Source organism: Spinacia oleracea, chromosome 6, assembly GCF_020520425.1.
Source record: "Spinacia oleracea cultivar Varoflay chromosome 6, BTI_SOV_V1, whole genome shotgun sequence".
In the NCBI taxonomy this organism is placed as follows: Eukaryota; Viridiplantae; Streptophyta; class Magnoliopsida; order Caryophyllales; family Amaranthaceae; genus Spinacia; species Spinacia oleracea.
Window position 1 is genome coordinate 62,170,846 of NC_079492.1, and position 72,089 is coordinate 62,242,934.

At 38.0% G+C, this 72,089-nt stretch overlaps 5 protein-coding genes across 6 annotated transcripts; 3 read left to right on the top strand and 2 right to left on the bottom strand.

Moving 5' to 3' along the window:
• The first annotated feature begins 420 nt into the window (after positions 1–420).
• Positions 421–1,482, top strand: LOC130463931 (pEARLI1-like lipid transfer protein 1). Its single transcript, XM_056833226.1, has one exon. The coding sequence runs from the start codon at positions 485–487 to the stop codon at positions 902–904; it is 420 nt and encodes a 139-aa protein (XP_056689204.1). The 5' UTR covers positions 421–484; the 3' UTR covers positions 905–1,482.
• A 9,610-nt stretch (positions 1,483–11,092) lies between these two features.
• Positions 11,093–11,801, top strand: LOC130463910 (pEARLI1-like lipid transfer protein 1). Its single transcript, XM_056833192.1, has one exon. The coding sequence runs from the start codon at positions 11,167–11,169 to the stop codon at positions 11,584–11,586; it is 420 nt and encodes a 139-aa protein (XP_056689170.1). The 5' UTR covers positions 11,093–11,166; the 3' UTR covers positions 11,587–11,801.
• An 858-nt stretch (positions 11,802–12,659) lies between these two features.
• Positions 12,660–13,091, bottom strand: LOC110798884 (uncharacterized mitochondrial protein AtMg00810-like). The gene has a single exon (XM_022004083.2). It carries the CDS (start codon positions 13,089–13,091, stop codon positions 12,660–12,662), a length of 432 nt encoding a protein of 143 aa, XP_021859775.2.
• A 6,566-nt stretch (positions 13,092–19,657) lies between these two features.
• LOC130463957 (uncharacterized) lies at positions 19,658–22,237 on the bottom strand. 2 transcript variants are annotated; one of them, XM_056833260.1, is made up of 3 exons: positions 21,913–22,237; positions 20,603–21,278; positions 19,658–20,463 (listed from the first exon to the last, which is right to left on the bottom strand). In XM_056833260.1, the coding sequence occupies exons 2-3, from the start codon at positions 20,967–20,969 to the stop codon at positions 20,321–20,323; spliced, it is 510 nt and encodes a 169-aa protein (XP_056689238.1). In that variant the 5' UTR covers positions 20,970–21,278; positions 21,913–22,237; the 3' UTR covers positions 19,658–20,320. The 2 variants fall into 2 exon arrangements, with proteins under 2 accessions (XP_056689238.1, XP_056689239.1); XM_056833261.1 differs by lacking the exon at positions 21,913–22,237 and having other exon boundaries at positions 20,603–21,730.
• Positions 22,238–32,325: 10,088 nt separating this feature from the next.
• Positions 32,326–33,090, top strand: LOC110798879 (pEARLI1-like lipid transfer protein 1). Its single transcript, XM_022004076.2, has one exon. It carries the CDS (start codon positions 32,416–32,418, stop codon positions 32,836–32,838), a length of 423 nt encoding a protein of 140 aa, XP_021859768.1. The 5' UTR covers positions 32,326–32,415; the 3' UTR covers positions 32,839–33,090.
• Positions 33,091–72,089: the final 38,999 nt, after the last annotated feature.

A 72,089-nucleotide genomic window follows, 5' to 3' on the forward strand; every position in this document is an offset into this window, starting at 1 on the left:
ACTCCCAAGCATTTCGCAGTTGATGGAGCTCGAACTTGTGACCTCCAAATCACAAGGTGAGTTCCCCACCAACTCCACCAACTTATGTTGGTTTGTATACCAGTACATGTTAGCGTTAGAATACACGTAGTTGTTTAGACGCTATTACGGAGTACTTACATTTGTAGTATTTAAGAAATTAACTTTAATTTCTAAAAAACGTGTTGCCCAACACGCATACTATAGAGGGTAAAAAAAGTCCACAATCCCTCTTATATTCTTGTATGTGATGCTTTGATCACCTCATGCGCCTTTAATATATTTAGAAAAAGAATAATACTACTACGTAGTATCTATTTTTCGAAAGTAATTTCATCAATATTCGACTATAAAAAGAGCGAACCCTATTCACTTTCTGGCACCACAATCACAATTCACTATCCATTTTTACTTAATTAATATTAATAATATAAAAACCTTTCATTTATTTCAATTAGTTACTAAGATGTCTTCAAAAGTATTTTCATCAGTTGTCCTCCTCCTATGTCTCAACATAGTGTTTTTCACTATGGTGAGTTCCCAACATGTCCGCTCCCCACCACTTCGTCCTAGGTCACCAACGCCTTCCAGGTCACCACCTCCAATGGCGTCCCCACCCATGTCACCTCCTAGCAACAGTTGCCCCATAGATACGCTAAAATTAAAGGTGTGTGCCAATGTATTGAATGATTTGCTTAATGTCACGAATGGCACCGCGCAATGTTGTTCTCTCATTGAAGGGTTGGTTGACCTTGAAGCAGCAATTTGTCTTTGTACTGTCATTAAAGCTAATGTTTTAGGGATCAAAGCTAATGCTACGCTCAACATAACTGTGTTGCTCAACAATTGTGGTAAGAAGATACCTGAAGGCTTCGAATGTTCTTAAGCTTATTAATCGGATTTTGTTGGTATCATCAAAATCTTAAATAAGTATAACTTTCGTATTCCAGCAGCTTTGGAGCAGCTCATCAATAATGTTGTATATGTTATGTGTTTGTTTTTGTTGGTGACTAAGCTAGGTTGTCAATAAACTCCAGCCTAACATTGTACCGTAGTACGTATACGTAGCAAAAAAATATACGTAGCAAACTCCAGCCTAACACTCTAGCCTCGGTGCCCGCGCATGAAAAAAATATACGTAGCAAAAAAAAAAAACTTTTCGTAAAAATTGCTGCAAGGGCGTATGAAAGGCACTCGACTCTAAAAGCCACTAAAAAATAAATAAATAAATAACTCTTTGTGTCGTTGTTAGGCCTCCTACGACGAAAATGCTCGGCACCAAAACCGAGCATGCTAATTTAACGACCTTGAATGTCACATGGGCAAAATATTCAAAAAATAATGTTCGAATAAAGTCTTCAAGAAAAAATAAATGTTCAAATAAATCCGAGTCTAGACTAGTTATGCCGAAGTACAATCTAAATCCTAAGTCTTAGTTGTCTTATCCATAGAATCGGTCCTAATACTTGGTGTCGTTCTGCAAGTTAAAAGGTTAAACCATATTGAATCTCCCTTCCTAACATTTAAATCAATAAGCACCCATATGTAATTGTCATCCCTTGCTAAGAATCCACAGCCTCAATACTCTCTCTCACCGATAAAAAGAATATATTATAGTATTTGCAAAATGGAAACGATCACATTCTGGAAATCATTCCCCCATAGTCGCACAACCCCCAAAGTGAACCTAAGGTATTAATACCATGGGCAAAGAAAAAATTAATGGCCCCAAGGCTTATAATCACATTGGGTCACGACTATCATAGTCCTCTCGAGTCACTCGTTCCTTGAAATACTACTAAGTACGGACTAAAAGATTTTCCATGAATGCAACATGACCAACCATGAAAATACCCGAATCGGCATACCATAAGGCTATCATTGGGGTAAAGCAATACACACTAAGAGAGAAGCCGCGCTAATGATTCTAGTCTTGCAAAAATAAAAATTCGATCTCCCCAATTAACTACCTTGCCAACATTAAGCAAAATGGCGCATGACAAATGGACACCCAAGGGTTAAAATCTAAAGTGTCAACCAACGAAAGTTATGGTCCAATTAGCCTAAGTCTGAGAGTCGCTTGGTCAAGTATTATAGGCTTACGCCATGTCATTATTTTGAGTCTAGGCCACCTCCTTGTATTCATACACGGGTTATAATCAGAAAAATTAATGAAAGTTCGAGTCTAAATCACAACTTCCAATTAAATCCCGAAAACTGTAAAAAAATTATTTTCGATGTAATTCTTTCGTTAAATTTCAATAAGGTAAAAATAACATTTTGAATCTACGCTATTTGCACATTTTAAGAAACGACTAAATACGCTTGCAAGGTAAGACAATTTAAAAGGTCCACCCTAGGACTGCTAAAATTAAAGGTCCACCCTAGGCCTACTAAAATTAAAGGTCCACTATAGGCCTACCAAACGAGGCTCACTCAGTCTCGCCTCGTGACTCAAAGACCACAACCATCTACCTTTTAGCCCAAATAAAAAATTTGATTGAAGGATTTATGTTGGGGGGAAATCCCGAGCAAAAAAAAAATAGAAAGAGAAAAGGCAGAGCGAAAAGAGCGAGCCATGAAATACTTAGCCCGTACCTCCCAAAGTGCGAAATTTACCCAAGTAAACGAAGGAAGAGAATCGAGTCAACCAATCCAAATCATAAGATTCTACGATATCTACCCTTTCCAATCCTTATGCTCTTAGACGCCTTCGCTCTGGGGTCCCTGTTCAGCTCATTTAACCCATCCATGTTCTCATTGCCATAACCCAAGAAACCATTACCTCAACTCTTGTTCTTGAACTTGTTGTCAACCGCAAACCACGCACGGCCATTGACACGTGCGTCATACCCGTTATTTCCAAAGCCCAAACCCATTGTTACACCACCGTTAGCATAATGACCATATAACTTGTTCAATGCATCCTGTTGACATACCCTTGAGCCGTCCCCATGCTACTCATTGGCCTTGGTTGATGTAAACTCATGACCCTAGCTTGAGGCTGCAAATTGTGAGTCCTAGAGGATGTAATCCTCATGCTTGACCAATACCTATACAAATTTTCCTATCTCATTCAACCCGTCTTTCAAACCGTCTTGAGTCACGAATTAAAAAGAAGACAAATGAAAATTACAAAAAAGTAATAAATAATAAAAAAAAGGAACTTTGCAAAGCGCCTCTAAAGTTAGTCTAAAAAGAAAAAGAAGCATTTAGCGCACCAAAAAAAAGAGATCCGCCCAAAAAACATTTTCAGCGCCCATCGCTGGGCGCCGAAATCTTTAGCGCCCCAGCCTGGGCGCTGAATCTCTCTGCTTGCCAAATTTTGTCCAGAAGTGCTCGTCATTTTATCCGCACATGCACGGAAAAATAACGAACACTTGGAGGGGTACAACACGTATTCAGGTATACGTACCAAAAAACACATGAAAAGAAATGACATGTACTTAAAAAATATATAAAACAAAATTTTGGCTTACGGCAAGGAATCAGATTAAAATAATAATAAACTTAACTTATTCTACCGTTTCAAATAATACGTTTCCACCTCAGAACGTACTTGTTTAAAATCGGCATTCTAAGAAACCATTTTCTGGCTAAGAACTACGCAAGACCTGATTCCAAATTTAATCTATTTAAGGGGGATACGTAGGCAATCCATGATTCGGTCCAACCAATTTGCAAAAATATTAAAGCCTATAAAATAACAAGAATAAAAAATAGAAGTCCCTTATTGAAACTTAGTTACTTGCAATCCAAGTCGAAAGAAAAATTGAAAGCACGAAGAAGAATCCAAGTCATCAAGATGCCAAAATGAGCACACATCGAAAAATAATAAGGGCACGTACCCTTGCCAGAAGGAGCACTCACACTCCTAGGCACTTAGCCAAGACTCAAAAGATCACTTTGCCTCAATTGAATGGGGGCTAGCGCAAGCGCCCATGACCTCTAAAAGTACTCGACTTGACCCTCCCTAAAGCGAACTAACTCACTTAAAGACTTTCTTTCACCACTAGACATAGTCGTTCGCTTAAAGACCTTCTTTCACTAGACACAGTCATAATCGCCAACAAGTAGTAAAGGCAGTAAGCTTGCAATAAAGAGGATTATTCTACGGCATCGCCCCATCGTTCCTTCGAACTCAGGGTATCCGTTCGTGGTAATTCAAATGCTTGCGAATCTCCTTTTAAAAAAAAAATCAGACATTGTCAATAGGACTCGGCACTTAACCAAGGCTCACCCTACTCAGACATATGACAAGGGCATCTAAGATCGAAATCTAAAAACATCGTTAATGGGAAGACATAATAACAACTGGGGGCTAAAAAATTGAAATGAAAGAGCTAGGGAAAGAACTAAGTATACCTTGACCTTTTGTACAGACATACACCAAGTAAATCTAAGTCAATTTGAAAACGGTTTATATTCCAGCAATTCTGGAAAAGATGGCCCTAAAAAGCCCAAAGCACATGCCGCACGGGCACAAGTAATATCTTGACGCCTGCACCTTGGCTTCCAGCAAATCCTTAGACAGCATTCCAAAAATCGTAACAGTATTTTGATTCACTCATGTAATCCTGTACGAACCCTTCTATAAGTCAAACTTACTTAGGACACTTCGGATTGTACACAGTAGGACTCGGATTTTAAATAATTTTCAAATAATTTTCAAATACTTCTTCGAACATAATAAAGTGTCGTTGGTTTAGGCTTAGTATGGGTCTCTCTCAACGTTGCAAGTGAGTCAAAAAGATTTTTAAATATGATTATGGGTAAAGAAAGGCACCTAGCTTTTGGTCAAGGCACACTTCGACATGTGACTACCTTGACCATGGCAATGTCGCACAATACGACATTTACAAGAGAAGTAGCAAAATAACTACTCGAACATACCTCGCACTAAACGAGTTTGGTTCAAACTATTCATGATCCATGTCACCATGAATGCATAAAATCGTATGCAAAGCATTATAGCACCAAGCCAATCCCGTAGCTACAATTGGGGGATTGAGAAAAACATTCTAAAAATGCTCGAAATGACGATTTCATCGCAAATTCTCGACGCTAATGCTATACATATGTCATAGGGGCACAATCCTAAGCTTTAATCGTGTAAAACGAAGCTTAGAATGGCTACAACCCCTCCCAAATTCTAAAGCACTACTTAGAATATATAAAGTCACCCCACTATCAAGGGTAACTGAAAATCGCGAGTCACCAAAACTCCGATCAAACTACTGCACATAACGCTCGCCCTACAAGCGTCCGTTACACAGTTTACGTCGTTCCAAAGAAAAAGCAAAAGAAAAATCAAGGATAAAAATAAAAAATATATAAAAAACTGTCTGCCCAGAAATCATTTTCAACGCCCAGAGCTGGGCGCCGATATCTTTAACGCCCCAGCCTGGGCGCTGAATCTTTCTGCTAGCCAAGTTTTGCCCAGATATAAAAATAAGAAAGAAACACCTATGAATCCTCGCATCGAACGTAGTAATAAGCCGTGCAAACCCACGCAGAAGGTGCCACACTTATTCAAGCACCTGAACAAGGCATGATGAAATACTCGAATGCAAAAAATAATAATGATATCCCAACACCTGGAGAAATGTTCTAAAACATGTTGGTAGGCCACACAAGCCTACGTCGCACCATAAGTTCAACCATCCCACGGTACAAGTCTAAAAAAGGAGAGTAAGGCATATTGCACTAATGTAGGCACGACCAAAGAGTATGTGTAAAAGAGGCAAAGACTACTTATCGCCCAAATTCAAAATACAAGCCTCACGACTTCTACATTATGGATTGAAAGTAGCAAAATATTACCTACCACGAAAGGGATAGCTCACACCTGCACGAGCGGAATCCCAGGGCATCTGTCTCGAAAGAACCTACAAAAATCGTACGCCAAAAGGAAGCATCCCAACATGCATACTTGGGGGCTCCAAGCTACAAAACAACCATAGCAAAATAAAAAATCTCGAAGCAAATGTTTGAACAATCGAAAGGGTACGATGTTTGAGCCCACTTCATGAATGGGCCTGAACCCTATCAAGCTTCTAAGCAAACTATTCAAAATCAGTCATTGCTCAAAAAAATGATTCAAGCAAACTGATTAATGGACCGCAAACAACGGCCATTCTATGAACGCTCGTTCGCACGTACATATCATCATTCTAAATATCGAACATTCACGAACGCGTTTAAAAGGAAAAATATACAACAACAAGAGCGGTCAAAGTCTTACGCCTCAAGGTATGTTCCTCGGGCCATATAGACTCGCCCAACTATCGTAATAACTGTACGCCTTAAGAGCAACAATTCCTTAAAATAATCGCCCCAAAGCGACAAGCACCGTAGTCCACCAATCGGCTACGGCTTCTCAAGAAAATCATCACGTTCTAAAAACAATTAAAAAAAAAAACAAAAGAAAAGAGAATACATAGAACTTCCAAGTGAAATAAACGAATGAACAAGAGGCCAACTGTGTCATCAAAAGACCAGCCCAAACAACACTTTCAACGCCCCACCTGGGCGTGAATTATTTCAATGCCCAGGCCTGGGCGCCGAAAATGTACCCAGGCTCAAAAAAGGCCCTAACTTCTAGTGGGCCCTGCCATACTCATTCGACTTGAAAATTGTCGAAAGTCGCACCTCACGACTTTGTCAAAGTAGCATACCACTACAAAGATCGCTCGCACTTACGAGCACGATCCCAAACACGATCAAAGACATTACGAAATGCGTAGGAACCTCTTTGACAAAAAATGACCGTCAAGCACGAGTCCTTGGGGGCTCGAAAGAAAATATATATTTCAAACGAAAGTGTGCAAAGTTAAAACGGTATTCCCAGACTACACTGTACGAAGTCCCGTGTTTGGATAACCTCAAAAAATAAAACCGGATTACGACCTCAAAGACAAAGGTCGCCGTTGATACTTACACATAGTCCCCTAATCAAGGACCCCGGTAGTGGCAAAATTGAGCCATAAAGACTAGCTCAAAATCGTGAAAGATGATGACCACAAGACAATGGTCCGTCTAAACACGTTGTCAACCCACGTTCAGGTTACAACTAAATTCGAGCATCCCTCGAAAGAATTCGCTCTTGCAAGAATGAATAAAAAGAAATTCTCAAAAGAAATCACAAAGAAATAGGAACTTGCCCATCTTCAGTCGGCAAGATCGCGTCACCAACCGCGCGAGTTCCCAAATCGAAAAAACGAATTCAGGGACGTCCACCCTTGGTGGATAGGGCTCGCCCACCCTCAGGGGGCGGGGTCTGCGTCACTGGCCGCGCAGGTCCTCAGTTTTCGAAAAAATAAAGTCTTCATAATTAAAACAGGCTCGCCATCTTCAGCCGGCGGGGTCTACGTCACAAACCGCGTAGGTCCTTATTTTCAAAAAAGGAAAACAAATTTCAAAATAGATTCGCCATTTCTATCGGACGGGGTGTCCACCCTTAGCGGACAAGGTTCGCCATCTTTAGCCGGCGGGGTCTACGTCACAAACCGCGTAGGTCCTTATTTTCAAATTTCAAAAACATATTCGTCCACTTCTATTGGACGGGGTGTCCACCCTTAGCGGACAGGCTCGCCATCTTTAGCCGGCGGGGTCTGCGCCATTAAACCGCGCAGGTCCTTAGTCGCTGCAGCGATAACTTTTGCTGGATTTTCCTTCGTTTTACTTCCTATAAAAACAAGGGTGCTGGATTTTCCTTCGTTTTACGTCCTATAAAAACAAGGGTGCTGGATTTTCCTTCGTTTTACGTCCTATAAAAACAAGGGGGTTTTCTCGTTTAACTAGCCTTGAAAATGAGAATCTTTAAAAACATTTTTTACCTCGTGATTGGGCTTGGCCAGGCCCAATTACACTTTATAGCTTTGATTTCGAAAACATCTGTAGCTACTCCCAATGACAAAGTGAGGGAGTTTCTACGCACCTTTAGATCCTTCCAATGACAAAGTGAGGAAGTTTCTATACTATCAGTTGACAAATCCCAATGACACGTGAGGGATATATCGACACTTCAAGTGATGACCCTTAAGTCAAATGTTATCACTCGGGGACTCGTGAGACCCTCGCAAAACAGGTCACGTATACCATGGCTTGTGTGACGCACTCCGTCTAATACTTTGGCCATCGTCTTACTCCAAGACTCAGTCAAAGTGGGGGCTAACTGTAGACACCTACTTTTGTCCCCGTTCCCGAAAGGGAAAGGTTCGATGATGAAAACATAAATCTCCACTTGACAACGCATCTCCTATAAAATAAACGAATCTCGATTCCCCATTTCATTTCACCCGCAACCTGCTATTTATGGAAACCTGCTAAAAATAGTAACTGCCGTAAAAGGTAGCTTCTAAAAGTGGCAAATCATAAAGGATAGAAACCTGTCAGAATTAGGTGTTGCATTCCAACATAAATCCTAAATGAGATAGAAAACCGCGAGAATCCTATTCCTAATAGGATTCGGAAATAAGAGTTACGTATGAATTAAAATCCTAACGAGCCTAGAGTTCGTAACGGGCCCAGGCGCATTCCGTCATAAAATTGATACGCGCTAAAAGACTCGATTAAATCTAAAACTCTACGGATTTCAGGAATCCGAATCTGACTAAGGAAAACAGCCCAGACCCTATTTTCAACGCCTGGCTCTGGGCGCCGAAATCTTCGGCGCCCAGGCCTGGGCGCTGAAAATACCTGGGTACGTGTTTTTTCCTAATTCTTTGTGGATTAGAACTCTGCAATTCTATCTTTCCACGAACTCTTCCCTATAAATAGACCCCTAGATTCGACGTGAAAGGAACACACACAACACACAATCATATTCTGAGTATTGACTCCAACCCTTAGCCTAAGCCTCTCGCTGCGAAATTGTTCACGCGTTCTGTCGCAATCGATCCAGAAATCGAACAGAACGTATCCTGTCCCATAATTGAGATTCGTTAAATAAAAAGGAGAAATAGCAAAGTCAAAGTGGTTAGTTTTCTGAGAACCGTGACGCACCTCTCAAGGGTGCGTCGTAATGTGCCCCTTCTCGATGATTTAATTGCTTTCCTTGCCCTTTTTATGAACTGTTAAACTAACTAAATCTAATTGTTCTACCACGCCTAACAAATATAATATTTTTGGGAAATTGGATTATCATGCTAGGTCCCTTAATGCAATCTAAATCAGATAATCACGATCGATCTAGTATTATATGTTGCATATTGCTCAAATCAACTCAGATTAGTTTAATAGTTAACGTATGTCCCTTTAATTATTTATGCTGAGCTAGTAAGGATATCCTGCCTCTGGAGTTATCGACGAGGGAAGTACTCCTCTGGGTAGTTACAGTCCCCCGAACCCTCAATCTCTACCTTGCGGGTGTATGTTGAGAGATCCCCACACCAGGGATCACAAGGGAACCTACGGCCGTCGTGGTCAAACATAATTGCACTCCCTTTATGTCACGATAACCGGGTTTTGTCAGTTTTTCTCATTGTCGTTAAAAACTCAATGGCGACTCCTATATTACTAGTCAATTGGGTGTAAACTCACAGGAAATCCAATTACACTTGATTGAATAAAAAGAATCGTCACACCCACGAGGGACGAGGTCACGCATTAGCCTCGTGCTTTTTCGACCCCCTCACAACTGTGGACCATGTTCCACCTTCTAATGGCAAGTTCAAGCTCTTACCCTCCAAATGTTTTAAACAAAGTATAAACCCCATGTACATAAACCCGTTTTACGATGTTTACCGACTGTTTTGAGCGGTAGGTAAAACCTCGGATTCTTGTAGTGTGTTATGTCCTCGCAAGTTGTAATAGGTTAAAGTCATCAACGACCCTATGGTCAGCTTGGTAAGGGCGTCTATACGACAATGTCCCCAATAGCTTATGGTCCTGTTTGACAATTGGAGTTTAGAGTTAATGATTAGAGTTTTACCTTTTTGTTTAGCAAATTTGACTAGTTGTTTAAACATGTTTGATAATACATAGAGGTTTATTAAACACTCTCAGCTATTTTTTTTGGTACAATAAAATTTATGGACATTTTTTTTACAATATTTATTTAATTTACTAGGTAAGAGGAGCAGTTAAGGACAAACTATTTTTCAAATTTACATTAAAAATCCTCTAAGCGAAAAATTGGTGGACTGTTTATTTTCAAAACGAGAGGTTTGAGTTCAATACTCCTTTTAACCAAAAAAACCCTTTTAGAGTTTTGACTAGTCAAACCTCTAAACGTTGTCTAAATCTTTCTTTACCAAGCATGACCTATGTTTCAGGTTTTTCTTGTATAACAGGAGCTTAGCGCTCCGCTTAATTAATGTTTATTTCGTTTATGTCATTGATATTCTGAAACTTGCTAGCCTCTTTATCATAAACATTATTTCAACTTTAAACTTCCATAATAATGCAGTTGTAGATCAATAAACTTTCAAAGTAAGTAAGAGGATTCCTATATTTTGTACCAAACATGACAAATTGGCCTAAAACAAGTAAATTGCAATTATTCCTACATGTTCGTTAAGTGTAGAAGAGACATAGGAAGTCGATTGGTATACCAGTACATTTTTATTTTTTTTTAATAGGTAAGAGAAGAAGAGACCCTAACTGAACCAGCACCTAGCACAGGTTAACCAGCCCAGCTCCGCAGGTCATCGCTTAAGCCACTCCCAAGCATTTCGCAGTTGATGGAGCTCGAACTTGTGACCTCCAAATCACAAGGTGAGTTCCCCCACCAACTCCACCAACTTATGTTGGTTTGTATACCAGTACATGTTAGCGTTAGAATACACGTAGTTGTTTAGACGCTATTACGGAGTACTTACATTTGTAGTATTTAAGAAATTAACTTTAATTTCTAAAAAACGTGTTGCCCAACACGCATACTATAGAGGGTAAAAAATTTCCACAATCCCTCTTATATTCTTGTATGTGATGCTTTGATCACCTCATGCGCCTTAAATATATTTAGAAAAAGAATAATACTACTACGTAGTATCTATTTTTCGAAAGTAATTTCATCAATATTCGACTATAAAAAGAGCGAACCCTATTCATTTATCTGGCACCACAATCACAATTCACTATCCATTTTTACTTAATTAATATTAATATATAAAAACCTTTCATTTATTTCAATTAGTTACTAAGATGTCTTCAAAAGTATTTTCATCAGTTGTCCTCCTCCTATGTCTCAACATAGTGTTTTTCACTATGGTGAGTTCCCAACATGTCCGCTCCCCACCACTTCGTCCTAGGTCACCACCGCCTTCCAGGTCACCACCTCCAATGGCGCCCCCACCCATGTCACCTCCTAGCAACAGTTGCCCCATAGATACGCTAAAATTAAAGGTGTGTGCCAATGTATTGAATGATTTGCTTAATGTCACGAATGGCACCCCGCAATGTTGTTCTCTCATTGAATGGTTGGTTGACCTTGAAGCAGCAATTTGTCTTTGTACTGTCATTAAAGCTAATGTTTTAGGGATCAAAGCTAATGCTACGCTCAACATAACTGTGTTGCTCAACAATTGTGGTAAGAAGATACCTGAAGGCTTCGAATGTTCTTAAGCTTATTAATCGGATTTTGTTGGTATCATCAAAATCTTAAATAAGTATAACTTTCGTATTCCAGCAGCTTTGGAGCAGCTCATCAATAATGTTGTATATGTTATGTGTTTGTTTTTGTTGGTGACTAAGCTAGGTTGTCAATAAACTCCAGCCTAACATTGGATCGTAGTACGTAGTACGTAATCTTTTACAATTAATAAAGTGAGAAAAACCTACATGAGTTTTGTTGAATAATAAGACAGTATATTTGATGAAGTTGATGCAATAATAATATATATGCATGAATTGATATTGTCTATCAATCACTATGTCATCTACTCATCTAGCTAGCTCTATTTCAATTTATAAATGGATATTAAACATGCAATATATATTGCCGATAAACTTGTGCTAAATTAGCGCCAATTGAGTGTTCTTTTTCCTAGTGATGACGAACTAACAACAATTATTAGCAACTCTCCCAAAAAAAATTACTCGAATCACAAGTTGAGCAAATAAAGGAAGATTATTTTTTTTTTCTTTTTTTTTAACATCAGCTTAAAGAATACTTCATTCACTACAAATGTTAAACTCACACACACAAATATGAGGAGAAAAGTATATCTCTTGTATTACAATATGCACAACTATATATACAAAGAGTAGGAAACTTAACTTACCAAAACTCCTAAAAATCATAATGGAAAATATTAAGTCTTACATCAATTCTTACATCAATTCTTAGGTTACATTATGTTACAAGAATTCTAGTAACTCTAGAATTCCTAACACTCCCCCTCAAGATGGAGCATGTAAGTCACGAATGCCGTAACAGAAAAGTAAATTGTTGTTTCCCAAGCGCCTTAGTTAAAATGTCAGCCAATTGATGACCAGTAGGAACTTATGAAGTATTAACATTTCCATTAACCAACTCATCGCGGATAAAGTGATAATCCACCTCAATATGTTTCTTACGATCATGAAAAACAGGATTCTTAGCAATGTGAATGGCAGACTAACTATCACAACATAATTGCATCGGCTTAGGTTGCAAAACACCAAGAGAGAATAACACGGATTTCAACCACTTAAGCTCACGCGCGTATAGATACGACCATAGAACGGTACTCAGCTGTAGCAGACGAACGAGACACAGTAGGTTGTTTCTTTGTCTTCCAAGATATCGGAGAACGCAACAAAAAAACCAAATAACCAGATAAAGAACGACGAGTTAACGGACAAGCCGCCCAATCACTATCACAAAATGTCGTAAGAGACATATTAGGCATAGGGCGTAGTAAAATTCCTTGGCCAGGGCTACATTTCAAGTAGCGCAAAACACGAGTTGCAGCATCCCAACGTAACACTTGTGGTGCACTTAAAAACTGAGCGAGAGTGTGCACTGAATAACTCAATTCAGGGCGAGTCACAGACAAATAAACCAGATGTCCTACCAAACGACGATATTGCTTAGGATAAGCAAACACCTCCCCCTCGGCATAAGCAAGCCTATAATTTTGCTCCATAGGCGTATAAATAGGTTTACAACCTAACATTCCTGATCCAGTTAAATAAAGTTACATTAGTGAGAAGGTTGGTTCGTCTTCTATACAAGGAAGGTAAAAATATGGCAGAACATATGAATGAATTTCAAGGCATTGTTAATCAGTTAACAAATGTCAGCATGGAAATTGAAGACGAAGTCCAATCCTTATTAAACCTTAGCTCATTACCGGATAGTTGGAAAAATCTTGTTATCTCGTTGAGAAATTCGGATCCGAGTGGTAAACTCACCCTTGATATGGTGAAAGACAACTTATTCAACGAAGAATCTAGAAGGAAAGAATTTGCCTCGACAAATCAGACTGAAGCACATATTGTTGAAAATCGTGGGAGGCCAATGTTTAGAGGTTCCTAAAGTCAAGAAAAATCTAGAGGCAGATTAAAATCCTAAAAGAGGTCCACTTGCTTTTATTGTCATAAGCCATGACATAAGCAAAGTGAATGTAGAATATAGAAGCGGGACATGCGATCTAAGAATGACAGGAGTAGTGATAATGAAGATAAGAAAAATGTCATGGCTACAGCAGTAGGTGATGATATTTATTTTGTAGGTGATGACGCGTGTTATAACCTAACAAGTGATGGTTGTATTTGGGTAATTGATACAGGTGCTTTGTATCATCTAACTGCAAATATAAATGATTTCACATCTTACACTACCGGGGATTTTTCATTTGTAAGGATGGGAAATGATGGATCCTCCAAAATTATTGGTATTGGAGATGTTTGTTTGGAAACCAATACAGGTTGTATGCTTACACGTACTACACGATGTCAGACATGTTCTAGATATTCGGCTAAATTTGATTTCAGCTGGTAAACTTGATGATGAAGGGTATGCAAATCACTTTTCAAATGGAAAGTGGAAATTGTCAAAAGGATCGATGATTGTTGCTCACGGAAATAAGCAACAAACCCTTTATGGTACAAATGGAAAGCTCAGCTCACAACTAAATGTAGCTGAAAAATGTTCATCCGAGTTATGGCATAAGCGACTCGGGCATATCACTACAAAAAAACAGTACACATAATGACGCTTTTTCAGTCGAAAAGTGGCGCCAAAAAGCGTCACAATTTTCTAAAATGACGCTTCAATAAAGCGTCATTATATTTTGGGCCACTATATAATGACGCTTTTAGTAGCCATAATTTTGGCCTTTTGTGACGCTTTTTTAAGCCACTTCTGTAATATAAAGACGCTTTTTGTGGTGGGTATTTGTCTAGCTAAATCTGGCACGAAATCACACGAAATCGATTTTGATGCATCAAAGCATCACAACTTACCTCCCCATATTTCCCACCAAAACGCTTTTGATGAATAAAAGCGTCACAATATACCTGCCCATTATATTCCCCCCAAAACACTTTTGATGCAAAAAGCGTCACAATTTACCTCTCAATCATATTTTTTTAATGCTTGAATTAATAATTATGTTTAAACCAAGAATCAAATATATGAATTGAAATTAAATAATACAATATCTGATTATAATCACACCTGTAATCAATTAAAATTTCAAGTCGATTTATATAATTGATATTATATATATAACGTCAACGTCCACGTACGCGTGCATATTTGCAATATCCAACAATCAAACTAGTTAAAAATATACCAAAATAACAATAGGATCCTATGTTATATATCCATACATCAAATTTTTGCCTTATCAAATTACACTAGAAATAAAAATAACTCCCTAGGACTATCCAACTAATTACATAGATTTTGTTCCGATCCGTTAATAAAAAACAATGTTTGTTCCTAAATCCCCGTGATTGAGATCGGAGCTTCAATATCTTGATCTAATTGTTACCTTTGCCACCTGAATCATCATTAATCTACACAAAATAAAATTATGTCATATTATATGAAATGTAAAAAGCATTATAACAATATTTTCTTGGAGGAAATACTTCCATAAAAAAAACACACATATAAGAAAAGTATAGATCATCTGGGAAAATGTAAATATTTAAAATCGGAATATGCCTGAAGCTGAAGGAAAGTGTTGCAGCAACAACATATTACTGAGTTAGGAATTACAGATGAATGTTTCTTTTTCACCACTTTTCTTGTATGATTCTTTGCTGTAACTGATCAAATATATGTAGGAGAAAAGGAAAGTTACAAGTGACAGAATGTAGAGATTCTTCATGAAAATTCGGCTAATCACATAAACTCCAAAGTTGTTGACTAGTTTTTTGAATAACATCTTACTCTTCCAAGTGTTCATCTGTAATTACTAGCTCAGTAATTCATCAAGAACAGGAAGAATTTTTTTTGTTACTGACCACTGTAGGAAGTGGTTATCGCGATCACAGTTAAAAGACGAGTAAATATAATGTTAACCATGTTGTTATGTTGTCTAGGTAAAACTTTATCAAATTTTCTGGGTTTGGTAAAAGAAACTGTAAAATCAATAGAAATACTAAAAATCATGTTGTTTCTGAAGTTGGATTTGTCTGTACAGAATGAGTCAGCTAATGAATACACCAACTTTACTCTTCCAAGTATTCATCTTGTGTGCATAGAAATAAAATAACGTTCAAGAAGGTGGATCTCAACCCAATAGGTATCATGCATTCAGCAAGAGAGCATATTATACAAGCAATGGAAGCTACCAGAATGATGCAAATTCTCAAAGGAGACATAATGATTAACGGTGCTGATCAGAGGCAAAGGCATCATCACCAAGTTGTTCCTAAGAACAGCTATACTACCTCTTCTATTGATCTTATCATTGCAGGTTCATGAAAAAGTTTCAAGCAGAAAGGTTATGCTATTGCAATAGCAAGTTGGATAATTATGGAGAACAATAGAGAAGTTGCTAATGAAGTTCAAAGAGTGGAAGCCTTAGATGCCTGCCAAGCGGAGATGAAGACTGCTTTACTATCCTTACAACATGCTGATTCTCTTCGTATAAGATGTGTCAAAGTGTTAACAAGCTACATAGGGGTTGTGACTGCCATTAGGAGTTACCTTCTTGCAGGTTTGAGCTGATTACTTTGTGTGGGGAAATAAGACGCATATCAGATAACCTTGAAGGTTGTGTTGTGGAAAAATGCAGCAAGTTACTGTTAGTTTTTTAAGCTTGTTTGTTTATTTTTGTTGTTTGTTTTCTCTTTTGTGTGTAGTTTCTGCCAAAAAAAAAAGTATTCATCTGTAATTCTTAACTCAGTAATTCATCAAGAATAGGAAGAAACTATGCCTAGCTACATACAAGCCATGTCAAGATTGAAACTTTTGTAACTCTTATCTTCGTGATTTCCATTTCAAATTTGCAGGGGTTTCTTTTAGGTAAACCTTTATGTTAGCTGTTTTTTAGAAGACTTATATATAGGCTTCGGATGAACTCGCAGACTCTGATCAGACTCTGATCCAACTAGCAGTTAAAATTTCAGACTCTAACAATGCCTATTTTTCTCTGGTGACTTTCTTTCAGAAAATAGTTTGTCCTTCCTACCAGGCTGCCGCTGGCCCGCTACCCATTGAGGGAAAAATAGAAATAAAATAAAATATTGGGGAGTTCTTGTTTGTTGGTTTAATTGCATTTTTTAAGATTTGATCAGTTTGTTTTGTCTATATGGATGAGATTGGATATCTATCATGTAACCCATTGCATCTATACCTTTATTGAATCCACACAATCCCACATATTGTCAAATTTAGGTCTAGGCAAATCAGTATCTTGTAAAAGCTGACTAAATGCTCTTGTTCCAGCTATCTCTATCTACTCTGCATTTTTTTCCCTTAATTTTATGTAGAAGATATTGGAAGACCAAAAATTCAAAGACAGTATAAACACATTGTTGCGTTCAGATTCAACAGTTGACCAGATTTTGAGATTTTTGTAAGCTAACCTTTCTGCAAGAAACAAATATAATGTTGCTACAATTTCTTATTTCAAGTCAATTAAGCAACTGTTCTGTTAAATAATCTAGGAAACAGAAGCTATTTGGTCATGTCAACGTTCTACTTCTTTTCAGGTCATGCCAATTTCTCTGAGTATTTCCTTCTTAATTACTTTTGTTTGTATTCAATGTTTTGTAAATAAAAGGGAATAGGGAAGTAGGAAAAGGGCATCTGGAGAGTATTGAGCTAAGTGGGAGAGAAGAGACCTCTCGAAAGTCTCTAAGTTATTATGTTGTTTTGTAAACCCAAACATATAATTATTCATCTATCAAATCATTCCTTCTTCCTGTTGTGTGTTTTCCTTTAAATTTTTGTTTGCAAGTGTAGTGACTATCTGAGTTCGTAGCACTATTCCTCGAAAGAGTATTAGTGTTAAGGCCACAAATGATTTCACCGGGTTGCGGTTCTTACTTGACTATTCTATTTAGTTATAGTTGATTGGATTATTCTCTAAGTAATGTTCTTTAGTAAAAGTCAACATTCTAATTGTTAAGTTTTTTTTTTATCCTCGGGTCATTTGTATTTAAGTGAGATAATGGTTGGCTGGCAGGGATGAGGAACATAAGAGATTGATAAAAAAACAGATGAAGCTAAATAAAAAAGAAAAGGTATAAGGAATAGAACTGACCATCAGTATTGTTGATTCTGCACCATCTAAAAGGTCCGATGACACATTTCCTTTACGTACTTCCTTCAAAACTTGTCCAAAGTACGAAGCAATCATCTTAAATGTCTTTGTTGTTTCATCAAACTTGTTGTCCAGCACTTGATTGTGTTGTGCAAGGTCTTCATTTTGCTTCTTTACAACTGATAATTCAACTTTTAAGTTCTCCATTTCAATATCACTATTGTCAAGATAGCTAGACCCTTCTTTCCTCAACAAACCTTCCACTCCAAAGATGTCACTTTGCTTCACTCCAAAGCCATAATTTAGAGGATGTTTAGGCACTTCACCTCTGTACATTAGCTCATTAAAGACCTCATTCTCAATTTTGACCTTAGACTTGGAAGTAGAGGAACTCGCAAGGTTTTCTTGGACTTTATTGTTTGCATCCTCCTGGTACATAATAAGAAATGTGTAAGGTTTAGATGACAAAAATATGAATTATTGAATGAAATCAACGCAATGGATACCATAAATTGACGAGATATTGTGTCCTCTTTAAAGCTTCCATCTTCTTTTGCATAAACTGATTTGTAAAACGTCAATTCGCTATACTCTCCCTTCTTCTCTTTCTGCAATATTAGGAGAAAAAAAATTCAACAAACTTATGGAGTAGATCGAGGCTGATTAGAGCATATATAATTAACACCTATAGCAACTGAAATGCAACAAATCAAATAATGTAAAAAATCATACAAGATCTTCTCTTCGATTAGCAAAGCTTGTAGGACCACTGTTGTGAATATGACCTCGTACTGCTCGAGCATCTTTTCCAAGTTGAGATAATTTCTAAGTTCATAAATGAATGTTATCATTAATCGAAGATAAAAAAGTAGCTTACTCAAATCAGGATTTGTTGGGGTTACATACTGTGCCCTTTAGTGAAAACCAATAATCGACCAAATCATTCCAACTGCTACTAGATACTCCATCAGGAATACTATCATAATTTTGATCTAGAGTTTTATTCACTGGATCAAAGTACCGCTTCTTCAATATATACCTATGATTCTTCCATGATTTACCAGCACGCCTCACAATTGCCTTATCAACTACCAGCCCATCAGGTATCACAAAATGTTCCTTCAAAAACAAAAAAAAATTCAAGTTACATCACATGTTACATCACATCAGTGGGATAGACACAATTCAAGTTTGAATGTTGGGGGAATTATAAATTTTAAAATTAATAAAATAGCTATGTCCAGTGTCCTAGTTATAACATAACTCTAATATTGATGGATAAGAGGGAAATAGAAATCAGGTACTGGGGGCACTTGTTAATGTTATGATCACAGGACTAGGACAGGAGAAGCTGGAAATTGTTTGTCAAACTTTGGCTTTCATGCTCACTGGAGAAATCCCTTTAGGGACGGATGTACTAGTTATGTTATGACTAGTTCTTTAACTCCCTACACTATGATGCCCCTGGTTCCTCCTCGTTTACTTCAAAAGAGCTACGGTCTTCTTGAGATTTGACCAGCTTTGTTTGCTAGATGTATAGCATTCTTATATAGAAATTGTTCTTTATTATTGTTTGTGAACTTGGTCTAGGAAGAAGCTACTGTTTTATATTTTAATTGAATAATATTGAGTTTCAGTATATTACCGTGGGGTGTTTGAGATTGAGAAATGGTGCTGAATTGCACATATTGTTAGCTGATTATAGGTTAACTTAGATGGAAGTGTTTTGATGTTTGTTAACTATTCGAGAATGGAAACTTTAAGTCAAATATTTCTGGAGGAAAATATTGTTAGACCGAGGAAGGTTGTATGTTGTGATTAGTAGTTACGTTGTCTCATTGCTCCTACTCTCCATGGTTATGTGCCTGAAATCCTGGATATTAATACTGTTAAGGACCTTTTCAGTCTGTTCAGGGGAAATGGAAAGGAACTAAGAAAGTGTAAAGAGGGTAAAGGAATCAAGAATGGGAGTTCGATCATTTTTCTTTGATAGTAGTAAGGAATAAATTCTCATTCCCATTCTAATGTTCTGTTACTCAAAGTAATACTAAAAGTAAAAGAAAATAAGCTTCCATGGTAAAACCAGTTTTTTCCTACAGAAGGAATATCTTTGCAACCAGTCAGAGCAACTAATCTATCTTAGATTTGTATTTGATGTAATGAAAACCTTGTTCTAATTGTTGTTGACTAGCGTAACCTAGTGAATATCTTGTTCTTATTGACAGAAGCCCGGCAGATACAACCTCTCATGTCTCAGTGTGTCTCATTGGTGAACAAGGAATCAGACCTGTCGGTGATCTCAGTGTGTGCAGACCTGTTTAGCTTAGGTGTCTCCCTGGTGAACAAAGATTCGGACCTGGTCAGTGATTTAAGTTTGTGCAGAGCTGTTAAGCTTAGGTGTCTCATTTAAGTTCCGAACCTTATTTGCCTCCTATTAAATTCTGAGCTACGAGAGCATCACATGCTTATACTTACCATGCATAGTATATGTAAAAATATAATCTCATCGGTTGACAAATGCGCAACTAGTTGATCATGAATGAAAGGGTTAAGAACAATATTAGATTTTAACTTCTTGTTGACAGCACGCCAGGTTTTGATTTCCACTGGACACAATGAATCTTTTTTTGCAATATCACCGAGGAAACTCACAAGGATGGAACCACCTTTTCGGAGAGGTTGACAGAATTCATTGAACTGGACATAGTATCTAAATCCTTTTTAATTTCATCAGTCCAAACGTCTTGAGGCTGGACTGAACCCTTCACGAGATGGCGTTTTCCATTAGCATCTGCCAGATTTAAAGATATAGAGTTACGTTTAATAATTAAAAAAACAACTCGATTACATAGAATCACCAATATATAAAAAAAAAAAAAAAAAAAAAAAAAAAAAAAAGGTGCATCATTTATGTAGAGATATGTTTTTACCTATAGCTAGAACCTCTTCCTTGTCATCAAACTTCACGCGTTTCGGCCAATTTGCAACTACGATCCGGCATCGAGGTTTTGATGCTTTCACACTAGTCTCTCCCCCATCTCCTTCGTTCAATTCTTCTTCACTTTCAGAAACTGATTCGACTGGTTCATCAGAACTGTAATTTGGTTCTGTCTCAACCTGAATGGATGGAGTAGATCGCTCAACATGAAAGGATGGAGTAGATCGCTCCATAGGAGATGTATTTGCACTAACATCCATGTATGTTCCAGGCCTCTGAATAGAAACCCGATCACCATATCCATTTTTATTCCGTGTCATGGAGTCTGATGGTGTAACACCCCGACTTCTAAACACCATTAATTAGGTTAATTATCTTTAATTAGCAGCGGAAACCCTAATTTAGTCGGAGTGCCACATGCCTAATTCCCTCGTGGGAAATACAAGGCGCCATAACCTTTTTAAGTTACTAAATAAACTTTAATAATAAATACTTTTAACATTTGATTAAACATTAATATTAAAATCTAACTCAAATCCTGAAATCAAACTTAGACTTTAAATAATACATCCCTTTACTACTAATGACATAGTTATCTTTACTAAACATCGATCGTGAATTTGGTGGTTGCATCCTCACTCTAAGGTATCCCATGATCTTCTTCGTACCTAAAACAAAAGCAATATCGTGAGCCGAGGCCCAGTAACATACTACCCTAACAGCGTAAACTCATTTCAATTCATTTTATTTACTTTGCAATCAGGGAGAATAGAATATAGTAAAACACTTTCATAAATGCATTATAATAAAACATCATTTATAACTTGAAACTTTAATAGTTCCCATTATCTTTCATAAAACATTCATTTTACTTGGTAACTGACAAGTTAGCCTTGCGGGACGTCTCCCACCTTGCGATAGTCCTCAAGGAGCACTCTCCCTTGTTGGACATACGCTCGTACCTAATTCGTTTCTTTTTTTAGCTTGCGGTAACCCTCAAGGAGCACTCTCCCTTGTTGGGTGTCCCGCGGTACGGCGGTACGTGCACGACCTAGAAATAGTAGCCCCACTAACTGCCAGAACCGATTACACTTTTATTTATCATGTTTCGTATCTTATACGTAACTCATCATTCTTATAAAATCATTCATAAACACATTTGAATATCATCATGCATAAAACACACTTTATAAACACAATTCATATCCCACAATCCATTAAAACATATCATTATAAACATATTTCATAAATTCATAAAACACAGTTCATAAGGGGATTGTGGGTGTTAGCAATAGATGTTACCTCAACCGCAGTCTGTACTTTCTGTTCGATGGACCGTTCTTTCTGAGCTCCAAGTCCGATTTCTTTCAGAATATTAAGTCATTCGATTAGTTATTTAAAACGATAAATAAAAAATAAATAAAAAAATTGATATTTTATAAATGATAAAATTTATAAGTAATGAACGAATTTTAATAAAAATATAATTTCATAAATTAATTGAAATATCACGAAATGAAATTTCAATCAAAACATAAATTTATATTTCATAAATCGATTTACATGAAAAATATTTAAATTCCATTTTTGTTAATACTAGCTAGTAACTTAATTTTAGTAAAACCGGTGATTTAAATATATTTTTCTACCTGAAAAATAATAAACAATTTTATTAGTAATTATTATAAATATATATATATATATATATATATATATGGAAATTTTGGTATTTACTACCTTTAAAATACACCACTTTTGTATTTACTACCTTATGAAATTTTTATTTTAAATTACTACCTTAAACTTCCAGATTTTTTTTATTTACTACCACTTTATAGTTTTCTCATTTTAAAATTAAGTTATCTCTTTTGTTTCTTAATCGTTTAAAGTGATTCGAAGTTCATTATTTTCCTTTTTCTATAGGGATTTTATTGAGAACGTCATTTCAAAAAAATTCGTTTGATAATTCATAAATATTTTAATCTTTTAAAAATAATATTTAATTTGTTTAAACTTTTACGAAATGTTAAAAGGTAAGATCCCTATGGAATCCTTACATATAAATGAGAAGAATGAGCTTTGAATCACTTAAAATGATTAAGAAACGAAAGAGATATCTCAATTTTAAAATTAGAAAACTGTAAAATGGTAGTGAATACAAAAAAAATGGAACTTTAAGGTAGTAATTTAAAATAAAATTTTAATAAGGTAGTAAATACAAAAGTGGTGTATTTTTAAGGTAGTAAATACCAAAAAATCCTATATATATATATATATATATTAAAATATTTTATCAAATTTATTTAGATAACAACATGAAAGATAAATTTATAAATCTGAAAATAGTAATAGAGAATGAGCTTAACAAAACCCATTAGAATTTGGGCCCATCCCCTTTTGATTTGGGTTAACTGGAAGAATTCAAAAGTAGGAAATTGATTTCCTGATTTTGTGAATGTCGAGCAGAGGGGAGAGGCGAGCAACAGGCATGAAGGAGGAGGGAAGGAGACCGGCGGCAGCGACTGAGTGGCTTGGTGCCGCCGAATTTCGCCGGTGAAGGCGACGGTGGTGGTGGTGGGATGGTGTCGCGAAAACCGAAAGGAGGGGAAGAAATTGTGCGAAAATAAGAGAGGGAGCAGGGGACTTTTGTGAGGGGGCTTGGGTGGTTCAGGGGGGCGGCGACTCGCCGGGGATTGGGGGCGGAGATTGGTTGTTGATGGGGGTGGGTTTTGCGGTGGCGAAACGTCAAGAGGAAGGGAGAGGGAGTGCGGACAGGGGAGGGAAAGCAGGGGATGTGGGGGTGCGTGGTGGTGATTGCGGATCGGGTTCTTGCTGGTGACGAAGATAGGTGGGATGAGAGGTGGTGGTAGGGCGGTAGGTGAGGCAGATAATGGTGGTGATGGTGGTTTCAGTGGCGGCAGCCACTGATGGTGGTGTTCGAACAACGCAGGAAACAAGGGAGTAAAAATTGTTTTTAATTTTTTTTTTATTTCTCTGATTTCTGATGTTCCATTTCAACTCTGAAAATTGATGAATTTGTAAGGGAAAAAGGAAGAAAGCAATTTGGAATTGTAAACAAGGAGAGTGAAGGAGAAGGAAAAGAACTTGGGGCTTAAGCAAATGAATATAGACAGATTCAAGGGAGGAGAGGAAGGAAGGAAGTTTCTTCCTTCTTACTTTGTACGTGGAGAGCAAGGAAGAGAAGAAAATTGGATATTTGCTCTTTAGGGGTATTTTAGTAGTTTCACTTAGTTAGACTAAAATTCAGAAATTTGGTTGCTATTTTTGGAAACTACTAAAAATAGAAATATTTAGCTAAAATAATTCTTTATAAAAAAAAATATCGTTAACGAAAAATAAATAAATTTTCGTTTATAAATTTATCGTTTAAAATAAATCGTAAAAACGTTTAAAATAACGAAATTTTTAAATTATTCCTAATAATTAAAACGAAATTACGTTAATAAAATATTATTAATTTTAATAATTTGAGTTTAAAAATTTCGGGGTATTACAAATGGTGATGGTGTAGGAGGAGGTCGTGACAGCACATGTTTTTTAATCCCATGGGTGGAACAAATGATTTTTTCTCTGAATATGGTTTGGCACCTGTGAAAGAAGACATAATTGGCTGTTGTACAGCTTTGTGAGGCGGACTTGTAGCTTTGACAGAACTTTGTGAAACTTTCTAAGGTTGATGGGTAGCTTTATGAGGCTGTTGGGTAGCGTTATGAGGCTTGGCATGCTGTGCTTCTTTTTCTGCTTCTATTTGAATGAGATTTGGAAATAAAGGGCCACACGACCATCTACTTTCAGCCGTTTTTCTTTGTGGTTGTGGTGCTCCTGTGAGAGTGGATGAAATTGAGTGTTGCGATGGTTTAGAGGATGGTTGTGATAGGCTAAAAGATGGGTTTGATGATGTTTGAAGTTGGGGCTTTGAAGGTATGGAAGTAGATTGAGGAGGTATGGATGATTTTGGAGCAACCATGGACGGAGATGATGTAGAAGACGTAGGCTTTTTTACAGTTGTGGATTGCTTGATGGGTTCTGATATATATCCAAATGTTTGTGACACTCCAAGTGTTGGAGGGCAGAATGGTCCCCATTTTTGGGTGGATTTATCAGAAGATTTGGCTGACTTTGGTGAAGCAAGGCTCGAGTCTTCACTAGCAGTAGCTATGAAGGTTCTTTTACTCCTGTAACTCATTTTTTCAGTTCCTGTTGAGCAAGTGAGAAACACAATTATTCTATCAGAAATTCAGAACTAGAATGTGAGCTGAGAAATTAAACTATCACTCAAAATAATAAGCGAAAAAGCACACAAATAGAATCATGTACGTAGATTTTAGATAAATTTCACAGGAGAAGTACACTAAGCGTAGAAAAGCTTCTGAAAAAATGATGTTGGCTACACAAAGAAAATCCCTTGTGAGTGAGAGTGACCAGGCAACAAAAGGAATATATCCACCATCTCCAAAATCACCTAACTCTGTATTCAAGACCTTACAATGTAGCAGGAGTCCTAGGTTTTCCCCTCAAGCCAGTCATAATATTAACACTGCACCTGAGGTACAAGACACTAACCCAGCAGTGTTTGCTATATAATGCATTTCACTTTATTCAAGGAAATCAAATGTTAAATTATTACTGATTTATTATATGCGTTTACATTATTGTTTCATATCTTATTAATTTTGGATTTTATTTGAAAATTATAGGAACTAAAACCTGAAACAGGCATAGATTTTGAAATTAGCTGGCTCACCGAGCTTTTTAGAAGCCTTTGCTTTTTAATGAGGTAATAGTTTCTTCTGCCTCCACGTTGATTTTGTTCCCTTTGCCACCCAGACTCTTCAGTATAACCCTCATAGGCCCTTGCATAGGAAGATTTTCTAGCTGTTTAGCAGCTAACTCACTGAAATTGGGATACCATGTTGCTTTTGGTCGATGAAAATTAGAAATTACCATCAATCAAGCCACCCAGAATGAAAAGGGGAGTTGGAAGACCTAGCAGAAACAGAAGGAGAGAAGAAGGAGAAGAGCAACCAGGGAAAAGATCAAAAACTGAAATGTCAGAAGTGTGGTTGTTTTGGGCACAATTCTAGGACTTGTAAGGGAGGTCTGACCGGAAAGGAAATGAGAGAAACAGATGAGCCAATTGTGACAAAAAATCCTAGAGTTAGAGATCAATCAAATTCAGCAAAGGCGGCAAAAGCTGCTGAAAAGGCGGCTAAAGCTGCTGAAAAGGCATAAAAAGCAGCAAAAATTGCTGAAGTTGCAACATCAATAGCCAGAGTAGCAGACATTGCAGCAAGAACATCATCTACTGGTTCTAGGAGGGGGGAGACACCAACAAGAGAATCACGACAACCCAACTCTCAGTCAAGCACTCAACCTTCACTACCCCAACCACAAAACTGATTTTGACAATTTTATGAGATAATTATTTTTACAAGTAGTTATACAGAGTAATGACTAATGTGAAGGAAATGATGCCCTTGGTCCAAATATGCATATAATATTAAGTCTAATAAATGCGGTTCAGTATTAATTAACAAGTTAATAATTCAGTGAGATCAAGTGAGCTGAATGCCTAGCTAGAGGCCGCTTCAGTTCAAGTGGAGTTAATGATATTAATCCACAGCTTACTCTTTACTGAACCCGTAGGGTCACACAAATAGTACGTACACGGATCAAGTATTTAATGACATTAAATACTCCATCTATGGATATTCGGAATCGACGGATCTTGGTTTCTATGAGGGGGTCGAAAAAGCACGAGGCTAATGCGTGACCTCGTCCCTCGTGGGTGTGACGATTCTTTTTATTCAATCAAGTGTAATTGGATTTCCTGTGAGTTTACACCCAATTGACTAGTAATATAGGAGTCGCCATTCAGTTTTTAACGACAATGAGAAAAACTGACAAAACCCGGTTATCGTGACATAAAGGGAGTGCAATTATGTTTGACCACGACGGCCGTAGGTTCCCTTGTGATCCCTGGTGTGGGGATCTCTCAACATACACCCGCAAGGTAGAGATTGAGGGTTCGGGGGACTGTAACTACCGAGAGGAGTAATTCGCTCGTCGATAACTCCAGAGGCAGAATATCCTTACTAGCTCAACATAAATAATTGAAGGGACATGCGTTAACTATTAAACTAATCTGAGTTGATTTTAGCAATATGCAACATATAATACTAATTCGATCGTGATTATCTGATTTAAATAACATTAAGGGACCTAGCATGATAATCCGATTTCCCAAAAATATTATATTTGTTAGGCGTGATAGAACAATCAGATTTAGTTAGTTTAACAGTTCATAAAAAAGGTCGAGGAAAGCAGTTAAATCATTGAAAAGGGACACATTACGACGCACCCTTGAGAGGTGCGTCACAGTTCTCAGAAAACTAACCACTTTGACTTTGCTATTTCTCCTTTTTATTTAACGAATCTCAATTATGGGACAGGATACGTTCTGTTCGATTTATGGATCGATTGCGACAGAACGCGTGAACAATTTCGCAGCGAGAGGCTTAGGCTAAGGGTTGGAGTCAATACTCAGAATATAATTGTGTGTTGTGTGTGTTCCCTTCACGTCAAATTTAGGGGTCTATTTATAGGGAAGAGTTCGTGGAAAGATAGAATTGCAGAGTTCTAATCCACAAAGAATTAGGAAAAAACACGTACCCAGGTATTTTCAGCGCCCAGGGCTGGGCGTCAAAGATTTCGGCGCCCAGCTCTGGGCGTTGAAAATATGATCCAGGCAATTTCAGCGCCCAAGGCTAGGCGTTGAAATTGCTGTTTGGGCCGTTTTCTTATTCAGATTCGGATTCCTGAAATCCGTAGTGTTTGAGACTTAATCGAGTCTTTTAGTGCGTATCAATTTCATGACGGAATGCGTCTGGGCCCGTTACGAACTCTAGGCTCGTTAGGATTTTAATTAATACGTAACTCTTATTTCCGAATCATATTAGGAATAGGATTTTTGCAGTTTTCTATCTCATTTAGGATTTATGTTGGAGTGCAACACCTAATTCTGACAGGTTTCTATCTTTTATGACTTGCCACTTTTAGAAGCTACCCTTTACGGCAGTTACTATTTTTAGCAGGTTTCCATAAATAGCAGGTTTCGGGTGAAATGAAAAGGGGAATTGAGATTCGTTATTTTATAGGAGATGCGTTGTCAAGTGGAGATTTATGCTTTCATCATCGAACCTTCCCCTTTCGGGAATGGGGACAAAAGTAGGTGTCTACAGTTAGCCCCCACTTTGACTGAGTCTTGGAATAAGACGATGGTCAAAGTACTAGACGGAGTGCGTCACACAAGCCATGGTGACCTGTTTTTTGCGAGGGTCTTACGAGCCCCCGAGTGATAACATTTGACTTAAGGGTCATCACTTTGAAGTGTCGACATATCCCTCACGTGTCATTGGGATTTGTCAACGGATAGTATAGAATACTCCCTCACTTTGTCATTGGAAGTATCTAAAGAGGCGTAGAAACTCCCTCACTTTGTCATTGGGAGTAGCTACAGATGTTTTCGAAATCAAAGCTATAAAGTGTAATTGGGCCTGGCCAAGCCCAACCACGAGGTAAAAATGTTTTTTAAAAATTCTCATTTTCAGGGCTAGCTAAACGAGAAAACCCCCCTTGTTTTCATGGGACGTAAAACGAAGGAAAATCCAGCACCCTTGTTTTTATAGGACGTAAAACGAAGGAAAATCCAGCACCCTTGTTTTTTTAGGACGTAAAACGAAGGAAAATCCAGCACCCTTGTTTTATAGGACGTAAAACGATGGAAAATCCAGCAAAAGTTATCGCTGCAGCGACTAAGGACTTGCGCGGTTTAATGGCGCAGACCCCGCCGGCTAAAGTGGCGTGCCTGTCCGCTAAGGGTGGACACCCCGTCCGATAGAAGTGGACGAATCTGTTTTTAAAATTTGAAAATAAGGACCTACGCGGTTTGTGACGTATACCCCGCCGGCTAAAGCTGGCGAACCTGTCCGCTAAGGGTGGACACCCCGTCCGATAGAACTGGACGAATCTGTTTTTGAAATTTGAAAATAAGGACCTACGCGGTTTGTGACGTAGACCCCGCCGGCTAAAGATGGCGAACCTGTCCGCTAAGGGTGGACACCCCGTCCGATAGAAGTGGACGAATCTATTTTGAAATTTGTTTTGCTTTTTTTTTTTTGAAAATAAGGACCTACGCGGTTTGTGACGTAGACCCCGCCTGCTGAAGATGGCGTGCCTGTTTTAATTTTGAAGACTTTATTTTTTCGAAAACTGAGGACCTGCGCGGCTAGTGACGCAGACCCCGCCCGTTGAGGGTGGGCGAGCCCTGTCCGCTAAGGGTGGACGTCCCTGAATTCGTTTTTTCGATTTGGGAACTCGCGCGGTTGGTGACGCGATCTTGCCGACTGAAGATGGGCAAGTTCCTATTTCTTTGGTTCTTTGTGATTTCTTTTGAGAATTTCTTTTTATTCATTCTTGCAAGAGCGAATTCTTTCGAGGGATGCTCGAATTTAGTTGTAACCTGAACGTGGGCTGACAACGTGTTCAGACGGATCTTTGTCTTGCGACCGTATGCTTTCGTGATTTTGAGCTAGTTTTTACGGGTCAATTTTGCCATTACCTGGGTCCTTGATTAGGGGACTATGTATAAGTATCAACGGCGACCTTTGTCTTGAGGTCGTAATCCGGTTTTATCTTTTGAGGTTATCCAAACACGGGACTTCGTACAGTGTAGGCTGGGAATATCGTTTTAACTTTGCGCATTTTCTTTTGAAATGTATATTTTCTTTCGAGCCCCCAAGCACTCGTGCTTGATGGTCATTTTTTGTCAAAGAGGTTCCTACGCATTTTGTAATGTCTTTGATCGTGTTTGGGATCGTGCTCGTAAGTGCGAGCGATCTTTGTAGTGGTGTGCTACTTTGACAAAGTCGTGAGGTGCGACTTTCAGTAAGGAAATCGACTATTTTCGAGTCGAATGGATGCGGAAGGGCCCAATAGAAATTAGGGCCTTTTTTTAGCCTGGGTTCATTTTCGGCGCCCAGGCCTGGGCGTCGAAATAATTCACGCCCAGGTGGGGCGTTGAAAGTTTTGTTTGGGCTGGTCTTTTGATGACACAGTTGGCCTCTTGCTAATTCGTTTAATTCACTTGGAAGTTCTATGTATTCTCTTCTCTTTTGTTTTTTCTTTATTTTTAGAACGTGATGATTTTCTTTGAGAAGCCGTAGCCGATTGGTGGACTACGGTGCTTGTCGCTTTGGGGCGATTATTTTAAGGAACTGTTGCTCTTAAGGCGTACAGTTATTGCAATAGTTGGGCGAGTCTATTTGGCCAGAGGAACATACCTTGAGGCGTAAGATTTTGACCGCTCTTGCTGTTGTATATTTTTCCTTTTGAACGTGTTCGTGAATGTTCGACACTTAGAATGATGATATGTATGTGCGAACGAGCGTTCATAGAATGGCCGTTGTGTGCGGTCCATTAATCAGTTTGCTTGAATCATTTTTTTTTGAGCAATGACTGATTTTGAATAGTTTGCTTAGAAGCTTAATAGGGTTCTGGCCCTTTCATGAAGTGGGCTCAAACATCGTGCCCTTTCGTTTGTTCAAACATTTGCTTCGAGATTTTTTTTATTTTGCTATGGTTGTTTCGTAGCTTGGAGCCCCCAAGTATGCATGTTGGGATGCTTCCTTTTGGCGTACGATTTTCGTAGGTTCTTTCGAGAAAGATGCCTTGGGGTTTCGCTCGTGTAGGTGCGAGCTATCCCCTCTGTGGTAGGTAATGTTTTGCTACCTTTAATCCTTAATGTAGAAGTCGTGTGGCTTGTATTTGGGCGATAAGTAGTCTTTGCCTCTTTTGCACATGCTCTTGGTCGTGCCCGCATTAGTGCGATATGCCTTCCACCTTTTTTAGACTTGTATTGTGGGATGGTTGAACTTATGGTGCGACGTAGGCTTGTAGGCCTAACGGCGTGTCTTAGAACATTCCTCCAAGCGTTAGGATATCATTATTATTTTTGCATTGGAGTACTTCATCATGCCTCGTTCAGGTGTTCGAACAAGTGTAGCACCTTTCCGCATGGGTTTGCATGGCTTATTACTTCGTTCGATGCGAGGATTCATAGATGTTTCTTTACTTTTTTTTATATATCTGGGCAAAACTTGGCTAGAAGAAAGAATCAGCACCCAGGCTGGGGCGTTAAAGATATTGGCGCCCAGCTCTGGGCGTTGAAAATGATTTCTGGGTATATTTTGACAGTTCTTATCCTTGATTTTTTTTTCTTTCTCTTTTCCTTTGGAACGAGGTAGACTGTGTAACGGGCGCTTGTAGGGCGAGCGTTATGTGCAGTGGTTTGATCGGAGTTTTGGTGACTCGTGATTTTCAGTTACCCTTGTTAGTGGGGTGACTTCATATATTCTAAGTAGTGCCTTAGAATTTGGGAGGGGTTGTAGCCATTCTAAGGTTCGTTTTACACGATTAAAGCTTAGGATTGAGCCCCTATGACATATGTATAGCATTAGCGTCGAAAATTTGCGATGAAATCGTCATTTCGAGCATTTTTAGAGTGTTTTTCTCAAGCCCCCAATTGTAGTAATATGTTGGTTATAAAAATATAATCATATTGATAGTTAAAATATTCAGAAATTGTAACATTGTGAGATAGTGCATATATATAGAGAAACATTACATTTTGAGAGTATACCATGGAATATTAGTTTATATCTTATAAACACTTTATAAGTTATTTTATTAGATCATAGAGATATAATTGTTAATTAGCCTATTTTGTTTATACACAAAAGGAAAAACGAATATTATATCACTGCAATATTATTTGTAATCTTTCCCAACAATATGTATTAGATTTTGCAGAGAAGTTGAAAGGACATAACAAAACAAATAATCGAGAATTGAGAAATGAGAGGTTATAATTATTAGACGTTCTTTAAGGTTGATCAATATTTTAGAAGAAAATAAAGAAAATGAAAACTTAATAAATTAATGACAAGTGACATACAAATTTTCAAGTTCTAAAATATTGGAGTAGTATAATGAATATATTTTGTTTTATATATATATATATACACATATATATATACACACATATATATATATATATATATATATATATATATATATATAACTGGTTATCTTAACTATACCTTATAATCACTCTCGTAAGTCATGTATATAATCCTAATTATACTAATGAGAACAATCAATTATCGTTACCACAAGGACCCTCCAATTCAAGCAACGGAAATGTTCATCTTACACGGTACAACCAGGGTTATATAAGGCACATTATACGTGCTCACTAATCACAAATTGGACATGCTTGTTACGGCATAATCACAAATTAAGAACACTTGAGTAGTTTTTTATAAATGGATATCTCTTGCGATTTTTCAATAACACAATCTCACTCACTCAGTACTTGAGTAGTAGTGTAGACACTTGACAATGTGTAGTACTTGAGTAATTAAAGTCAAACTTTAATTTATAAAAACCTGTTGCCCAACACGCATAATATAGAGGGTAAAAAAAGTCCACAATCCCTCTTATGTTCTCGTATGTGATGCTTTGATCACCTCATGCGCCTTAAATAAATTTAGAAAAAGAATAATACTACTATGTAGTATCTATTTTTCGAAAGTAATTTCATCTAAAATTCGACTATAAAAAGACTGGACTCTATTCATTTATCTGGCACCACAATCACAATTCACTATCCATTTTTACTTAATATTATATAAAAACCTTTCCTTATTTTAATTAGTTGTTAAGATGTCTTCAAAAGCATTTTCATCAATTGCCCTCCTCCTATGTCTCAACATAGTGTTTTTCACTATGGTGAGTTCCCAAAATGTCCGCTCCCCACCACCTCGTCCCAGGTCACCACCACCTTCCAGGTCACCACCTCCAATGATGGCGTCCCCACCCGTGTCACCTCCTAGCAACAGTTGCCCCATAGATACGCTAAAATTGAAGGTGTGTGCCAATGTATTGAATGATTTGCTTAAAGTCACGAATGACACCCCTCAATGTTGTTCTCTCATTGAAGGGTTGGTTGACCTTGAAGCAGCAGTTTGTCTTTGTACTGTTATTAAAGCTAATGTTTTAGGGATCAAAGTTAATGCTACGCTCAACATAAATGTGTTGCTCAACAATTGTGGTAAGAAGATACCTGAAGGCTTCGAATGTTCTTAAACTTATTAATCGGATTTTGTTGGGTATAATCAAAATCTTAAATAAGTATAACTTTCGTATTCTAGCAGCTTTGGAGCAGCTCATCAATAATGTTGTATATGTTATGTGTTGGCTTTTGTTGGTGACTAATCTAGGTTGTCAATAAACTCCAGCCTAACATTGTACCGTAGTAGTACGTAATCTTTTACAATTAATAAAGTGAGAAAAACCTACATGAGTTTTCTTGAATAATAAGACAGTATATTTGTTGAAGTTGATGCAATATATATATATATATATATATATATATATATATATATATATATATATATATATATATATATATATATATATATATATATATATATATATATTATAATTTTTTTTTAAAGGAAAGGTACACGGTTTAAGATCTCCCTATCTCAGGGAAGACCAAAGAATCTAAAAGCCTCCTTATCTCAGGAAAAGACTAATAAATTAGAAAATAAAAAGATACAAAAAAAGAAAATAAAAAACTAAAACTAAAGCTTCTCAAGGAAGCCAAATAAACAGAGCTTCTCAATGAATCTAATACAAGAGAGGTGTCAATTTGTCAAAGTAACTAGGGAGTTCAACTCACCCTGTGTCGATCTGATTGATGTAGAATAGAAAATTTTCATAGTGGTATTCCGAAGACGAGTATGGCGGTGCCTGAGGTTCACCGATAACGAAGAAGCAAAGGGTATTATGCTAGCCAAGGAAATGAGGCGGTCGAGAAGCAAGAACATCTTGCTTAAAATTTCTAAGAAAAAAAAATAAACAGATGGAACGATGCTGTAAAAACAGATCATCGTCTATGGGCATGGCCAATAGAAGAACCAGAAAATAATCTAAAAATGATTGAAATTAAAAAATAACTACAAGAACTTCTTTACGGAACATATGACAGAAATTGACCATGAAATTCCATTATTTCTGAAAAACAAAGATGACAAGCAAAGATTTGGCCTTATTATGTTTCTGTGCCTGATGAGGCAGGGAAGAGAAAATAAAATTCAATGTAGGCCTCATAAGCATGGTCATATGCATCTTGTGATGCAGGGCCAAAAACCAAGACAAAAGCTTGATTAATTTCGGAAGAAACATAACATATCTATTTGTTTAAACCATTTAGAAGGAGATGAACATCATATAAATATTTTCATATGTATCATAAGATGCTGGGTCAAGAAGCAAAGAATATTGCTCGCTTAAATTTCGAATTAAATTGGGCCAAATTAAAATAAAAAAATAACATTGATGCATCATGAGATGCTGGATCAAGAAGCAAGAGAGAATCTTGCTTAATTTCAGAAAACAAATTAGCTATACATATTTTACCATGGTTGGAGCGCAATTTTGATGGTGCAGGCATGTGCACGTAGCTCTAGGTGCACCAGGATCAAAACGACCAACATTAAACACAAAACGCTCGTTTTTATTAAATTCCCAGAAAAAAACAATTCCCTTGAACAAAAGAACATTAAAGGCTCTGTTCTTTTCAGTTATGTTTTCGCGTTTTTATTTGATTCGCTGTTATTTTTGCGATAAATATTCTTCTGGGTTTTAGGTTTTGAATTCAAAGTGTGAAGAGGAGAGAGAAAGTGTGAACTAGGTTTTCTTAAATGGGTTTTAGAGAGAGAAAGTAATGGAAATTCTCAAAAATTCGTTGATTTTTTGCTTCAAAATCAAATTAAATTGATTCTTCTTTTTCATATCTGAATTCTGCAGCTGATAATCAGATTTTGGGAGGTAATTTTTCAATTTTGTAATAATAAATTGTATATTTTGATGATTTTAATTTTGTAATAATCGTGCTTTTGATGATTTTGACTATATATTTCGATGATTTTGATTTTGTAATAATCGTGTTTTGATGAATTTGATGATTTTAATGAATCAAATTATGTAACAACACGCTGATTTCGTTGAAATCGTTGATTTTGAAGATTTTTATTATGTAATTACGAAATTTTTTTCCAAAAAAGAACAGTTTAACGTATTTAAAGAACATATGCTCGTATTAAAAGAACACTTTCTTTATAGTAGAAAAATAGGTCATTTGCGTTTCATAAGTTGTTCTTTTATTTTGTTGTGCTCTTTTTTATTATTTTCAATGTCATTTTCGTTTCATAATTTGTTCTTTTTTTATATTTGTGTTATTTTTCGTGTTACTTTTTATTTATCCTTTGTTCTTTTGATTGCGTTATTTTTCTGTTATTATACATGTTAACTTATTATTTTTTCAGATATTATGAATAATATGCTTGGTAATTCATAACAGAATGATGCTAATGATGATTCAGAATCATATGTTATTGTGGGACAAAGTACTTGACTTGTTCTTTTCGTCTGTATATTTGTTCTTTTAGTCTTTTCATTTGTTCTTTTTATAATACTCTGTTAAAAGAATAGAATAAAAACACGTACACGGTTCTCATTATGCTCTCTTTAAGATATTTTCCTTTCTACTTTTCTGTTCTTCTTTGATTCTACTTCCTATTTTTTTATTTTCTATTTTTCAGCAACTATATATATAATAATTGTACTTATGAATCAGAGCGATTTCCTTCAATATTGCATAAAGATCCAATAATTCCCTAAATACGTTACTTTCTAAGTTATTTCCCACCATACCGTCCACGTAAGCAAGGGAGAAAGAGAAGTAATTTTTTTTTCCGGTTCAGCATTGAACCGCCATATGAGATAGCGGTTTCGTTTTAAAGCAAATCGCCATCTCAGATGGCGGTTCAATGTTATAAACCGCTATCTGAGATAGCGGTTTGCATTAAAACAAAACCGCTATCTCAGATGGCGGTTTGCTTAGTTGTAAATTATTTTTAACATGAATTACAGTTTAAATAGAAATATAACATAGAAGTAACCTCTTGTGACATCAATTGTGTCTGTAGCTCAGTGGATAGAGCGTGTTGTTTCTAAGTAGAAGGTCGTGGGTTCGAATCCTACCTGATGCACTTATTTGTTTTTAACCATTTCTTAATATTAATTATAAACATTACCAAATTTAATGTATCAACATTAGTGTCTGTAACTCAGTGGATAGATCGAGCATTTGTTTACTACGCAGTAGGTTGTGGGTTCGACCCCTACCTGACGCGGTTATTTTTTTTTACCATTTATAAATAGTGATTATAAACCGCTATCTCAGATAGCGGTTTACCTGAGATAGCGGTTTAGTGCCGCTTCGTTAAAAAAAAAACCGGGTTTAATGCTTACGTGGACGGTATGGTGGGAATTAAGTTAAAAAGTGGCGTATTTTGGGAATTTGACGTTCTTTAAACAATATTGAAGGAACTCGCTCAGTAACACTTAGCTGTCTCAGAAGAAAAAAAGAAATTAATATCTTAAACTTGATAATGGAGCGATTTCCTACAATATTGCATAAAGATTCAATAATTCCGTAAATACGTTACTTTCTAAGTTATTTCCCACCATACCGTCCACGTAAGCAAGGGAGAAAGAGAAGTAATTTTTTTTTCCGGTTCAGCATTGAACCGCCATATGAGATAGCGGTTTTGTTTTAAAGCAACCCGCCATCTCAGATGGCGGTTCAATGTTATAAACCGCTATCTGAGATAACGGTTTGCATTAAAACAAAACCGCTATCTCAGATGGCGGTTTTCTTAGTTGTAAATTATTTTTAACATGAATTACAGTTTAAATAGAAATATAACTTAGAAGTAACCTCTTGTGACATCAATTGTGTCTGTAGCTCAGTGGATAGAGTGTGTTGTTTCTAAGCAGAAGGTCGTGGGTTCGAATCCTACCTGATGCACTTATTTCTTTTTAACCATTTCTTAATATATTAATTATAAATATTACCAAATTTAACTTATCAACATTAGTGTCTGTAACTCAGTGGATAGAGCATTTGTTTACTACGCAGTAGGTTGTAGGTTTGACCCCTACCTGATGCGGTTATTACATTTTCTCCTTATTTTCTCTCTAAAATTCATTCTCAATGGTTCTCGTTTGTTTAAAATGAGTGAATTAAGAAAAATACTAGTTCAATTTGGCTAGTTTTCGAAGCAAGAGAATCTCCGGAGAGCGTGATATTTTCCGAGGATTGAGATCAATTTTTGAAGATTTATTAAGAGATATTGATGCTCCTGATAAATGTTGATCAAGTGTTTAAGGTACATTTCCTTGTTCTTTCCTCTAATGTTCTTTTCAAAATGTAATGTTCTTTTCACAACTTTACTTTATTTGTGTCATCAACATAGTTTGTTCTTTTAAATCAACATAGTTTGTTCTTTTATATCAACGTACATAGATTGTTAAAAAAAAGGATATGATGGTTTGAAAAGAACAAATAACACTTAAAAAAGAACATAGTCTGATTCCTGATAAAAGAACAAAAATACTTTAAAAAAAATATAGATTTAGTTTTAAGTGCATCAAAAAATGGTTGTTTTGTCTTTTTAATTAGAACATAAAATCGTTTGACTAGAACAAATAATACTTCATAAAATAACATAGATTTGATGCGTGGGATAAGAACAAAAAAACATTTAAATAAAAATATAGATCTAGTTTTAAGTGCATCAAAATGTTGTCGTTTTCGTCTTTTTAATTAGAACAGTAAGTGGTTTGAAAAGAACAAATACAACTAATAAAATAACATAGATTTGTAGTTCTTTTTGTTCCTTTCATTCTAATCTTTTGTTTGATAAGGAAAAAGAAAATGTTGCACTTTTTCATGTGTTTTATTTATTTTTTATTTTTTTTGTTGTCGTTTTTTTCTTTTTCTTTTGAGTATTTGTTATTTTTTTTTCTTTTGATTTTGTTATTTGTGTTTTGTAAAAAAGTTGTTCTTTTTTTAATTATTTTGTGTTCTTTTTAACTGTTTTTTAATTTTTTATAATATTATCGATAATATGTTTTTTTTTGTTTTTCTGTTGCATTTTTCACATGATGTTATTTTTGAAAAATAGTTGTTCTTTTTATAGTTTATCAGGAGAGAAAATATGCCATTTTCATTTTTGTACATTTTCTTTAGTTTTTTTAACATTAGTGTTCTTTTCATATTTTGGTTAATGTTCTTTTAGTTTACTCTATTATGTTTTTTCTGTTTAGTTTCTTATGTTCTTTTTCGTTTTTTGCGTTTCCTTTTAATATTTTTGTGTTTTAGTGCGGTGCACGTAGATCTACGTGCAGGCCCCTGCACCATCGGCGCGTTGTGGTTGGAGGATCAAGGATGCTAGAGAGGGGCACAATACAGACATTGGCGTCGTCGGCACCCCATCATAATGTTATAACTTCTTTGCCTATGCTTGCTTCCAATCAAAGATTCCAAAATCGCGTTTTGGGATTGGCCATTAATGTCTTCGCTAACTGAAACACATTATAATGGGAGGTCTAATGATTATCTCCGTTACTAATGGTTACCTTGATAAATCTTATTATTCTTCTTCGTTTGTTTTTTCTTATGGAAATTTCAAATTTAAAGTTGGTCTTGCAATTACTAAACTTTCTTGGCCTATTGCACCGTATTAGTGGCATGATTCCGATTAAACTACTAATCATGAAGTCCAAAGCATTTTCCCATTTTTATATGCTTAGCTTGCATGATATGTACGTTGTGCATTGATAACATAATATTGAGTTTATATATATATACTTCCTCCGTTTCGGAAATATCGCACCATTTGTTTTTTTCACTATTCACAACACAACTTTGGCCATTTTTTGTGATTCGTACGAAGAGAAATTTTAGTAATGTGGATAATGTTAGATTCGTATCGATATATATTTTCTAAATATTAATTTTTTAAAATTTTTAGTTGCACACGGTTAGAGATATTAATAGTCAAAGTAATGGTTAGAAGAGTAAAAGTCAACCATGGTGCGATATATCCGGAACGGAAGAAATATATGTTTTGTTCTATATTTATTTTTTTAAAAATTGTTTTGTTTCTCGATGAAGTTATCTTTGTGAAAATAGTTAAGAATGATGCATTGCTACTAATAAAAATATATTTTATATAGGATTTAATTGATTAAATATGTTTAGATGGATCATTTAATTGATGTTCTTGTCGTGTTTTCATATTCATGCAAAGGGTGCAATTCGGCATTAGCTATTTTTACTTCAAGTAAAACTATGGCTTCCACGAGATACAAATGAATGGGTTATATCTGATAACCATATGTCTTATCAAGGTCCTTTAGGTAATTTTAGAACGTCTCACGGTTTTAAGGTGAAGGAAATAATGCTCTTGGTCCAAGTATGCATTCAATGATAAGTCTAATAAATGCGGTTCAGTATTAATTAACAAGTTAATAATTCAGTGAGATCAAGTGAGCTGAATGCCTAGCTAGAGGCCGCTTCAGTTCAAGTGGAATTAATGATATTAATCCACAGCTTACTCTTGACTGAACCCGTAGGGTCACACAAATAGTACGTAAACGGATCAAGTATTTAATGGCATTAAATACTCCATCTATGGATATTCGGAATCGACGGATCTTGGTTTCAGTGGGAGCTGAGATCGTCACAGGCAAGAAATGAATACTCCGGAAACGATGATATTGCCGGAAACGGAAATATGGATCGTATCGGAAATATAAATATTATCCAAGTCGTAGATGTTGCCGGAAACGGAAACATGGTACGTATCGGAAAATATTATCGGAAATGGAAATATTGCCGGAATCGGAAATATTACCGGAAACGGAAATATTGTCTGAATCGGAAATATTATCGGAATCGGAAAATAATTCCGGAAACGGAAATATTAAATATTTGTTCGAAACGGAAATTAATTCCGGAATCGGAAATGTTAAATATTGTTCGTATCGGAAATGAATTCCGGAATCGGAAAATTAATCGGAAGCGCGTCGTACGAATTAGCATCGGACGAGCTTGCTAGACGAAGGCCCAGCACGAAGCCAGGCCCACGTCCAGCAAGGGAAACGCGCGCCACAACACGCCAGCCCAAGGCTGCGCCAGGCCAACCGCAAGGCAGGCCCAGCGCGCGCCCAAGGCTGCGACAGTCGTGGGCTGCGATGCTCGGGCTGTGCGCGCGCGCGCATGGCGCCCCTCGTGGGCTGCTGTGCGTGCGTGGGTGTTTGTGTTCACATACGAAACCTAAAACGAACAGGATTCGTTTAATGATTAAATTCCTAATTCTATTTGATAAATTAATTAAATAAGAGTTTTATTATGATTCTAATTTAATTAATTCGTATCCTAATAGGATTCCAATTCGCTTTCCATACCCCTATAAATATGTGGCCTGGGTTCACAATTTATAACAAGTTTTTCAAGTATTCAAAGTGAGTTTTTGTGAAAAAAATTCAGACACATTCCTTGCTCAAAAGTGCCGAAATTTTTAGTACCTTAAGGGCGATTCTAGTTGGTCAATCTTAAGGCGAATCCGGACATACTGTGGACTATCTACGGAGGGACGACACTTGGAGTCCTAAAGACTTGTTCTTGTTCGGTTCGGGCGCAGCTAGGGAAGGCACGCAACAAAGAGTATGCATCTAAACTATGCTATATGATTATGTGTAAATAATATGTATTCCTGGCTAAATGGTTTCTCCGCATGATTTATGAATTGTCATATGTATCATAACCTAACAGTGGTATCACGAGCCTCTTATTATTTTCATAATCTAAATTGCATGAACATGGTTAAATATTACAAATTTGCAAGAATTAAAAGGGGTGATTAATTTTCGTAATTGTTAATTAATTGCAAATTGCGTTTATTTAATTATACGTACGCAGTTTTTCGGCAGTTTCTTCGTTATTCATCCAAATCGAGTGATTTTTGTGTCAATTCCGCATGTAAAAGGCATTCTAAAATTTTGAAGCCTAACTATGACTTTTCGAAGGTTTTAGTTTTTCGAATGCAAAATTTCGTAAATTTAAGATGTTAAATTAAATATTTGCGATTCTTGTTGATAAATCTTGAATTTTTCATTGACCTACTGTATATGTTTAAAAGGTATGAATGCCTAGCCTTGTTAATTATGCAATCTAATTTGTAATTATGATTAATTTGTTGAAAATTAGAATAATTTAGAATTAATTTGATTTTCATAATTAATTATAATTTAATTAGATACCTATGATTAAAAACCACCATAAAAATTGTAAATTTATGACCTAGACTTGAATCCATGTTAATCGGAAATCAATTGAATAATAAATTTTCGATTTTTCGCCCTAAAATTATGAAATTAATATTAATTTATTAATTTGTCATTAATTTTAAATATAAATTTTTTAGATTTTATGCGATTCGTTCATATAACTTGCACGCACAAAGCAATGGACGCTACGTGTTACCCTTAAGGGGTGTTGTATAGTGCGGGCATGTGACGACGAGCAAGGGAGCTCGTCGCCCATGCAGCACGAATGCAATGAGCAAGGGCATGGTGCACGAGCACAAGGCAGCAGCCCTGCCTTGTGTTGTGGGCTACGAGCAGTGGACGAATGGGCATGGGCGAAGGCAAGGCACGGCAGTCGCGTGTGGGCAGCAAGCGAGCTGCGCCACAACGCGCACTGCCTCGCGCAAGCGCGCGCAGCCTCGCGCGCACCGAGCGCAAGCTCGCGTGCCACGAGTGCTGCGCCCAGCGTCGATGCCTCGCGCAGCGAGCGCTGGCTCGCACAAGCGAGCGCTGGCGAGCGCGCGCAGCGAGCGCTGGCTCGCATCAAACGAGAGCTGGCGAGCGCGCACATCGAGCGCTGGCGAGCGTGCACAGCGAGCGATGGCTCGCGTGCATCGAGCGCTGGCGCGCGCGCAGCGAGCACCAACTCGAGCGATAGCTTGCGAAGGGTAGAAGCAGCAGCTATGCGACGCAGCGCATGGGCTGCGCGCACATGGCCAGCGATGGCTGTGTGCGTGTGGCCCATGGGCGTGCGATGCGTAGGGTGTTTGCGTTGCGATTAGATCGTTTTGAAATTTTAATTTGAAATTTTCAGTTTACGTAATTTTAATTAATTTTAAAATTAATAATTTAAATTATTTTCTTGGATTTTGATTTTGAATATTGTAATTATAATAAATTTTTATTTATTCTAATTATTTTACTAAAATTAAAATCATGAATTAATTTAAATGCGACTGAAATTAAATTAAACTTTTTGGATTCAATTATAAATTTATATGAGCTTTAAATTTTAATTAAATTTGTATGTTTCCGGTTAGACTAGAAATACATTTTTATGTTTAAAATTAGTAAAGCATATGAATTTATTGGTTTGAGTGGGAGCCCCTTTTAGTCATAAACTCTTGATTAGGTCTACAAATCCTTAAGGTTAAAACAACTTGATTAGAATTAATAAGGACTGAATAATTGGTAGATTATTGGTGCCCTTGATTAATTGCTGCAAATGTTTACGTGATGCATAATGTGTTTTACTAACCAGCTATGTGGGCCATTCATGAAAATGAATGGGTGAATGGTATATATTGTATATGTACTGTTTTGCAGGTTATGAAGTGACTAGTATGGCCCAAATAGGATAGAAAATATGGCCTGCGTACCATTAATTTGAATGTAATTGGTCTAAAGTACCAAAGTAGTTTTTCAATTCAAATATGGTCTGCGTACCATCAAATAGTTGTAATTAGTTTTAATTATAGCTTATCCTATTTGAAGAAAATGGTGCCTCCCACAGAGATTTTCAAGACGGACTTTGAAGTTAAAGCTTCAAGATGAAGTCGGGCCATACTAGATCACATTTATCTTATGCATGTTTTAAGTTATTTATTGCTTTTAAATATGTCTTAAAATGCATGAGATCAAAAGCTTGATTATGTTGCATGATTAAGGATTTTAGTTCACTTAAAATCTAACCAACATAGTAAGAGCCTTAAGTTCCAAACTTAAAAAAAAAATTGAGTTATAAGGTGCCATGCCAAAATATACACTTGCTTGGATATCCTTTACATCAATCTAGTAATAGTTTTCGCTCAGCGAGGTGTTACTTATTGGTCCTAAAGGGGCAAGGTACACAAATAATTGTGAGTACATGTTAGTTTTGGTGAAACTCAACGATATAAGTAAGGAGTCCTTTTATGTCGTGGCAAAATCGATAGGTTTACCTAATAAGTTCTTAGACGTACCTATCAACCAAGAATAGTTTCTAGACTATTAGCAAAAGGCTTTTGCTTACCTAAGATGTTTTAGGATTAAGTCGACAAACTGTGCTTAGTTCTTCAATGATTTTAGGATCTTGGAATCATTTTATTCACACCTGCCGGAACACATAACTTGAATAAAATGCTTAATAAACATTGAATTATGCATGTATGCTAGAATTTAAGTTTATTAAGAGAAACTGTGAATGGTTATTTATTTGTTTATTCTTTTCAATTGTAGTTTTTAATATGGCAAACAACAATTCATTCAACATTCGATCAATTCTCGAAAAGGAGAAGTTGAACGGGAAAAACTTCCTTGACTGGCAAAGGAACTTGCAAATAGTTCTTATGCAGGAAGAAAAGGAGTATGTCCTAGAAGAGGCGATGCCCCAAGCCGCAGGCGACGGGGTCACTCAGGCAGCCCTCAATCGTTGGATTGATGCCAACAAGGATGTGAAATGTCTAATGCTCGCCACCATGAGTGCGGATCTGCAGAAAACGTTCATCAACTCAGATGCTTTCACAATCATCAGTGAGTTGAAGAACATGTTCCAAGATCTGGCTCGAGTCGAAAGATTCGAGACTCATAGGCAAATTCTTGAGACCAAGCTTAAGAAAGGCGAGCCCGTAAGTCCACATGTTCTCAAAATGATTGGACTCATTGAGAATATGAGTCGGCTGGATCAGCAATTTTCTCAGGAAATGGCTATAGACACCATCCTCCATTCTCTTCATAGCGGGTATGATCAGTTCAAACTGAACTACAGTATGAATAGTCTGGACAAAACGCTCACTGAGCTTCACGGTATGCTGAAGACCGCTGAAAAGACGCTCAAAAGTGATAAGCAGGATGTGCTTATGGTGCGTGGGGGCAAGTTCAAGAAATCTGGAAAGAAGAGGAATGCTAAGAAAGGTGGCAACAAGGCCAGCCCAACTAAGCAAACTGGCGCCAAATCTGTAAAGAGGAAGGTCAGTCAACCCACTTTTGAATCCGAATGCTTCTACTGCAAGAAGAAGGGGCATTGGAAGAGAGATTGCTTGAAGCTAAAGGAAGATCAGAAGAACGGAACAGTCGTTCCATCTTCAGGTATTTTCGTTATAGACTGTATACTTGCTAATTCAAATTCTTGGGTATTAGATACAGGTTGTGGCTCACACTTATGTTCCAATCCACAGGGACTAAGAAGAAGTAGAAAGTTAAGCAAGGGTGAAGTCGACCTACGAGTGGGAAATGGAGCACGGATTGCTGCATTAGCTGTAGGAACTTACAATTTGTCGTTGCCCTCCGGGCTAGTTTTGGAACTGGAAGAGTGTTTTCATGTTCCAAGTCTTACTAAAAACATCATTTCAGTTTCTTGCTTAGATGCTAAGGGATTTTCCTTTTTAATAAAAGACAATAGTTGTTTGTTTTATTTTAAAGAGATGTTTTATGGATCTGCTAGATTAGTCAATGGACTTTATTTATTATATCACGACAAACAAGTTTATAACATAAATACCAAAAAGGCCAAAAAGGATGATTCAGATCTCACCTATCTGTGGCATTGTCGATTAGGCCATATAAACTTGAAACGCTTAGAAAGACTTCAAAAGGAAGGAATTCTAGAACCATTTGACTTAGAGGATTATGGCAAATGCGAATCATGTTTACTTGGCAAAATGACAAAGCAACCTTTCTCTAAAGTTGGAGAAAGAGCAAATGAACTATTGGGTTTAATCCATACAGATGTATGTGGACCAATGAGTACAAATGCTAGAGGTGGTTTCAGCTACTTTATCACTTTCACTGATGACTTCAGTAGATATGGTTATGTCTACCTAATGAAGCATAAGTCTGAATCCTTTGACAAATTCAAGGAATTTCAGAGTGAAGTAGAGAATCAATTAGGCAAGAAGATTAAGGCACTGCGGTCTGATAGAGGCGGTGAATATCTGAGCTATGAATTTGATGACCATCTGAAAGAATGTGGAATTCTATCAGAATTGACTCCTCCTGGAACACCACAATGGAACGGTGTGTCAGAACGGAGGAACAGAACCTTGCTAGACATGGTCAGGTCAATGATGGGTCAGGCCAAACTTCCATTAGAATTTTGGGGACATGCACTAAATACAGCTGCACTCACTATAAATAGAGCTCCGTCTAAAGCTGTCAAAAAGACTCCATATGAATTATGGTTTGGAAAGCCTCCAAATGTGTCTTTTCTTAAGATTTGGGGATTTGAAGTATACGTCAAACGATTAATTTCAGACAAACTTCATCCAAAATCTGACAAATGTATCCTTGTGGGCTATCCAAAGGAAACAAAGGGGTATTACTTCTACAATACATCTGAGAACAAGGTATTTGTTGCTCGAGATGGTGTCTTTTTGGAGAAAGATCACATTTCCAAAATGACAAGTGGGAGAAAAGTAGACCTCGAAGAAATTCGAGTGGAACAACAAACTCTAGAGAATGCTCAAGATGACATTCAGGATGAAACTCAGAGATCTTTAGAAGAATCTGGTGAGAATCATGGTCAAACTAGAAATGTTACCCCGCGTAGATCGCAAAGATATAGATCTCAACCGGAAAGGTACTTAGGTATTTTGACAAACGAGAGCTATGACGTTCTATTACTTGAAAGTGATGAACCTGCGACTTACAAACAAGCTATGACGAGCCCTAGCTCCAAGCAATGGCAAGAAGCCATGCAATCTGAATTAGACTCCATGTCTGAAAACCAAGTATGGGATTTGGTCGATTTGCCAGATGGCTACCAAGCCATTGGAAGCAAATGGGTTTTCAAACTGAAAAAGGACAAGGATGGGAAACTTGAAGTTTTCAAAGCTAGATTGGTTGCAAAAGGTTACAGGCAAGTCCACGGTGTGGATTACGATGAAACCTTTTCACTAGTTGCAATGCTAAAGTCTATTCGGATAAAGTTAGCAATCACTGCATATTACGATTACGAAATATGGCTGATGGATGTCAAAACTGCTTTCTTAAACGGCGTTTTAACAGAAACTGTGTTTATGACACAGCCTGAAGGTTTTGAGGATCCAAAGAATGCTAAAAAGGTATGCAAGCTAAAGAAGTCAATCTACGGATTGAAGCAGGCATCCAGGAGCTGGAATATACGTTTTGATGAAGCAGTCAGTGACTTTGGTTTCATCAAGAACGCAGACGAATCTTGTGTATACAAGAAGGTCAGTGGGAGCAAAATTGCTTTCCTAGTATTATATGTCGACGACATATTACTTATCGAAAATGACATTCCTATGTTGAACTCTGTCAAGATTTGGCTTGGTAAATGTTTTTCGATGAAAGATCTAGGAGAAGCACAGTACATATTGGGCATCAAGATTTACAGAGATAGATCTAAAAGGATGATTGGACTTAGTCAAAGCACTTATATCAATAAGGTGCTTGATAGGTTCAAGATGACGGACTCCAAGCGAGGCTACCTACCCATGTCTCATGGAATGACTCTAAGCAAGACTCAGTGCCCAAAAACACTTGATGAGCGTAGACGAATGAATGGGATTCCATATGCATCATTGATTGGTTCAATAATGTATGCTATGATATGTACACGCCCGGATGTTGCGTATGCACTCAGTGCTACGAGCAGATACCAGTCAGACCCAGGAGAGGCGCATTGGACTACTGCCAAGAATATTCTGAAGTACCTGAAAAGGCACAAAGATGACTTCCTAGTCTATGGTGGAGATGATGAATTAATTGTTAAAGGCTATACGGACGCAAGTTTCCAAACCGACACAGTCTGGGTTTGTCTTCTGCCTAGTGTCTAGTGTTAGGTTATGATACATATGACAATTCATAAATCATGCGGAAAAACCATAAAGCCAGGAAAGCATATTATTTACACATAATCATTTAGCATATTTTAGATGCATACACTTTGTTGCGTGCCTTCCCTAGCTGCGTCCGAACCGAACAAGAACAAGTCTTTAGGACTCCAAGTGTCGTCCCTCCGTAGATAGTCCACAGCACGTCCGGATCCGCCTTAAGCTTGACCAACTAGAATCGCCCTTAAGGTACTTAGAATTTTCGGCTAATGTAGGCAAGTAAATGACTGAATTTTTTGCTCTCAAAAATCACTTTGAATACTTTAATTGTGTCTATAAATTATGACCCTAGGCACCTATTTATAGAGGTATGGAAAAGGAACTGGAATCCTATTAGGATACGAATTAATTAAACTAGAATCCTAATAGAATTCTTATTTAATTAATTCATCCTTTTAGGTTTAGGAATTTAATCATATGTCGAAACCTGATTGCTTTAGGATTCGTATAGCACACAAACGCACACACGCACAGCAGCCCACGAGGGGCGCCATGCGCGCGCGCAGCCCGCGAGCTCGCAGCCCATTGCCACGAGGCCCACACGCTGCCGCAGCCTTGGCGCGCGCTGGGCCTGCCTTGCGGTGGGCCTGACGCAGCCTTGGCTGGTGCGTTGTGGCGCGCTGGCTTGCTGGGCGATGGCCCGGCTTCGTGCTGGGCCTTCGTTTGGCAGGCCTCGTCCGATGTTAATTCGTACGATACGCTTCCGATTAATTTCCCGATTCCGGAATTTATTTCCGATACGAACAATATTTAATATTTCCGATTCCGGAATTAATTTGCGTTTCGAACAAATATTTAATATTTCCGTTTCCGGAATTATTTTCCGATTCCGATAATATATCCGATTCTGACAATATTTCCGTTTCCGGCAATATTTCCGATTCTGGCAATATTTCCATTTCCGATAATATTTTCCGATACGTACCATGTTTCCGTTTCCGGCAACATCTACGACTTGGATAATATTCATATTTCCGATACGATCCATATTTCCGTTTTCGGCAATATCATCGTTTCCAGAGTATTCATTTCTTGCCTGTGACGATCTCAGCTCCCACTGAAACCAAGATCCGTCGATTCCGAATATCCATAGATGGAGTATTTAATGCCATTAAATACTTGATCCGTTTACGTACTATTTGTGTGACCCTACGGGTTCAGTCAAGAGTAAGCTGTGGATTAATATCATTAATTCCACTTGAACTGAAGCGGCCTCTAGCTAGGCATTCAGCTCACTTGATCTCACTGAATTATTAACTTGTTAATTAATACTGAACCGCATTTATCAGACTTAACATTGAATGCATACTTGGACCAAGGGCATTATTTCCTTTAGTCTCCCACTTGTCCTTAGGGACAAGTGTGCATTTCCTAATTCCTTTGTCGCTCGATGCTTGCTCTTGAACATAAGGTAAGAGTTGTCATCCTTATTATGTCCAGAGGTGTTCCTCGGTTTCAGAGTTCAACTGATCAAATAAACAGATAATCATAGCCTATGATTCATCCGAGCACGGCCATGCATTTCACAGTTTCTAGCTCTCCGAGTGGCCTTGTACAACTTTTAAGCATCTCATCCCGATTTATGGGAGGACAATCCCAATCTTGCGATCTTGAGATTAGACTTCGTTTGATAGGTGATTACCTGAGCGTTGCCTTTATAGCCTCCTTTTACGGTGCGACGGTTGGTCAACATCAAAGCAACCAGTTCTCAAACAAGTAATCTCAAATCACTCAGGTATTGAGGATTTAGTGTCTAATAATTTTAATGAAATTTACTTATGACATATTATCATCTCTTACAGTAAAGTTTCATAGGTCTTGTCCGATACTAGTCTTCCCAAAGTAAGTATCTATGCAAATGATTATGACATTGCCATGTCCACATAGTTCAAGAAACAGAACTACTAGTCATCTTGCATTCTAGTCGTCTAACGTTTTCTATTCGTCCAATTTTATAGAAAACTCCGACTAGGGACCATTTTCAACCTTTGACATTCAAGTTCACTTGATAGACATTTCTTAGTCACAGGACTGGTCTTGACAGTCTATCTTGAATATTTCGTCAAATTTGAAGGGACTCATCATTTAATACTAAACCAAGATTAAATGGAATATGAAAATACATTTCATATATGATAAATGTTCAACCCCAATGTTTTACAACCATGGGCCTCAAACCCATCTTTAAAACATTTCATGGAATTCAAAGCTATGCTTGATTTCCAGTGCTAAAACGTGAGTGTTGCTTCTCACTTGTTGCATAGGTTTAGTTATCACGCTTTGCCAATCTTAACATCCTTTTCATCGAATGTTCTTCGAGATATGATGATAAGATCTTTTGAGTATGTTTATTTTGTGATCTAGTCTTTCTTGCTTTGATGGTGGTTTTACTCATTTTGCAATGAAGAACCATCAAGTTAGCAGACGTTTTTCTTGCTTCAAGAGTGGTTCTACGCATTTTTCAATGAAGAACCATCAAGCCAGCAGATAGGTGATCTACCCAAGTTCAGTGAAGAACTTTAAACAATCCTGCTTTATTGCTTCTTAGGCAATAATTACTTTTACTTCAACTGTATAGGTTGCTAGTGATGCTTTGGTTGGATTTACTTATCCAGGCAGTTCACAGATACGTGGAAGACTTTCCAGCTGTATCTTAGAATATAGAAATTAATATTTAATTTCCCACGCAACAACTCATGGTCTTCAATCCATGTTGCCATTTTGAAACACGATGCTCTTTAGCTCGTCCTTGTCAATGGTTAACTCCAAAGGGTCTTTGCTTGATCCTTTGCCAGTGTTTATGCGTGTAGCATCAATATTTATCATATCTTTATTTCCTTGAATCAAGAACTGTTCCTATGTACCTTTTCAAGTACCATAAGTATTCTTGATCTCAATCTAGTTGATCTTCACTTAGATCAATAGAGATTGGTATATGTTCGTCATGTCTAGAGTCATACAATACGTTTTTGGCGATCCTCATATTATATCATACATGATAAATTCTTTTGCATAATAATTCCAATTGAATTCTATTCATGTAACTTTAGCTCATCTAGTTTCAGTAGATACTAAATCCAGCTAAATTCTTTGACATATAATATAGGTTAAGAATCTTACTCAGATCCTTTGATGTTTAACTTAGTAAATGCTTATACATAGTTCAAACATTCTTTACTTAGATTTATTCACATGAGTCGAATATCTCCAATGGAGTATTTCGTGTTTGATTTAGTAAATGCCATTACTTAATCCAAAACAATAATATAAGATCTTTGTAAATAGATCTTAATACCCAGTATGTACTAAGTTCCGCCATGGTCCATCATTGATGAATAATCTCAAATCTAAGTCATTAACATTTGAATGTTATTTCTCAATAGAGAGATATGTGTGTGATACACATAGGACCAATTAAGTTTTACGTACTCCCACTAAACTTCTTATATGTCTATAAGAATCCTGTACATTTTATGAAACTAAAATACTTATTAGCTTCACTAAAATACAATTCCAATTCCCAATTGCTTGCTTAAATCTGTACTTAGATTTTATAAGCTAGCTTTCCTTTTTCAAGCATTTATTTGGATCCACAAATCCTATGACATACCATGTACATAGTTTATTCCAACATTTGATTGAGGAATACGTTTTTGTTATCCAATTGCTATATGTACCAATATGCAATCATTGCTTGAATTATAGACTTGAGCATTACGATTATGCATGAGGTTTCAATACAATCCACACCGTGAATTTGCTTGTAACCTTTTAGCAACTAATCTAGCTTTGTGTTGTGAACATAATTTCATGTTTGATGGTTTTTATCCTTAAAACAAACTTGCAACCAATAGGTGTGAAACTATTCTTGCAAATCAACAAAATTTCAATTTTGTCATCAAAACATTGAGTACGTTTTATGGCCTTTAACCATTTAAAACATTTGAGTCTATATATAGCCTCTAACCATTTTAGGGAATCTGGGTTTCGTCATAGCTTTCTTACAGGTCACAAACTCATTAATAGTTTGACTGCAAGTTGTAGGTTTCTTTACTATCTAATAGAAGAATTGCATAGCTTCAGTGACCTGAACTCCATGTTTCTTCACTATCTAATAGAAGAATCTCATAGTTTCAGTGATTTGAACTCTATGCCTACTTGGGTATAGAACATCAAACAATAGAATATCAATAGCCGCTTGAAAGTCCTTTGAATATTCTGTTCTCCTTGAAGCACTTGTAAAGTCTTCTAAGAGATGTCTATTCTTTAAAGCCACTTGTAAAGTCCTTACAGAATAAGTTCGGATTTTCTGAAGCACTTCGAAAAGCCTCCGGAATGTCCGTTTATGTTTGTTGTTCGCCTCGAAGACTTTCGAGGTCTATTTTCTCCCACTTGTCATTTTGGAAACGAATCTCCAAAAGGACATTATTTCGAGCAAACAAAAATTATGTTCTCAAAAATTCGTGGTAGAAACAATACCCTTGTGTCTCATTTGAATAAATGAAACATATATCTATACTTGGGCCTTAGTTTGTCGAATGACAAACACTAAGCTCCCACTGAGTTTTGCAACTCTCTAGATATATTTTATGAAAAGTTATTCTGAAGTTACGTTTCAATAGCTTTGACGAATTTGGTTTAGTTTGGTGGTAGTTGAGCATTTTGTTTTAGAAATTATAGGAAAAGTCTTTATGATTCATCATTAATCGAATCAAGTACTAATTGACTTCGATTATTCCAACTAAGATATGCCATATCTTATGGACCTAGATTGTGAAATTACAACACACAATCATTGATGATCATATTTGGTCTCAAGTAATCATCAACATGATCTAACCTAGATCTTTATGATTTCTTGCCAAGTGGATTTTATACTTCTGAATCTTTGAACTAGCCAAACAGATTCAACTTATATCACATTTGAGTAAATAAACCTATATTCACTCAAATCCATGTGAAATAATAAAGTCATAAAATCTTTTTTTAGCTTTGAATTCTATTGTCTAGGCGTTCTAACAATAGTTCATATCTTTTGTTACTTTCAACAAGTAAGACTAGCTTGTCTTGAATTGATCTAGAAATCAATCAACTTTCAAAAGTCCATCAAAATAGAGCTTATGAATGTTAACTTGTTGATATGGTCTAAGCAACAATGCTAAAGGTTAGTGGAACTCAAATCAAGAGATTGATTTGAACCTAGTAAAGTTCTTTAAAGAGTTGTTTGTTTTAATCAAGCATATTGACTCAACCTGTAATTGACCATTTCATTCAAATAAACAAACAAACATTGTTTTTGTTTTTCTTGAATGTCAGTCTTTCTGTGTTTGAAAACAGAAATTTAGGTATGTTGATTATGGAACAAAATAGCCATTAAGTTCCAGCCTTTGAAAGGACTTAAAACAAACTAGATGACCCTACAACTAATGTAGCATTGCCATGCTTCATTTCCCACTTGTAGGTCATTAGTGTATCCTAGCTTCCATTGTTTGAGTTATTACCGAAGTAAGAACCTCAAGCGGTATATGATACCAAGGAAGTTTGATTGCTAGGTCACTGTTCTTTAAACATTTACTTTTAGGTAGAAACGGAATTGTAAATTCCTTTCATTTGTTCCTTGTTTTCCTATTTCTTGTACCCTTTCTTATAGTTTTAAGAATTGAATTCTCTAGTGTTGACTTTTATACTTTGTTAGACATGTCCAATGTCACTCCAACAAAGTTCTTACCATTTAATTTATGTTGAATATTTTGTTTCAACTAGATGATCTTACCAGAAGCTTCTAAAGTTCTCTAAGCATTGATCTATTCGAATGTCTAGGGACTAGACTCATTCGAGAATTAAATGGACAAAGATATTAGGTTGTTAACCATTGGTAAAGCTGAGCGTTTAAACTCAATGCTTTATGATCTCAAAACTACATTGTATTTTGAATTCACAAGCACCAATCGGTTTGCCATTCGACTTTGATATTCGAAAACAACCATAAAAGTCGCTAAAAGAAACGTACATTTAAATTGCTCATTTTCTCTCATTTCCGTGAATCGTTCTTGGGTTCACTACCAATTGAGAAAATTTACTGTTACCTTTCTAAAAGGATTTATTGCAGTGCAAGATATTTAATTATAAACAATAATTAAAACATACATTGAAGCATGCAAAGTCTAAACATTTATCATGAATAATAACTTGAAAATGAAAGCAATCATGCAATTTAAACAAGTCATTAGCATTTTATTCGAATTATGTGTTCCGGCAGGTGTGAATAAAATGATTCCAAGACCCTAAAACCATTGAAGAACTAAGCACAGTTTGTCGACTTAATCCTAAAACATCTTAGGTAAGCAAAAGCCTTTTGCTAATAGTCTAGAAACTATTCTTAGTTGATAGGTATGTCTAAGAACTTATTAGGTAAACCTATCGATTTTGCCACGACATAAAAGGACTCCTTACTTATATCGTTGAGTTTCACCAAAACTAACATGTACTCACAATTATTTGTGTACCTTGCCCCTTTAGGACCAATAAGTAACACCTCGCTGAGCGAAAACTATTACTAGATTGATGTAAAGGATATCCAAGCAAGTGTATATTTTGGCATGGCACCTTTTAACTCAATTTTTAAGTTTGGAACTTAAGGCTCTTACTATGTTGGTTAGATTTTAAGTGAACTAAAATCCTTAATCATGCAACATAATCAAGCCACAATCTCATGCATAATTAAGACATATTTAAAGCAATAAATAACTTAAAGCATGCATAAGATAAATGTGATCTAGTATGGCCCGACTTCATCTTGAAGCTTTAACTTCAAAGTCCGTCTTGAAAATCTCCATGGGAGGAACCATTTTCTTCAAATAGGATAAGCTATAATTAAAACTAATTACAACTATTTGATGGTACGCAGACCATATTTGAATTGAAAAACAACTTTGGTACTTTAGACCAATTACATTCAAATTAATGGTACGCAGACCATATTTTCTATCCTATTTGGGCCATACTAGTCACTTCATAACCTGCAAAACAGTACATATACAATATATACCATTCACCCATTCATTATCATGAATGGCCCACATAGCTGGTTAGTAAAACACATTATGCATCACATAAACATTTGCAGCAATTAATCAAGGGCAACAATAATCTACAAATTATTCAGTCCTTATTAATTCTAATCAAGTTGTTTTAACCTTAAGGATTTGTAGACCTAATCAAGAGTTAATGACTAAAAAGGGCTCCCACTTAAACCAATAAATTCATATGCTTTACTAATTTTAAACATTAAAATGTATTTCTAGTCTAACCGGAAACATACAAATTTAATTAAAATTTTAAGCTCATATAAATTTATAATTGAATCCAAAAAGTTTAATTTAATTTCAGTCGTATTTAAATTAATTCATGATTTTAATTTTAGTAAAATAATTAGAATAAATAAAATTTATTATAATTACAATATTCAAAATTAAAATCCAAGAAAATAATTTAAATTATTAATTTTAAAATTAATTAAAATTACGTAAACTGAAAATTTCAAATTAAAATTTCAAAACGATCTAATCGCTACCCAACAATCCCACGCAACGCACGCCCATGGGCCACACGCACACAGCCATCGCTGGCCATGTGCGCGCAGCCCATGCGCTGCGTCGCATCGCTGCTGCTCACCATCGCAAGGCATCACGCGAGCTGGTGCACGCTGCGCGCGCCAGCGCTCGACGCAACAAGCATGCTGCCGCAGCCCATCGCTGGGCGCAGCACTCGTCGCACGTCGCAACAAGCAAGTTGCTCGCCATCGCTGGGCGCAGCGCTCGTCGCACGTCGCAACAAGCACGCTGCACGCCATCGCTGGGCGCAGCGCTCGTCGCACGCACACTAGCGCTCGCTGCGCGCGAGGCTCCGCATGCTTGCGCGAGGCAGTGCGCGCTGTGGCGCAGCTCGCTTGCTGCCCACACGCGACTGCTCGTGCCTTGCTCTCGCCCTCGCCCATTCGCCCATCGCACACAGCCCACGACACAAGGCAGGGCTGCTGCCTTGTGCTCGTGCACCATGGCCTTGCTCATTGCATTCGTACCGCATGGGCGACGAGCTCCCTTGCTCCTCGTCACATGCCCGCACTATACAACACCCCTTAAGGGTAACACGTAGCGTCCATTGCTTTGTGCGTGCAAGTTATATGAGCGAATCGCATAAAATTTAAAATTTATATTCAAAATTAATGACAAATTAATAAATAATATTAATTTCATAATTTTAGGGCGAAAAATCGAAAATTTATTATTTAATTGATTTCCGATTAACATGGATTCAAGTCTAGGTCATAAAAATTTAAAATTTAACATAAATTTACAATTTTTATGGTGGTTTTTAATCATAGGTATCTAATTAAATTATAACTAATTATGAAAATCAAATTAATTCTAAATTATTCCAATTTTCAACAAATTAATCATAATTACAAATTAGATTGCATAATTAACAAGGCTAGGCATTCAAACTTGTTAAACATATACAGTAGGTCAATCAAAAATTCAAGATTTATCAACAAGAATCGCAAATATTTAATTTAACATCTTAAATTTACGAAATTTTGCATTCGAAAAACTAAAACCTCCGAAAAGTCATAGTTAGGCTTCGAATTTGAGAATTCTGGGTTCGGCCGAAAAATTTTAGAATGCCTTTTACATGCGGAATTGACACAAAAATCACTCGATTTGGATGAATAACGAAGAAACTGCCGAAAAACTGCGTACGTATAATTAAATAAACGCAATTTGCAATTAATTAACAATTACGAAAATTAATCACCCCTTTTAATTCTTGCAAATTTGTAATATTTAACCATGTTCATGCAATTTAGATTATGAAAATAATAAGAGGCTCGTGATACCACTGTTAGGTTATGATACATATGACAATTCATAAATCATGCGGAAAAACCATAAAGCCAGGAAAGCATATTATTTACACATAATCATTTAGCATAGTTTAGATGCATACACTTTGTTGCGTGCCTTCCCTAGCTGCGCCCGAACCGAACAAGAACAAGTCTTTAGGACTCCAAGTGTCGTCCCTCCGTAGATAGTCCACAGCACGTCCGGATCCGCCTTAAGCTTGACCAACTAGAATCGCCCTTAAGGTACTTAGAATTTTCGGCTAATGTAGGCAAGTAAATGACTGAATTTTTTGCTCTCAAAAATCACTTTGAATACTTTAATTGTGTCTATAAATTATGACCCTAGGCACCTATTTATAGAGGTATGGAAAAGGAACTGGAATCCTATTAGGATACGAATTAATTAAACTAGAATCCTAATAGAATTCTTATTTAATTAATTCATCCTTTTAGGTTTAGGAATTTAATCATATGTCGAAACCTGATTGCTTTAGGATTCGTATAGCACACAAACACACACACGCACGCACAGCAGCCCACGAGGGGCGCCATGCGCGCGCGCGCAGCCCGCGAGCTCGCAGCCCATTGCCACGAGGCCCACATGCTGCCGCAGCCTTGGCGCGCGCTGGGCCTGCCTTGCGGTGGGCCTGGCGCAGCCTTGGCTGGTGCGTTGTGGCGCGCTGGCTTGTTGGGCAATGGCCCGGCTTCGTGCTGGGCCTTCGTCTGGCAGGCCTCGTCCGATGCTAATTCGTACGATACGCTTCCGATTAATTTCCCGATTCCGGAATTCATTTCCGATACGAACAATATTTAATATTTCCCATTCCGGAATTAATTTCCGTTTTGAACAAATATTTAATATTTCCGTTTCCGGAATTATTTTCCGATTCCGATAATATTTCCGATTCTGACAATATTTCCGTTTCCGGCAATATTTCCGATTCCGGCAATATTTCCATTTCCGATAATATTTTCCGATACGTACCATGTTTCCGTTTCCGGCAACATCTACGACTTGGATAATATTCATATTTCCGATACGATCCATATTTCCGTTTCCGGCAATATCATCGTTTCCGGAGTATTCATTTCTTGCCTGTGTAGATCTCAGCTCCCACTGAAACCAAGATCCGTCGATTCCGAATATCCATAGATGGAGTATTTAATGCCATTAAATACTTGATCCGTTTACGTACTATTTGTGTGACCCTACGGGTTCAGTCAAGAGTAAGCTGTGGATTAATATCATTAATTCCACTTGAACTGAAGAGGCCTCTAGCTAGGCATTCAGCTCACTTGATCTCACTGAATTATTAACTTGTTAATTAATACTGAACCGCATTTATCAGACTTAACATTGAATGCATACTTGGACCAAGGGCATTATTTCCTTCACCACGAACTTCCTTCCCGGGTTTTCATGAGTCCACACGGTCCTCTTTGGTGCAGGAAAACCACATCCACACCTAACTTGATTCAAATGAGCCATGGTCCTGCAATTCCTTCAACAAAATTGAATCAATTCAGAATTTTTGGGCAAAAACCCTAACTTTCCTACATTGAAATTAGGCAAAATTAATGAACAAAACTTATAAAAAATTAGTGGTAGAGTCTCGAAAATCACTTAGTATAGCAGTAAACTATCAATTTCAATCAAATGATAAAGCAAGGAGAGGAAATTTTTTTGGGGGGAGGATGAAGAACGAGGATGAAGAACAGAGAGAAGGGAGGGAAAGTGTAATTATTGGGTTTTATTTTGGCTCCAAATGGGTGTAAGTGAGAAAAAGGGAGGGAAGTGGGTGCAAGAAGTAAAAACGTGAAAGTCAAGCCGGAAAATTTGAGGTCAACGCCTGAAAATGGGAAAGGGCTGTCTTTTGCAAATTATTTTTAGTTTTAGGTCTGTTTTTGCAAAAAAAATTATAAAAGGTTGTTTTTTGCAAAAAGATGGTTATAAAAGGTTGTTTTTGGCAAATTTGCCCAAAATAAAATAGAAGAAGGGATATTAAGGTTTTTTATAATTATTTTTAAGAAGGTTAGGTGAACTAAAAAAGACAAAATGATGAAACTATATAGTCTTTATTTTATCTGGCTAATGATCAGTTAATATAGAGTAGAACTACGCTCTGAGGCTGATCAGTTTTAATGATCACTTGTTTGTTTCATGTCTATACTTTAATGCTCCTATTGATAACCGTATTGATAATTTGTGATTTTATGACGACTCTTACCTATTATGCATTTATTATGGAAATAATTTTTTGATCATAATTATAAAATAGACAAGGTTATGATTTGAATTGGTGTCTTATATAGTAATATCTTTTCCAGTTTGGAGTCTTTAGTGATACTCCTTAACTTTTAACCCCGAACGTAGTAGATATGATCTATGTATAAATATATTTTTTTTACATATTTTTTTTTATCAGGGTGGAATATTAATTAAAGGAAATATACAAGCGGTATCATCTAAAAGCTATGAAAAATACCCAAGGAGTTGCAGGTAAGTTAATCTTTAGTCTTGCACTTGTTAGCAGTAAGATGAACTAGTATGTGAGGATTTTCATTTCACATGCAGAATAGTTTGGGAGATATAAGCTTTTTATGCCTATCATCCAACCTGTGGTAGTGGTAGACTGGTAGTCTCCTCAACAATTTTAATACTCCGAGCCTTAATATTGATTTACCATTGAGTGGCTCTGCTAATACCGATGCAATCCTAATGCAGATTCTACCACCACTGCGGATCATGTCCTTGTTACTGATGGAAATTGGAAAATTAACAATAAGACGAGAAAAAGATGGCTATAATTCTAGAGTTGGTTGGGTGATTGTTCTGGATGATTATGTCCAAGTTAGGGGAAGAACAATGATTTATGTCCATTCTCCCTTACAAGCTGAAGGAATGGAAATTTTACATGGGTTGAAGGCTGTTGTAGGCATCAATATAAGCACTATCAAGATCCACGTGGACTCAGCTCTTCTTTGTGCTGTTCTAAAGAGATGGTCTGCTTGTCTGCAAAAACTGGTTTCTATTACTCATGACATTAGGCTTACAACAAGTTGTTTCCTACTATAGTTTTTGTAAGGTTAGGAGTAGTGTCTCTACTTCTCACCAGTTGGTTGTCATGGCTAGAAAAGGTGAGCTTATGTATTTTTTAGTGATTTTCTCTGTTTGTAAACCTTGTGAAAAAAAAGAAGCTGCTATGAGTCTGGACTAGTTTCTGTTTGATTTTTTTTTCTATGTTGTTTAAGAATAGGAAATGTATACATTCTAGACATAAGATTTTATTGTACATCAATGTGAAATGATTATTGGCTTCAATTTGTGTGAAGCTTGATTTTCATTTTCAAATTTTTTGTTAGAGGATTAATTAAATTATTGTCTAATTTTTAAGTCATATTTATTGTTTTCAATTTCATTCAATAGATCTTCTATCCAAAGAAAGATTTACGGAGTAATAGCTTGAAAAATAAAGTTTGAGTGAAAAATATCCTTATGATATAATTTTAATATCAATGACGTAATAGTTAGTCTTTATTGTTCAACGGATATTAGTGTGTCAATTTGATTCAATTTTTACGTCAACTTTGTTTGTCGTTATTTGTTGTTTGTTTGACGTCATTGAATACATAATGACAACAAACAATCATTTTGTGGTTAATAAATAACGACGAACAAACTTGTCGTTAATAAGTAACGACAAACAATGATTTCGTGGTGTAAAATTCACGACGAACGTTGACGTTAATGCTAATAACGTCGGAAGCTATTACGACAAAATTCACGACGAACTTTGTTCGTCGTTAAAGGTTTTAACGACGACTTTTTAGACTTATAACGACGAAAATGTTTGTCGTTATAAACCTTTTTTCTAGTAGGTGCATGTTAGTAGTTAAGTAAGTACTAGAGTTTACTAATGGTTCTCTATTAGAGCTCTTTCTCTAATCATATTTATCTCTTACATTCCCAAATTCTTGTAATTCTCCATTCTAAGTAGATCCGGGATCCCCTGAAAATCTACTGAACAATAGATAGACCTGGGAGACCCTGATAGTCTAATTAATGTGTACCCGAGAGCTCCTGACAGTACATTCAATAAACTTCTTAATAGTCACACTAGATATGAGGACGTTTACCATCTTGCCACATACGGCGATAATTAATTGCCAATTGCCACATACGACTGCAAATCAATCAATAAACCCCTCAATCAACTTAATCTAGATCTTTTCTCCAATTCTAAAAAATTAAGTTCCTTCTCATAATATTTATTATAAACTAGTTGTTGAACCGTGCGTTAGCGCACACGATCCCCAAGGTATAAAAAAATATTTTATAGAATATACGTAAAAAATGACATCTACAAATGTAGGGTAAATGCTAGAAAAACAATGCAAAAGTTTGATTTGCGTGTAATTGATAACATGAATTTTAATCACGTTTACAATACAAGTGCCATTATTACTATAGCATCCACAAACAATATTAAACATTAAATTATCCACAATTGTTATCATAGCATTATACATCTGTAGGGGGTATTTTTGAGTTCGCATCGCAAGTATGCTCTTTACCTACAAGGGGCGGTTTTTTCGAAAACCATTGTATTTTTGTACCTCGAAGGAGTCGCCACCAAACGTTATTTAAAGTCTCGTTTGGAAAGACCACAAGTGAATCTATTTTGGACAAGGCTTTGAATCCTCGAAACGGATGGGTGAGATCCGGGCACGGGAAAGAGATGCTTATTCTGCGAGCTTTAGAAATTATTCGAGTATGTGACATAGCATTTTCGAAAATATACCCTAGATTAGACTATGTGGGTTTGAAATTTAGAGCAAATAGAATTTCTAATTGTATGGTGGTCACTTTGCTTTAAAGATAATTTAAAGGAACCGAAGGCTGGTTTGTCCAAGAAATTATCTTCGTTAAGCGTGATGTAACCTTGCATTTTGTTGTATTTAGCATGTATGGTGATGAAAGCAATAAAGCAAATAAAGCAACATCACAATTGTAAATAAGTGCGGAATTAGTAAATACAAGATCCCCTAGAAAAGGACTAGGGAGTAGGTCCACATTGCCTAGAAAGACTAGGCAAGTAAAGATGCAGAATTGAAATGCGGAATTAAAAGTGCGATATTGAAATTGTGGAATTGAAAGTGCGATATTGAAATTGCGGTATTGAAAGGTGCATAATTGAAATTGCAATATTGAAAGGTGCATAATCGAAATTGCAATATTGAAATTTGTACTTGGGCACATGAGATTCGAACGCCAAGCGGCTCCTTATAAATAAGTGCGCCCGACACGAATTCAAAGCCAAAAATCTCAACTTGGGAGAAGTTGCTCACCACAAAGTATCCTAGATTTTGCATATAGAATTTGAACTTGAAAGTTTGAATCTTGAAATATTGAACTTGAAATAATTGAACTTGAACTTGAAATATTGAACTTGTACTTGAAATATTGAAACTTAAGAGACTTGAATCTCAAAGATCGGGCCTTTTAATGTTGAAAAGGTTAGATCTTTGATGTTCTCTTACTTTGAAAGGATCCTAGTTTAGGGAAGTAGTCATGAGCAACCCTAAACATTGTGGGATCTTGAAATTTGAAAAATTGAACTTGTATATTGAAAAATGGAGTCTTGAATCTCAAAAGACTAAACCTTTAAAGCTAGAAAGGTATCATCTTTGATTACTCCATACTTGAAAGTGATTCTAGTTCAAAGAGGTGATTGCAAGCAACTTTGAACATCCTTAAATCTTGAAAGTTTGCATTTTGTATTTTGAAAAGTTTGGATTTTGAAAAGATGTATGATTGTTGCAAGTGACATTTTGAGTAATAAAAATGCCAACTTGCTAATCATTTTTGAAGTAGGAAAATCAAAGAAACATGTTTAGATATTGTGGGATTCGGAATTACCTATTTAGGATTTTTGGACTTGAATTTGAGACGTAATTTTTGTATTACGACGTTGTATATTGAAGTTTCCTCCCATAATGCTGGGAATTAGGGGGTTTTTATAGGAAAAGAGGCTGCTAAACGCCAGCCATCGCCAGCGCAACACGCAGCTGGCAGCGCTGGGCGCTGGTGACGTGGCATGAATGCCGCCAAAAAGGACGGAAAGATGCCGTCCTTGATTTGTCTTGTATGGGTGTACCCTCGTACGAATAGTACGATGCTTGGCACGTAGTTCTTTCTTGGAGGTTAAGACTTTATTTTGCGTAAAAAAACAAGCCGTTGCGGATTTCAGGTTGTACGGGGCGGGGCCCAGCTTGCTCGGTTTCGTGGGTTGGCACCCGAATTTGACTTGCCTTATATGATTTTGAGTGGAAAAGGCCTAGTAAAACCAATGGAATGGTCTACTAGATGAGATTGTACTTGGATTTTGGAATTGGTTTTTGAAGAATGTATTTTGTACCGAGTTCCGGGAGGGGAACGACCTCGGGGATTGGACTCTGGATCTTGTATTTTGGAGATGTTATTAGCAATTGGGATTTCCACACGGAGTTATTCCAACCGCCTAGTAAGGATAATGGTATCGTCATCATCCCAGAGGGGAGCTTTTTACTGGCTCTTAAGATTTTGATATTTCGGCTGACTTTCCTGGAGCTTGGGTCCGTTGGGAGTCGAACGCCTGAGTCATTGTATTTTTTTGACTTTGTATTCTTGAAATATTCATCTGTTTGTACTGGGAGATACGGGTGTATACCAGTATTTTCGAAAGATGCCTGATGCGACGTTTGATGCCTGGTGCGGAAGACCGTAGCAGTAAAGGACGTGCAATCAGCAGGGGAGACTGCGCGCGGCAGAATCTGCGCATGCAGCAGGCTGCGCCCAGCGCGGGCCTCGGCGCCAGGCTCGGGGCTGTGCTATAAAAGCACCCCTCGCTGTTCCATTTTGAGGCACATTCACTTGAAATTCTTTGCTTTCCTCTCTCAAAGGTCGATTAACCTCTCCCCTTGATCTTGTTCTTGCCTTGTCCATGTAAGTATTTCATGTTTTTTTGCTTATGAAATAACTCTAGGATTGCATGTAGTTTTGATTTTCTTGTACTTTGAAATGATGATTGCATGATAGTAGGCTTCTTGAATCTTGTAGAAAATTGTTTGGACAGCCACCCGAACTTGAACTGTTGGAACTTGTAGACTTGAATTTTTGAAAAATTTCTTGAATGTTGTACCTGGTGTTTGTAGATAGTGGTCTCACTGGTGACCTTGCGGGGTCTCAGGTAGAGAATAAGCTAGGATACCTAAATGTTGTTTGTAGAGTTTTGGGACGCGGGCTTCGGCATGAGTAGCCTAGGCGTTGATGTTGAACTTGTATACCTGCTTCGGCGTGGATAGCCTAGGCGTTGGTGTAGAGCTTGTATACCTGCTTCGGCGTGGGTAGCCTAGGCGTTGGTGTAGAACTCGTATACCTGCTTCGGCGTGGGTAGCCTAGGCGTTGGTGTGGAACTCGTATTTTGAACTAGAGGTCCCTGGATGGATTAATGCTGGGGATTTTTGAATTTTTGACTTTGTATAGGCTAGTATAGGATAGCCTTTTGAATTTCGATTTTGCATGGGCTAGTATAGGATAACCCCCAGTTTAGAATTTTGACACTTTGTACTCCGCTTGATTTAGTATGCCTCGTCATACTCGGAGGAAGCTCGCCGAATTTTCGGTGGTTCGAGCCGCTGAGGAGGATGCTTCGGATGATGAAGCGCCTGCGATAAATGCGCCGGATGGGGGTATGATTCCCCGGGGAACACCTATTTTCGTTGGTACTGGGTGGAGTCCTTCCGACCTGGTATTTCGACCGGAGTTCCACTTGTCTCAGCGGCCTTGCGCTGGCTTGGTGAGTCTTGTACTTATGTTTTGAATTTGTGTTTTGTACTTGTATAGGTTTTGAGCTGACTCGTTCACCTGTAGGCCGATGGAAAGTCGTTTCGCACTTTTGGGTCCTTGACTGAGGTTCAAAAGGCCTTTAAAGCCCTCCGTGCTGATGAGGAGGCCATGGAGATCTGGTCACAGACGGGCCTGGCTGATTTCTGGCGTGCCATGGGAGGCACTTCGAGGAGAACGGGGATCAAACCCCGGCTGTGGGCTTTGGTGGAGCGGTGGTGGGATACCACCAACACCTTCCACATGACCTGGGGGGAGATCACCATTACCCCCTTTGAGTTTGCTATGATTACGGGTCTTCCTTTTTCTGAGAGGAATGTGACCTTTGATTCGGAGCTGACGTGGCGCTTGGCCGCTGCCAGGGACTTGCTCGGCCCTGTTGTTGACTTGTCAGAGGATGACACCCATGCTTCCGTGACGGTGATTGTAAATGCTATCTATGGTGGGGGTGTGTCCGCAGAGCAGAGGGTTAGGCTCTTCCTTCTAGCTTTGGTGAGGATAGTTGTGGCCCCGAGCAGGAACAGTCGGGTGCATATTAGATTCCTGTCAGTTCTGCCGGACTTGAGGGCTGTATTGAGCTACAACTGGGGTGGTATGGGATATGGCCACCTCTTGTATGAAATGAAGTGGGCTTCCCGGACTGCATCGGAGAGTGAGCCGAGCATGGCTGCCCTGTGGAGTGTGCTGGAGGTATTGAAGACTCCTTGTACTTTGTACCTTGTACTTGTATGTTTGTATCTTGAACTTGACTGATACTTTGCTTGCTTTTTGAAAGATTTGGATATATGAGCACTTTCCGACTTTGGCGCCGGATCGTACTGGAGTTGCGGCTTACCCGTATGTTGCCTCTTGGATAGGAGCGGTGCGCATGAGGGTGCCTCTGGCGGCCTCCCGCAGAGCTTAGAGAGTTCTACCTGCTGATGAGGTAATCTTTTTGTACTGTTTTGCTCTCTTGTATTTGTATTTGTATAGTTGCCTGAGTTGTGTGCTTTGCAGGTCGTGTGGCGTCCTTTTGCCAATGCGCCTGTACCTGCCTCGGCTGCTCGCGCCCATTTCTTGTCTGGACGGCGGGTTTTGCTTCCAGGGGTGTACCGCCATATGTGGTATTTGGGGGAGCGAGTGTCCCTTCAGCACCATTCGCGGAATAGGCTTGTCCCCAAGGACCCACCGGAGTCCATGCTGGCGTTGGATGAAGATCTTGCCTGGCTCTACGTCAACGCTAGGGGCGATGCGGTTTGCCGCTCTTGGAGGGATTTTGTACAGAGGAAGGGTATCTATGACGACTTCCTGAGGAGGCTGGCTCCACCAGTATGCTTTGTACCGCCGGTGAGCTTTGAACTTTGTATCTTGTATTCTTGTATTCTTGAATTCTTATATGATTGTATTCTTGTATGATTGTATGTAGGAGGAGGAGGTTGACCCTTAGGACATTCCCCATGCTAATTGGATCCTCCGCTATGAGAACTCGGACGGGGAATAGGTGGAGGTGACCATTCATGTAGCTTCTCCTCCGCACCGGAGATCGTATGATGCTGTACCTGAGCATTATGCCGCTGTAAGTACTGTTGCATTTTCTTGAAACTGATTGTAATCTTGTATGTGGAAACTTGATCTTGAATTTTGTATGCAGGCGCCTCGGGCGAGAGTGCGTCGCTGGATGCTCTTGATTGATTCCTGGAAGAGGCATTGTGCCAAGCTGACCCGGAAGCTTTCTGGCCGGGACAAAGAGGTGCTTTACTTGATCTCGAAATTTTGTATTCTGGAAATTTGAACTTTGAATGTTGATTCTTGAAATTGTATTTTGTATAGGAGCGCCGTCGAGACCGCAGAGGTTTTGTTGATAGGGAGCCCTAGGCGGAGACGTCCTTGAGGCAGGAGGGACCGAGCTTGGACCTAGGGCAGGGGTCCGGTGCTGGAGCTCATCAGAGGCATTCGGATGCTGATCAGAGGGCTGCCTCTTTTGTACATGTTGATCCTACCAGGCATTCGTTTGGAGGTGCAAGCAGTTCGAGGCCCTTTGTTTCTCCTCCCGGTTACTACTTCGGAGGGAGTGGTCCTCAGCCTTGGGGTGCAGATTCCTGGGCTTACTATGCGGAGATGGAGAGGATGCGTCAGGCTCAGATGTTTGGGTCGTACCAGTACATGGCGATGCTTATCAGTATCCCTCTCCTCAGCAGGGAGTCCATCCCTCTCCTGGCACACTTCGTATCTCGGAGCAGGATCCTAGTTCCCCTGGGACAGAGCTGGATCGGGATCTGGAGCGCCTCAGGAGGCAAAACACGGACAAGGAGCCTGTGGTGGACGTCACCGCTGATGATGACTCAGACTGACCCTGCATGGAAACGAGTTCCAGCTTGCCTGGGTTGATTTTGTATAGGCTGGGTTGTATTTGTATGGATTTGTATGGTTTGGAACTTTAATTTTTGTATGGTTGTATGGTTTTGAACTTGAATTGGTTTGTAAATTTTTTGAAGATTGACTTTTGTATGTTTGAATGCTTGGAATTGTATGCGTTGTGTGTGCCTTGAAATTTGTAGCTGTATGCATGCATGATAATTTTGCAAAAAATTAGAAAAAATTTGCCCATTTTTTCTCGGGTGTATATACCCACTATAAGCCCCCACTTTGACTGAGGTTTTTTTGTTAGGAAAAGTGTAGACACCTACTTTTGTCCCCATTCCCGAAAGGGAAGGTTCGATGATGAGAACATAAATCTCCACTTGGCAACGCGTCTCCTATAAAATAACGAATCTCAATCACCCTGTCATTTCAGCCAAAATTGCTATTTATAGAAACCTGCTAAGAATAGTAACTGCCGTAAAAGGTAGTTGTTAAAAGTGGCAAAGTCATAAAAGATAGAAACCTGTCAGAATTAGGTGTTGCACTCCAACATAAATCCTAAAAGAGATAGAATTTGCATTCCTGATATAATTCGAAAATAAGAGTTACGTATTAATTAAATTCCTAACGAACCTAGAATTCGTAACGGGCCCAGACGCATTCCGTCATAAAGTTAATACGCACTAAAAGACTTGGATAAATCTCAAAAGCTCCGTATTTAGTCCAAATCTGACAAAGAACTCGGCCCAGATCCCATTTTCAACGCCTGAATCTGGGCGCCGAAATCTTCGGCGCCCGGCCCTGGGCGCTGAAAATGCCTGGGGCCGTTTTATTTCCGGATTCTTTTTGGATCCGTATCTTAAAATCTATCTTTCGACACACCCTTTTCCTATAAATACAGCCTCAAAACCGATGTGAAAAGAACACACAATTGCATAACCTGAGTATTGACTCTATCCTTAAGCCTAAGCCTCACGCTGCGAAATTGATCCAGCATTCTGTCGCAATCGTCCCAAAAGTCGAACCGAACGCACCCTGCCCCTAGTAGCTTGATGAATTAAGCCTAAATACTGGAACATTGCTTAGAAACCCGAGATTCATTAAATAAAAGGAGAAATAGCAAAGCCAAGTGGTTAGTTGCAATGTGTCCCTCATATGATTTAATCGCTTTCATCACCCTTTTATAAAATTGTCAAACTGTTAACTTGATTGATCTATCACGCCTAATAACATAATACCTTGGACAATTGAATTATCATGCTAGGTACCTTAAATCAATCTAAATAAGATAATCACGATCGATTTAACGTTATGTGTTGCATATTGCTAAAATCAATTCAGAATAGTTTAATAGTTTAACACATGTCCCTTCAATTATTTATGCTGAGCTAGTAAGGATAACTTGCCTCTGGAGTATTATCGATGAGCACTCCTCTCAGTAGCTACAGTCCCCCGAACTCTCAATCTCTGCCCTGCGGGTGTACGTTGAGCGATCCCCACACCAGGGATCACAAGGGAACCTATGGCCGTCGTGGTCGAACATAATTGAACTCCCTTTATGTCACGATAACCGGGTTTTGTCACTTTTTCTCATTGCCGTTAAAAACTGAATGGCGACTCCTATATTACTAGTCGATTGGGCGTAAACTCATAGGACATCCAAATACACTTGATCTGACAACGTCACACCCACGAGGGACGAGGTCACTCATTAACCTCGTGCTTTTTCGACCCCCTCACAAAAAGCGCTAGTCAAAGTATATTCAACTTTTGCTGTGCATATGCAGACTCGACTTAGGACGCCGATCTAGGACTAGAATGCTCGAATTTTGAATAGTTGACCCGAAATCTGCCCGAAGCGTTAATCCGGACTGCTTGAATTTTGCGCGGCTTGCGGCTTTGGAATCTTGAATAATGGAGGTTTGTACTTCGATGTCCGAAACACTTAAAGAGTGTGTACGCGGAGTCATAAAAGAGGACGGTGGCCTCGTCCTTTGCTGCAGGCTCCTGCGCCTAGCGCAGGACAGGGCGCCTGGCGCCAGTATGCTGTCATGCAAGCCGACTCTTGTATAAATAGGGAGTATTTCGGATCATTTCTTGCATCAATCCTCCCTGCTATTCCTTGTATACTGTTTCCTCACAAAAAAAGAAGAGAGAACATGGCTATGGCCTTTGAAAATGCCTTGAACCCGTGGCTTGGTTCGCAAGGCAAATTGGAGAAAAGGGAGCTTGATGGGATGCATCTTGGGGTGCTCGCCTCCTTCCGGTTTGTAAAAATGGATGTGCACTTCATTCTTGCTGCTTTGGAGGCTTGGGATCCGAATCATCATGTCTTCCGCTTTGGGAATAATGAGGTATGTACCCTCCCTGAAGAGTTTAGCGCCATATTGGGGGTGGCCCATTATGCCGTAGCCGTGCATGCCCATTGTTGAAGAACACTTTTTCTTGGGTTTTGAAAGATATTTGGGCTTGAAGCCCCCACTTTTGAGTGCTGTTGTATATGGGAGAGGGGTGGATTTTTCCCTCCTTGTCACCTACTTTGTTGGGCTTGATGTTCCCAATTAAAGTTTTCCGCTTGAGGGCCTTGAGTTTTTGTATCTTAGCTCGCTTCCTCTTTTCGAAACAGGGGTTTGGCAATGGTGATGCCTCCCTAATAGAAATTGTAGAGAAGTTTGCTAATGGTCGGGACCCAATGCGGCTTGTGATTGGCGAAACATTGTTGGGCCTTGACTTGCTGAAGTCGAATCCCCCTTCTTTGCCATCGGGAAGTCCGGTGTTACTCCAAGTAAGGATCTGGAGCTTTCTTGTATGTTGAATTTGTATTTGTATTTGAATTTTGAAATTTGTTCTTGTATACTCCCCAAGGTTTGGCTTATGGAGAGGCTCATGCTGGTGGCACCACCGGAGAACATGGAGAGCTATAATAGGAAAGGGTTCACTGTGCGGCCCATGATGTATAGCTGGCTTTCATTGGATGAGTGGCGATGTGCACTCTCTGGAATTGAATCTTGTATAATGTGGGTAGTTCCTTGGTGGGGAATTGCTGCCATGAGGCATGCCCCTGATTCTACTGCTCTGAGGGTGCCAAGCCTCACAACGCTGGTCTTCTACTCGCCTGCTAGAGTGATGAGACAGTATGGCCTGAAACAGGGGATCCTTGACTGTGCTGAAGAGAACCCGAAACCTGTTGCGCTGAATGCCAATCGACTTGAAGTTTGGAGGCGGTATTGGGTCGCCAAACCATTCTTGAGTATCCAGTTCCCACATGAGTCAGTTACTCTGTCTGCGGGGTACATTGTATGGATGAGAGGCCTAAGCCAGAGGGACATTTCTCTCTCCGGACCAGCTAGAGTCCGAGGTTCTAGAGCTAGACGTCCTGCATCAACTGATTATGAAGAAGGTGACGGGAGTGCGGCCCGTCCGGTGCTTGACGTTCGGAGTCCAAAGGAGGTTCACCGTCCTCCCGCCTTGGAAGGCTAGCAAGTTCCTTCTCCCGCCGCTTGGGCAAGGGGAAGATTGATGATTGATTGCGGGGGGAGTCAGGGGATAGTACTCAAGGTGCCAAGACTCGAGAGCATAGTCGCCCGACCCTAGATATTTGTAGGCTAAATGTGTTTGAAATTGTATTGGAAAGAATTGTGTTTAGTGTTAGGTTATGATTCATATGACAGTTCATAAATCATGCGGAAAAACCATAAAGCCAGGAAACATATTATTTACACATAATCATTTAGCATAGTTTAGATGCATACTCTTTGTTGCGTGCCTTCCCTAGCTGCGCCCGAACCGAACAAGAACAAGTCTTTGGGACTCCAAGTGTCGTCCCTCCGTAGATAGTCCACAGCACGTCCGGATCCGCCTTAAGATTGACCAACTAGAATCGCCCTTAAGGTTCTAATATTTTCGGTTAGGTAGGCAAGAATATTGGCTGATTTTTCTGCTTAAAAATCTTAGTTTTGAATACTTAAAAACTTGTGTATAAATAACGACCCCTAGGCCTTTATTTATAGAGTTATGGAAAAGGAATCGTAATCCTAGTAGGATACGAATTAATTGAAATTAGAATCCTACATGAATTCTATTTAATTAATTTATCCAATTAGGAATAGAAACTTAATCATACACTAACTCTTGTAGATTTAGGAATCGCGTATGAGCACAAACTCACACACACACGACAGCCACAAGGGCTGCCCATGCGCGTGCGAGCAGCAGCCCACGCAGCGCGGCCCACGCATCCGTGGCCTTGGCGCGCGCTGGGCCTGCCTTGCGGTAGGCCTGGGCGCTGCCTTGGCTGGGCTTGTGGCGCGCGTGCTTGCTGGGCGATGGCCCGGCTTCGTGCTGGGCCTTCGTCCGGCAGGCCTCGTCCGATGCTAATTCGTACGATACGCTTCCGATTAAATTTCCAGTTCCGGAATTTATTTCCGATACGAACAATATTTAATATTTCCGATTCCGGAATTAATTTCCGTTTCGAACAAATATTTAATATTTCCGTTTCCGGAATTATTTTCCGATTCCGGTAATATTTCCGATTCTGACAATATTTCCGTTTCCGGCAATATTTCCGATTCTGGTAATATTTCCATTTCCAATAATATTTTCCGATACGTACCATGTTTCCGTTTCCGGCAACATCTACGACTTGGATAATATTCATATTTCCGATACGATCCATATTTCCGTTTCCGGCAATATCATCGTTTCCGGAGTATTCATTTCTTGCCTGTGACGATCTTAGCTCCCACTGAAACCAAGATCCGTCGGTTCCGAATATTCATAGATGGAGTATTTAATGCCATTAAATACTTGATCCGTTTACGTACTATTTGTGTGACCCTACGGGTTCAGTCAAGAGTAAGCTGTGGATTAATATCATTAATTCCACTTGAACTGAAGCGGCCTCTAGCTAGGCATTCAGCTCACTTGATCTCACTGAATTATTAACTTGTTAATTAATACTGAACCGCATTTATTAGACTTAACATAGAATGCATACTTGGACCAAGGGCATTATTTCCTTCAGTCTCCCACTTGTCCTTAGGGACAAGTGTGCATTTCCTAATTCCTTTGTCGCTCGATGCTTGCTCTTGAACATAAGGTAAGAGTTGTCATCCTTATTATGTCCAGAGGTGTTCCTCGGTTTCAGAGTTCAACTGATCAAATAAACAGATAATCATAGCCTATGATTCATCCGAGCACGGCCATGCATTTCACAGTTTCTAGCTCTCCGAGTGGCCTTGTACAACTTTTAAGCATCTCTTCCCGATTTATGGGAGGACAATCCCAATCTTGCGATCTTGAGATTAGACTTCGTTTGATAGGTGATTACCTGAGCGTTGCCTTTATAGCCTCCTTTTACGGTGCGACGGTTGGTCAACGTCAAAGCAACCAGTTCTCAAACAAGTAATCTCAAATCACTCAGGTATTGAGGATTTAGTGTCTAATAATTTAATGAAATTTACTTATGACAGACTTTCATCTCTTACAGTAAAGTTTCATAGGTCTTGTCCGATACTAGTCTTCCCAAAGTAAGTATCTATGCAAATGATTATGACATTGCCATGTCCACATAGTTCAAGAAACAGAACTACTAGTCATCTTGCATTCTAATCGTCTAACGTTTTCTATGCGTCCAATTTTATAGAAAACTCCGATTAGGGACCATTTTCAACCTTTGACATTCAAGTTCACTTGATAGACATTTCTTAGTCACAGGACTGGTCCTGACAGTCTATCTTGAATATATCGTCAAGTTGAAGGGACTCATCATTTAATAAACCACAAATTAAATGGAAAAATGAATTCCTTTCATTTATTGTGAATGATTAACCAATAATGTTTTACAAAGATTTAAACTCTAAAACTTTAAAACATTAAACAGAGACATCAAAGCCATTCTCCAATATGCTTGATTCCCATAGCTGCAGTGTGCGAGTTGTGCTTCGCTTGCGGCAGAGGTTTAGTTAATGGATCTGATATGTTGTCATCAGTTCCAATTTTGCTTATCTCGACTTCTTTTCTTTCAACGAACTCTCGTAGAAGGTGAAATCTACGAAGTACATGCTTGACTCTCTGGTGGTGTCTAGGCTCTTTTGCCTGTGCAATAGCTCCGTTATTATCACAATACAGGGCTATTGGTCCTTTAATGGAG

Excerpts from the sequence above, each read along its gene's own strand:
- LOC130463931 (XM_056833226.1), top strand. The coding sequence starts at position 485 with ATGTCTTCAAAAGTATTTTCATCAGTTGTCCTCCTCCTATGTCTCAAC.
- LOC130463910 (XM_056833192.1), top strand. The coding sequence starts at position 11,167 with ATGTCTTCAAAAGTATTTTCATCAGTTGTCCTCCTCCTATGTCTCAAC.
- LOC110798884 (XM_022004083.2), bottom strand. The coding sequence starts at position 13,091 with ATGGAGCAAAATTATAGGCTTGCTTATGCCGAGGGGGAGGTGTTTGCT.
- LOC130463957 (XM_056833260.1), bottom strand. The coding sequence starts at position 20,969 with ATGGTGTTTAGAAGTCGGGGTGTTACACCATCAGACTCCATGACACGG. Across the intron at positions 20,464-20,602 it reads GGAAGAGGTTCTAGCTATAG|ATGCTAATGGAAAACGCCAT; the intron begins GTAAAAACATAT and ends TAAATCTGGCAG.
- LOC110798879 (XM_022004076.2), top strand. The coding sequence starts at position 32,416 with ATGTCTTCAAAAGCATTTTCATCAATTGCCCTCCTCCTATGTCTCAAC.